Source organism: Argiope bruennichi, chromosome 4 (assembly GCF_947563725.1).
Source record: "Argiope bruennichi chromosome 4, qqArgBrue1.1, whole genome shotgun sequence".
In the NCBI taxonomy this organism is placed as follows: Eukaryota; Metazoa; Arthropoda; class Arachnida; order Araneae; family Araneidae; genus Argiope; species Argiope bruennichi.
The window spans coordinates 99,642,038-99,714,126 of record NC_079154.1 but is presented as its reverse complement, the minus strand read 5'-3'; the positions used below and the strand labels follow the sequence as shown (position 1 = coordinate 99,714,126).

Sequence of the window (72,089 nt, the reverse complement as noted above, 5' to 3'; positions counted from 1 at the left end):
CATCTATATAATGTTCGGTACTTTTCCGTTAGCCGGGCGCAAGAGAAAAATCGCCAAATAATGTAGAATTCCGCCAAATTTCTTACGCCAAATTCATGTTTGATTCACAATTCGTTAGCAGGGCGCAAGTAAAAAAAATGCCAATAATGTAAAATTCTGCCAAATTTGCGTTTGGTTCACAATTGGCGACATTTGCGCCCGGGATTCTTTATTTGAGAAAATATTCAAATGATTATTTGTAAAGCTGTTATTTATCAATTCACTTATATCCTACTCTTTCATCATTCAAAATGGGCATCAATTCGCTATATCCTTTATGAGTCCTCGCTTACATTTCCTTTTTAAAAATATACCTGGTGGATATTAAATGCATAAATTGGATTATGCATAAAACAAGAAATACTTTAAGAAAATTATAACACAATATTGTCAGTAACAAAAATACATTATAAAAGTAATAACATAAATCTTAAAAGATATCCTATATTACTATTCGATTATTATTCATTTTTGAATCCAAACTTGAATTTGAAAGATGGAAATCTTGAAACCAATCATTTCATATTTCTTAATTATTTTTATTATAACAAAGCTTAAATTTCTTTTAAAATCTGGTTTAAAAAGAAAATAGCATTCAGCCAATTGTCTTTTTTATATTTCTTCTTTAACATATATGTTCTTTTTAAACAAATATTGTTTCAAGAAATAGAGTTTCAAAATAATTTAAATAAAATTCTTGATTTCTCCTATGTGGATCTACTTTGACTTTTTGATACTTTGAAATTTCATACAAAAGTTCAATTTTTTTCCTTCAACAATTTTTTTTTTTAATTTTAACATTTAGTAAAGTAAAATGAGTATGAATGTTGTTTTTTTCCCTTTTTATCCCTTTAGCCAAAATTTCAGTTATATATATAAATTTTAATTCAAAACAGCAGGTTGAATTTGATTTATGAGATTAGTTAGATATATTTATCAACTTCACATATGCAATAAAATAGACAATATAAAACCAAATATTTTCAGAAGAGCCCACATTTTGATACAAATTTAAAAGTCGAACTATAAAAATCACTTAACGATTTTCATTCGTCTAGAATATTACATTTTTAAGCTACTACATTTTCGTTGTATCGACAAACAGATAGTCACATTTCTGCCTGAGGGATTTCATTCAAAATATGATGCTGATTTGTGGTTATTAAGTTAACAATACGTACTAAATTTCATTAGTTTACCTGCTCCATTTTTGCTTGTTTATTTATTTATTTTTTTTGTTTGGTTTTGTTACTGCGTTCTTATATATCATAGATTTATTAGGCATAAATTTACCAATGATTGTTTTCAATATTTTTAATATAATCATAATTTTATCGATAGTTTTTCGGAGATCTTGTTCGTAAACAATTAGCAAAATTTAGTGTTCGGAATTTTTTACCATTATAATGATCATTGTAATAAAGAATGAAAAATAATTTAATTTTTTTTAAATATATATAATTCAATTCTATTACTCCAATGTACTACTCTAAGCATAGTTGGTATTTCACTTCATAAATAAACATCGCTCTTCTCTGATATATTTTGTAATTTTTTAATTGTGGCCTTTTTGTGTTAGATTTCAAGATAATTTAAACAAAAATACTGATTTCTACAAACAGAGAGTACATGAATCAATCCCGTGAGTTTAATGCCTCAATATTTCAATTGTAAACATCTTGATAAACAAGGTTTCTCAATTATACTGCTGCAGTGATGCTTTATACATTTTTCGGTAAACGCCACGACTCAAAACTCCTAACAAGAAATTGAAAATCAGCCATGCTAGAAAGCAGACCGAAATTCGTTTATTTTAATTTTTTTTTTTCATAAGTAGTCTAAGTCTTTTGATCGCTTTGTAAGAAAACCCGGTCTCTACTTTCAGTTCTTGCACTGCAACAGAAAATGCTTTCAAAAATAGTCGAAGAAATTGAATTTCGTCTTCGATTTTTGTATAGCCTTAGGCTACACTGTTTATATATACTAAGGAAAGTTTTTCCTCTCTCGATTGTCGCTTAACTATTTTCAAAATTTCTGGTTCGTGAGTTTTGTAGATACATGGAAATTTCACTAGAGGAAGTATCAAAATGCAATTACCAATAGACACTGCATCTTTGGTTTCCAAAAATCGATTCTTGCTATTCATCTGGGTAAGTCTGTAATAATTTTGAAGAATATAACGCTATTCTTTTTATGAAGTAGACAATAATAATATCAATGCAAATACCTGCAGGAGGAAGCGAAATTTAAAAGTGATACAGTTTTTTTTTTAAACCGAATGTGTCTGTTGCATTTGTAATAAATTAATCTTTCTGATAGACTAGTATCTTTTCAGAAAATTTTAAATGAACATGTGAATTTGTTATTTATACGGAAATAAATTTAGTATACACATTCAAAAGCAATATATTTTTTTAAATTTCTTTTCTTTTTCTTTTTCATATACCAAGTAAAATGAAAGGAAGGAATTACAAAAAAATATTGGAATTATCGATATCTTTATACTTTCATGAACCTCCAAAATTTAAAAATCCTTCAATAAAACGCATGCATTTTTCCGTCTGTCTGTGAATAATAAAATTCAAAGGATGACTGGTGAAATTTATTTATTCCCGCCCCCTTGCCAAAAACACTCGGGAAAATTATGACATAGTAGAAAGACAAAAGAAAAGGTCCGTCTAGTCCACTTAGAGTACTTAAACATTATTTTAAGTTTTTAAACTTTTTGCTTAAGACTCCTACACTTTTTCAATGCATTATTTTTTGTTATTTGAAATAAATAGCAAGATTAATTCATAGTAATAAAAACATACATTTTTTTAAAAACTGAATGGTGCATGAAAATATTTCCTGAAAATAAAAAAGAAAAATTTGCGAAAAGAAAAGCGAAAAGAAAGAGCAAGGTAATATAGAATATTAAAGGAAAAAATAAAACTTGAATAGTGCATGAAAATATTACCAGAAAATAAAATAAAATAAAGAATAAAAAATATGGAAAGAAAAGCAAAAAAATATATTAGCCGAAAAAAAAAACAATATGCATAGAAAGTACAAAAATGCATAGAAAGAAAAAGACGGAAAAAAATAATAAAACAGATTTATACAAAATGCAAAATGAAAATGTGAATTGAGGAAGACCAAGAGATGCTTTCAGTATGTTTTAAATAAAAATATTCAAGACCAATAAAAACTTTGGTGGCAAAATTTCAAGTAATTAGAGGTTTCCCTTTGGTTTTTATAACCCACTTTTTTTAATCATCCACGTATTTAAAATTGAGAAAATCTTTTCGTCTTCATTAGTGAAAACAGATAACTTAATGAATCACATAATGGATTTCAATCAATGAAATTTTGCCTGCAGTTTTATTACTATGTTTCTTTACCGTATATCTATCTGTCTTTTATAGTTTATACAAATATAATAACTCAAAATGTATAATGATTACTAAACACCCCGATAATTTTAATTATAATAATGGGGTGTTTAGCAACCTCGAAGTCTAATTTTGGTATCAGTAGGTCAAGGGGAAGGGGCGGAAAGGAAATTATTTTTTCCTTCGTTACTTTCTGCAGGTAAACAAAACGTGCTCTTAAAATATACAATAAACCAAAGATGACAATTCAAACATGGAAAAGTATTTCGATTTTGCAAACATAAGGCTTTATTTCCTGGATTTCTGTAATTTTTTTGAATAAGTAAGTTAGTTTAAAGAACATGTCACAACCGTATGAGTAGCTTAAAAAAATCATATCACAGTGGAGACTGTTTTTCTATTCTATCGCTGAAAGCTTCTTTTAAGTAAAAGTAGTTAATCTTCCGTCGGTTCAATATTCGATCCAGCACGCTCCGGTGCAACGCGTCTGAGAGACACAGGTAAAAGAAAAATAGTTAATTAATAGTATTAAAACTCATTATTTTTTATTTTACTATTTTAGAAGTAATAAATATCGATTGTGGAAATTGTTTAAAAGGAAAAAAATAACAGCAATCACTGTTAAAATAATATGTTTTAGAAAACTTTAAAAAAAAGAGTCAAAATTTCTGACATTTACTAATTTAACTAGAAATGACTTTTCAAATTAAATGCGCTTAAAATTTATAAAAAAATGGAACATTAAAAGTAATAAATAAGAAAAAAGACAAACTGCAACTGATATATGTGTAATAACACAGAACAACAGAAGAAAGAGGTTTAGTCTGTTTGATATTCTTCCATCTGAGGTCTCAGATTCAATATCATGTTTTTTCCACGAAATCAACTATAAGTCTTACTGGTCATCATCTTTCAACAAAACCCTAATTTCGACAAAATTATATGAATTAGACTTATCATAGAATTTCCAGGCCATTTCAATGGAAAATATTGGAAATCAGTCTGAAAAATCAACACAATTTCGATGATGATGATGCTGGTGTCATGTCCGCGTTACCACGGAAATGGGGTGCAGTAACTTCTGAGGGTAAAGACCCCTGTGCACCTGAGGACAGAAGTCTGACACACTAATAAATTTCAACAAATTTTGAACAACGCTGTCATAAAATTAGGAAAAATAAACACCCGTGATAATAAAAACAATATTACGAATCTTCTTATGTGTGAGGAGTTCTGCCTCAAGGCTTATGAGTACTGTAAGTCAATGACAATTATTTTCAAGAAGCGGCTGAGTTAACTAAGTCTCCAAATATCTATTAAAGAAAGCCGATTAAAAATTGGAAACATTCTTCCCTTCCTTAGGAGTGGAGGGTGGGCACACTAGAACATGTGAGCTGTGTTTATCTGGCCAGTTGTGCCCAACAGAAGGTTAAGAAAATCTTCTTGACATAATAAATTTCAATAAAGTTTTATTAAATAACTATATTACGATGGATCACTTAGCTAGAATAGGTCAATCTATAAGAACAATAAGTGGAGGAAAAATATCAAAACAAATCTTAATCTAAACCGAAGATTTGTCTGAGATAAAGATTAATGCTAAGCAAGCTATAACACTGTAAAGAGAAATATGCACCCTGCGCTGAAACAAGATTTCTTCATTAATTTACAAAAGCCATTAGATGCCATAAAATACTCATTTAATTTTTTAAAAACTCACCTAAATTGAGAGCTAAGTGACTGAGTATTTGTCCAATTTGAAAGAATTTGAATAAAATGTCTTGAAATGAATCAATGATGGAAAATAATCACGTGACGATAAGAATAAAAATATACCAAATTACTTTACTCTTTTGGTTTATATTTTCCTACTCCTTTTAAGTGTTTTTTTTTCCTATTTAAAACACCAACTAAACTAAAATCAGAGTTTAAAACAAATCAATAAATTTAAAATTTATCTATAAAATGTTCAAATATTTGGGAAAATATTAAATAATTCGAATATATAAGGAAATTTATGTAATATCAACCCTAAGAAAACAAAAATTAATTTATATTTTTTATACCAATTGCATTTTGTTAGATTGTACTTCATAGTAGCTTTTTGTAATGAATTGAGTACGTTGGAAGAGGAATCATATGAAATGATGTAAAGATAAACCCAAAATCTTTATCTGTTCTATAAATATAATTGCTACTTTTAAAGAAGTCACAAGCTGAATTTCTTATTTTTTGTTTGAAATACAATTTCTTATTTATTTGTTTTTGTCATTTTTCAGGCCATTATAACCTCACAAATATAAAATACCCCCTTTATCGTCAAAGTCAACGAATCTTTCAATAAATAGAAGAAAGTAAATAATTTAATAACTTTATATTTGTCTAACGACTTAACAAATCAAAATTGACTTTGCGAGCTATGGATTGAAATAATTTGATTTGTGGTAATTATTTACGATCAAAATACTTTTTTATGTAAAAATTCTACTGTTTTATATCTATTCATTCATTTGTGTTGTAATACCACCAAATATCTGATGCGTGTTCTGGACTAGTGGCTGCCAATCATTGGAGGTTACTGTGTCACCATGATGGTAAACCACGGGATTCCGGAGATTCTACAGGTCATGTCCACGTAATCCGACCACTGTTCCCAATAGACTGAATAGTTTCAAAGCGTACCTTAATTACGCAAACACTGAATAAGCAACAATGAGATAATTGCAAATTAATATTACTATATTACTTAATAATTATTCTCGTAACAAAATTTGACTCCGAAAAATTCGATATCGAACTTAAATAGAAGAAGATTCCTTTGGAAAATTATATAAAATGAAATCAAAATAATAATTAAAATTATAGTAAAGTCAAATCAATAATTTATCAAAAGTATTGCTTCAAGATAAAACCGTCTTTATCTCTAAATTATTATTTTTAAAAAAAGAACTTATAAGAGATATCTTCAAGCTCTTTTTTAAATTATGAGACGTTTTTAAATTATTACGTTACATTTCCAATTTTATTCAGAAAATGGTAAATTGGTTGCTATTTTTGAAAATGGTGTGAAGATTTTAATTGCATTAAGAACAGAGTGTAAAAAAAAATCATTTTGTCTTATTTCTTTGAAAAAATATAATTATACTCTTAATATAAACAACTCATAAATATAATTAGCTCATTTCTTTCCTCCAAAAATATCGTCATAATATTAAAAATTATATTAGTTAGGAGAAAATTTTAGATTAATAATATTTATGAAATTTCGAGGTCAGAGGAATTGCGTCCTTCAGTTAATTGCTAGCTTGATTTTTACTTGCTTGTTTTCTCGTATAAAGAAAGAAGTATAGTAATCTTTAAAAAATTCGAACGCAAGATTATGAAGAATCTCCACATTTTAGATCTCTGTGTTTTGACCCTTGATAGCTCAGTTCTTAGAAAACTCAATCACATATAAATGAAACACAAACTCTTTGGGTGTCTCTCCATTGCTTTATTCTCAACATTCACAACACACACTCAAAGGTTGTATCATTTTTACCACTTGGTGGCGCTACAAAATTAGTAGGCAGAGCGTTCTGCTGACTTATTGGCGCCAACACTCTGAGTTCGAAAAATACATTTTTGGATAATGTCTGTCCATCTGATGAGACAAAGATAACTCGAAAACGCTTTTAACTAGACAAATGAAATTTGGAATGCGGTCTTTACATCAAATTTGCAAACTTCTGTCGAAATTTGAGTGCAGTCTGTTCAGAGAAAGTCCGCCTGTTCGAATATAAGTTAACACGATAACTACAAAACGAAGAGAGCTAGATAGATAAGATTCGGTATACAAATTTAACATCTAAAATGTAGACATCTATCAAATTTTGAGAGAAATCTAACTACGAGATCACTGTCCGTCGGTCTGTACTTTCAGGAACTCGATAATTCAAAAACGCAATGTCTTAGATATAACAAATTTAATATGGGATTTTGAGACTATAAGTGCAGTTTTGTGTCAAATGTTTGTTTCAATCGCTTAAGAAAAAACGTGTTTAAAACATAAATTAGATTTTTGGATACTAATAACTCAATGTAGGGATTACTCTCCTAAATAACTAGGCAAAGGTAATACGATAGATTCAGTAAAAATGCTAAATCCACGACCAAAAGTTAATATTTCGTAACTATTGTACTCCAATACCATGTAAGGCGTTTTCTGACATGACAAGTTTATTAGAGAGTATACGAGAAAGTTTTGCGGAGACAACTCCCGCTGGTTTCTTTGGAGTTTTATATCTAATAATATGACATATAATATAATTAGTTGGCTTAAAAATATTACGTACTAAAACTTCTGAAATTTCATAATGTCGATTTTTTATATTACTGAGTAAAACAGTGCATTCTGTTTAATATCAAATTCGAATTTTATTACAAGGAGTTAAATATACAATTAAATTGCGTAATTTTATTTATTACTTGGAAGTTAGAGAACGTTTAATTAAATGTAAACGCTGATTTTGTATAAATCAATACATGTTATTTCAGAGGAAAAAAATGTCTTTTTATTAATATCAAACATTTCTCAGTTAAAAAGCATTTGTATCAATGCTAATTTATAATATTTTAAAATTTGTGGTTTAAAATGAAAATTGTGCAGATAAAAATAATTCACTTTTTAAAAAATTAACTGTTCCATTTCAAAAAAAAGTTCATTAAAGTTCAAGTTCATTAAAACAACTGGGAGTTTGACATTATATGATTTTCTTTAGTTTCTTTTAAAGTTTTTTTAATAGAAATAAAATAAAGTTTCGAATAAAAACAATCATGCTCAATTTTATGGTTGAAATAAGATTAAAATAGTAGCCATCGTATTTTCAATGTCTCTTTCCATTTTTTAGGCGAATAAAAAATTATTTTATTATGCAAACATTATTATTCTTTCACATAAAAAGTGTTTTGTATTACCATTGAAAAAATTACGTGCATGTTCGAACAAAATCTAATCTAATAGAACAACTCTTTCAATGATAGTCGTGGAATTTTATTATCCTTTCTTCAAAACATTAAACAATGTTTCCGTTTCATTGTTTATTTTAAATTTATTGTAACTTGTTCCCTTCTTTCAGAATTGTCTAATGTTAGGATTCGAATCTAAAGAGATTTTTAGGAACTTTTTTTATTTACTTTATTTATTTATTTTGGTTTCACCTTTTATTTATACACCAAAAAAAATATAATTTTTCAAATATTAATTTAACAAGCCAAAAATATTCACAGAATAAATGAATAAGCAGACTTTTTTTAATAAATAGTTTTTAATAAATTTCTTTATGTTTTGTAGCAGAAATCTGATTTATTGATTGCTAATTTAGATATTTTTCGTGATAATTATTGAAACATTTAAATTTCGCTAAAAATTGATCTTTTCAGAGCTCAGAAGCTTCCATTATTTAATAATTCTTGAATAAAACATATCCCCCTTTCTTCAGATTCAACGACAAAGCAAGAATATCTAAAATCATGGAATGTTACAAAAAGATTTAAAAATGAAAAAAAATATTAAATTCAAATAAATTATCTTCATATTACTGTTATTTTTTGTTCGGAAGATATATACTGCCTTCTGTTAGGATTCATGATGATAGTGAATTCGATAGAAATCGATGAAGTTGTGTTTGCTCTTAATAAGCAATTTATACATAAGTTTTTTTAAAAATATTTTTCAAATGTTTTTCGTTTATTTGTCACAAGCTTGTACTCACCTACTAGTCTATTGTTTTATATATATGTAATGTTCTAGGTGCTGTATGATTACATTGCAAATAATTATATGTTCATCGTCCATGCTTGCATCAAAACAACATCAAACTTTAATTCAATAGCTACATTTATATCAAGTCCTCTTAGGTATTTAGAACATGCTAAAGAAAGTTTTTCATATTTTTTTTCGTCTTTTTATACCACAATTATTGTGTACTCTATTCATATAATGATCATTGTGTATTTTAATTGTTTTAGTGTTTCGTAATAGCATATTTACTTTTTGAATTACATATTATTCCTTTGCGCAATTTTTATCATTTCGTCATTCTATCTTTGTGCTCCCTATATTTTTTTCTTTGCTTGCTTGATGCTTATAGCACTCTTAAATGGAAATTCTTCTGTACTGTACTTTTATGTAATAAATAAATAAAAGGTTGTAGTCCACATCTTTTGGAATACACGAACAGAAAATGCTGAATTTTTGTAGGTGCTTTGCTACTGTTTCTTTTCGCCTCTTATTTCGTTTTTGGCTTACCTGACTTTTCAGTTATTCAAAATGTCACCCTTTTTAACTCCCTACTTATAATATTAAATTATACTTATGTTAAGTTCATAAAATTATTAAGGTGTATGAACACACTTAAAATTTCGAAAATCGTTCAAAATAGCAAATATTTTTTTTATTGCTTCAAAGTGTTCTCCGATCCTTTAGCTTTCAAACGATACCAAGATGTCAATATTAGGAATATTTCTCGGATTATAATTATTTCACTTGAGATACTTTCACTAAAAACTCTATTTCGGTTTTTTTAAACTCATTTTATGAAGAATGATATTTTCCCACTATGTTGCTTCATTCAAACAATCATAACTCAAGAAGAAATGAACCAACTACAATTATTTATATATCAAAATAATCTGTATGAAATAGCGGATGTTTTGTGCCTCAACCAAAGTTATATTTATAGAAATAAATTTTTAATAGCTATTTAAAAGTTAAAATGACTGAAAAATTTCGTTTTTTCTATTCATCGTTGATGAAAAAATTGTAAAAAAAAAACTAAATATTTTTTATAACTTGATTGAGGCAGACAACATGAAGACTAATATTAGGCATCATTTCCAACTAGAATGGTGTGTCTGTACAAATTAGAATTTAAGATACCATGTTTCAAAAAATAGGCTAATTAGCTCATTAAATATTATTTAATTAATTAATAATTAGTGTAATATGGGTTTTTCTCACTGAAATGAGTTTAAACATATATTAATGACCTACTGTGAAAAAACTGAATTTTTAAAGTTAGAATTTAAAAAAAAAATTTAGTGTGTACGTACATCAATATGAGTGCCATTTAAAATATTTCAAAGAAGAAAAAGAGATGAGAGATGCATTTCTTTTTAATCAACGTCGGTACCTATGTTTAAAAAAAATTATTTCTTTGCACTTATTACATATTGTTTATTAACTCGTTATAAGAATAGAACAGTTTCAGTTTATTTAATTGGATCTAATTATAATTGCATAGCATGTTTACCTCTTTTTTTTTCTTTAGGAAAAGACCTTTGTTTTCTGACTGTCGTAAATTTAGTACATATTTGATTTGCTTTAGTCATTCGAGAATGATTAGCAAAAAAGCTAAAACGGTAAGATAAATATAAAGTAAGTAGGCCTTTCCTTATTGTAAGATAATTTTCACTGGAAAATACAATTTTAATGACTTCAGTAAATAAAAAAAGAGTGATGAAATATGTTAAGTATAAAAAACACTACATCAAACAAACAGATAATTTTCTATGCTAGTGGTCAAAGAGTCATTCCTCATAATGTAATAAACCTGAAAGGTACCTGATAGCTCTTTAACTCTTCCAAAAATGTGTGCATATATATATTGCCAGTAGAAAATTCCTTTATCTAACGTGAAAAGCTGTTTGAGATTTCCCAACATTTTTTTCATTTTGACAAATGAGAAGTTCATACCTTGTAGCCTACAACTGTTTGCTTTAAATACCTGCTTTCGCATAAAAGGCAAACAATAAACATGAGTTTAAAGAGGAAATTTCCACTTGTAAAGTTATTTACATTGAAAGATAAGCAATAATATTTTGTTTTACACTGCAACTACAATTTAATTCCAAATATCCGAGATCCAGTTACTCGAAATTTTAATTACTTAAACGGATTTCGAGAGAAAAGTAAATGAAAAAAGAAGTCATGTGTTAGGCAAATTAGAATTGGAAATCTCACCTTGATATGTCCTTTATCAACAAAAGACGGTTATTTTTTGTAATTAAATTCAAGTATATAAATAATAGATTGTACAGAAGAAGTAATTTCAATGCATACATATATACAATCAGTTAAGTTAATCTATGCATGCAGTGAATCTTAATAAAAGAACTAAGTCGAGATATTTTTTATAAAACTTTTGCAATTTTTACAGTCTTTTTGAAAGTTGATTTTTTTAATGTTTAATGTCATTTTTACTTATTATTTTTTTTTATCTCTGGAAATCTAAGCATTACTTCATTCCCATTTGAAGCTATGACAAAAATTCGTACTGGAATAAAGAATTTTATTTTTTCCTTTTCAATGATTAAACAACTTTTTTTATTATTTTGAAAGTGACTTATATTTTTTGGTGATGTATATTTATTGATTTGCGGGACCGACGTCCACAGGCGGGGCTGGTCCAACAATGAGTCAGTTGGCAGATTTATGACCAAATCAGCAATAAACAGGGCTTGAAAAAGTGCTAGCACCTGCAAGCGATTCAAGTACTGAGAAAATAAACAAGTCACGTGACGCATAGGGCACCATTATGAAGCGTTATGTGTTTCTTAAGCAGCGCTCATATGAGATCATCGTTTACGCGCGACAGAAGGCCGTGTCTACTGTTCGTCAACGAATTCTGAGACGACCACATTTCGACGACTCCATCTCTCAATCGACGACTCCATCTCGTGCCATCTTTGGCGAGTTATTTTTTAAGCGATTAATCTCTGGTATGCGGTTAATAGCATCAAAAAAATCGAATTTTTGCTTTAGACATATTTTACTCAATCGAATGAAACAAAGATTTGACACAAAACTTCACTTGTAGTCACAAAATCCCGTATTTATCTAATTTTATATATTTAAGTCATTGCTTTTTTTGAATCATCGATTTAACATGTTTCTGAAAATACAAACCAACAGACAGTCATCCCGTTTTTGGTTTTGTCTCAAACTTTGATACATATCTAAAATATAAACGTTAAATAGGTGTATTGAATCTTATCCATCTAGCTCTCTTCGTTTCGTAATTAGCGCGTTAACTAATATTCGAACAGCCGGACAGACGGATTTCCACTGAACAGATTTTACTCAAAATTTGGTAAATATCTGCAAATTTGGTGTAAAGATTGTATACTGAATTTTAACCGTCTAGCTCAAAGCGTTTTTCAGTTATCTTTGTCACAAACAGATAGACAGACGGACATTTCCCAAAAATGTGTTTTTCAAGCTCAAAGAGATATTTGACGTGAAGATTTATCAAAATTTCTAGTACGGATTTTTTGACGGTCACTATACTTTCTCCATACCACGTATATGAGAAAGGAAATTTTTGTTTCAACTCGGTGATTATTTTTAAAACTATATTGCTTTTGTTAAGTTCTGCTATTCTTCTTTAAAGAAAAAAAAAAGCAGCCATTGCAAATCTATAGGTTTTATCTTAAATTATTTTAACAACTGAATGAACTAAATATGTATCTTTATGTAAATTCTGCTCAACTCATGTATGTGACGCCTCCCACTCTAGCGTTGTGTGTGATAAATTATGATTAGCACTTAATCATCATTCGTTGCAGCATAATTATGAAGGAGTCACCCAAAGGGCAGAAATCTTTAGGTCTTCTGTGATTATCTATGCGGGACAAGCTAGTATTACATCTATTTGAATAATAACACAGATGAGACAAAATTTATATCTCTCATCAACTTAAAGAATAACGCAGTTGTTATTTAGTATTGATATATCTATATTGTTTTGCCATTTTGATTAATTGTTAGTTTCATATAAAAAACATTCTTATTGAAAATTATAGTTAAATATTTCAGGATGTTTATAGTTTTAAAGCATACACAAGTAAAGTTGATTTTTGAGAAAAATTAATTTGTACGCTTCTTTTCTTCGACCATCAAATTTAAACTAAAATATGTTAATATATAGCTTACTTACATTAGTTCATCTTTTAGGGTAAAAATTCATTGTGCAAGAAAATCGTCCTTTTTTTTTTATTTTTCATTAGATTTAAAAGGGAAAAAAAAAGATATTTAAAAAATGTATATCTTATTAAGAATAACAGAAATTAAATTAATGTTCTTTCAATTCGTACTCCGTGCAAAATACTCTTCGTACGCCTGTTAAATTTATTCGTTTTTTATGAAAAATGAATTTTTTATTTAACCATTTTATCTTGACAAGAATTTGTGGCAATTTAATGAAAATTTGTGATTGGGGGATTTGTAGCTCTCCCCAAAGAAACCAAAGGTAATTGTCTCCCAAAACCTTTCTCGCATACTCTCTAATAATGGTAACCCTCTCCCCCCTGAATGAAATTATAAAATCTGGAAAGATCAAAAACATAAAAATTGCTTTTTTTCTATTTTTAAGTTAGTTTAGTTTAGTTATTTATATTAACGTCCCGTTTAAAGCAACATTAGGGCTATTTTGGGACGGACCTCGTAATTTTGAATCGCTGTCAGATGACGAGAACGACATCTGAGCTGGCACCCTCCTCTCCACACCCGGGAGGACGTTTGGTCAGGACGGATTTAACGTGCAATAGACCCCCTTACACGACGGTTCTTCAGTGGAATTGGGTCTCGAACCTGAAACCCTCCGGGTTCGAAGCCGAGACCTTACCACCAGGCCACCGCGGCCCTTCTATTTTTAAGAGTTTCGCATATGTGAGTTAAGTACTTCGTAGTATAGTAAAGTAAACCGGAATTCTGCATTAATTATATGCCCTTAACAAACTACGGCATTAACGGCTTATCATTTATGAGCAATAGTTATGAAAGAGTTTGTTAGATTGCAATCTTCGACAATATTCTTTTAGTAATGAAATGCTAGCGTGCAATTAATGTTCAACTATCAGAAAGATTGTTCCTTAATAATTAATTATCTCTTTTGCGGAAGCAATGCCGAGATAATTTGTCTCGAGTCCTGGAGATACATTCTGGCAAGTTATCGTATTCATATCACAAAATAATTTGAGAATCTGTTGATGAAACTGATTTTAAATCTGGCAGAGCTTTTGAAATGAAGTGAAAATACTTAGATATGGTAAGTATTTATACCAGTTAAGTAGAAGATGATTATCTCCAGCTCACCCATCATGAAGATTCATTACAGGCGGCATCTCGAACCAGGAACATGTATATTATTGGATCTCTCATATCACTATTGTTTATATTCGTTATAGTATCTCTTATGAATACAGCCTGGTTCATAAGCAAAACAGACACTCATATTAGGGCTGCAGTATGTCCTATCGCAGACAGAAGTTTGAAATTACTGAAAGCTTTTTTTTTCTCAATGACAAAATGCATTTATGTCCTGAGTGTCTTAAAGATCTTTCTTCATAAAATACACGCCATAACTTATTTAGTTAATACTTTGTTTAATGGAGATTGGTTATTGAAGCTTATCTTCCCTTTTATATTGAATATAAGATCTCGTGTTCCTTACTTGCTTTTAGTTTTATTTTTGATAAAGAGATAAACTGTCCTTGCAAATAGGCTGTCCAAACCTTGAGATATTCTCTAAAAGTGTACTTCCCTTTTGGAGATCAATTCTGATAAAATGTTACCACTTCTACAATATTTCTTTCTTTTTTTTAGCTTTTCAAATCAAGGAATTTTAGACCTCAATACTTATAACTCATATGGGATAGCTGATTCCACCAAGGATCTGTCATTTATGGGGGTCTAATGCTAATTACACCGATTACTAATATCTCCTCAACAGAAGCAGAAATCAAGTACAGAATTAAACTGTTTACGAATAATTAATTTACTAAAAAAATGAAACAAATGTTTTCTATAATTGCCACTAACAAAGTAATAGCCGTGGCATCAATTTATATTTGATACCTACAACTTCATAAAAACTTGAAATTTTTGCTTCATTTTGAGATATAAATAAAGTACTGTTTTCGAATTTCGCTCTTCTGATTTGGTACATGTTGAACTAATGAACATTCAATTCCCCTGTACAAAAGTTTATTTTACAGTCATTTTGTGGCAATTCAGAATAGGATTCCCGGTATATATGTTGTTGTTTTCATCTAACCATAGTACAAAATCATAGGGTCCGTTCCAAGTCGGACTTCGTGTTACTTGAAAACACGTATTTATTATAACCCATCAAAAGCTTCAATCCGTTTGCTAAAGATGGGCCGATCGCAAACAGCTGAATTATTAATCATTTCAACAGCTGAATCATCAAAATATGTATATTTCCTGGCGTTCTTCTAAGTAATATATGATGCATACCTCAATCATCAGCCATCATTTAAGAATACCCTTTTTAACCACTTATTCCCTCACAAAATTTTAGTTATTACTTTAAGCTGAAATTTTTGTTCCAAATACCTTAGAATTGATTTCGATTGGTAAAAGCATAGAAGAATGTAAAAAAAAGATATTGTTTAAGACAAATCTATTACTCGGTACAGAAATGCTGTAAATACTGTAAAATTTTCGCAACATCAAAAGAAATAAAATAGTAAAATATTAAAAAAATGCCGAGATTTCTCTCATTTTCTTGAAACTCAAGTGGGAAAATGATTATCTAAAGAACCACGCAATTTTTACATCGAAAATGTTAGTTTCTCGCCTCTTTTTCATTCTTACCACTAAAATAAAATTTAAAAAATGCGTTTTCAAGATAGCTCAAAGTATCAACTAGAATTTCAAATAAATGATTACTTTTATTTCCTTACATCTTCTTTTTATTCCAAGGATTCTGCTGTAAAATTATTTTGTTGTTTGAAAACTTGATCTTGAAAGGGGCTGCTTTTAATTCTGTTCGAAAAAGAAAACAGATTTTGAAGTCTTTTTTAGTAAGCATGAATTAAGTACAGAAAATCCTTGGCATTTAATGACTATTATTCAGTTTTTGTTTGCTGTATTATTCTTCAATTTTTTTTTCAACGATATTGCAAATAATAATAAAAGTTCTCGAAAATTTGACATTTAAATTTTGTCATTTTCAAGTAGCAACTGTACATAAGTTTTTCATAAAGAATGTATCTAAAACAATCTTTAGCACATTTGTGCAGTTTTTAGCTGATTTTGTTGAAAATTATGTCAAGGAGCTTTTCAGGAATCGAAATCGTTAATCACTGACTGACATTTCCATAGGGGCGCTTGTCTATTGCAGAAATTGGTATTGTTGTAAAAAGATGCTTTTCTCTAAAATGCAAGTGAAATAGTGTTGTTGTTTTAAATAAATCCATGCAAATGTTTTTAAAAATTAAATTCTTTTTTTTTTAAATTAATTTTTTTTAAATTTAATTCTTTTATTAAAAATATATAAATAGATGATATTGCAATCATCAAAAAACGAATTTGAAATTTTAACTCATCTCCAAGTTTTAAACCACTCTGCGTTTGATAAACCTATTTTTTGGAATTACGTCTATATCTCCATCTGTCTCTCTATGGACACAATAACTCTGAAATACTTTGCATTAGCTAGATGAAATTTGGTATATGATCTTAATAATATATTTCAAAGCTGCAACAATAATATTAAGAATATATTCTCAAAAATACAATGAAAATAAATTTTATAAGGTTTGTGAAGGAATGTCACTAATTAAAATTAACTTGTCGGCAGTTCTACGTTGTCTTGACTTATAACCTCTTTTATCAGGGTTGAATATCAGGTAAAATAATATCAAATAAATTTTATCAGGCATTAAAATAATAAGTCAAATTATTGTTACATAATGTATATCACAATCTTCACACCATAATTTCAGATTTTTATCAAATTTTGGAAGCAATCTGTTCATAATCTGGCTATCCATGTGCAAGTAAATATAATAACTACAAAATGTAAAGAGCAAGATAAATGAAATTTGGTACACAAGTTTAACATATAAAACGAAGATCCACCTCACATTTTGAGCCAATTTCCACAAGGAGTTGACCATCTGTCTATATAAACATCTGCATGCATAGAAAACATAATAATGCAAAAAATGAACAATTTGCTAAATGAAATTTAACACATAGTGTTATAATCTCAAATGTAGATATTTATCACATATTTAACGAAATCTGTTAAAACAATTGACCTTCTCTCAATTTATATTTTTACCTGCAAGTAAAAGCGACTTCTTAAAATTGCAGTGATTCAAATAAATGAAATTTAGTATGTGTATTGTGACTACAATGACATTAATTAATTATAAAAAATATCGCCAAAGATCGCTCTTTGGTAACCATTGGTCGTCAATAGCATGCGATTAATACAAAAGTATCTGTTTTTTATTATACTGTGAAGTATATAACTCTCATGCGTGGAATAAAAAATCTGATTACTAGTGGCATCCATGGCTTTTTTCACGATCTGCAGTTTTATTCTGTAGAGGAGGTAACATCTTCATTATAGAGCATACGATAAAATTTCGCTCACCACTCACCCACTCTTTAGTTGTAGTTATTACACCCACACCCAGTTGTAGTTAAAACACCCACTCTTTAGTTGTAGTAATTTGAATTGTATTTCAAAAGAATAATTAATGTTTCTGATTTCGATAAGTAAGTGCAGAAAAGGAAAAAAAAAAAAAAAAAAAAAAAAACAGCTCAATAAATAAAACAGGTAAATAAATAAATAAAGAGAACGAATGAGAATCTTGAATGGGAAAAAGGCCCAAACAAGCATCAAACAGTCGGATGTGTGCAGCCAAGCCACCTCGAATCTCAATTAGGAGAAATTGATTTTTATCTTCGGCTGCATTGCTTAGCTATTGCTCAGTGAACAATTTTTGATGCTTTCACGGGCTATTCTGCGAGCAACCCCAATTTGGTTACTACTGATTATTCATTCATTTTCTGTCTTCTTTTGTAATATATTCAATATAATAAGATTTTTCCATTTTTGTTGTTAAAGAAATCTTACAGCTAGAAAGTAATAAAATTAGATTAAAACCGGAAAATAAAACTTTTAAATATTTCTAGTGAATATTGTGGCTATTTAAGCGTAATATACTAGAAGCTACTGAATTTTCTAATAATATTACCGATAATCAAAGCTATGCATAAAAAAGACAGCCAAATCATTCCAATCTGGTGACAGATGATGTAAAATGCATAAATAAATCAAAGAAAACGTATCTCACTACGTTGATGAGAAAGTTCACGGCATAGATTTTAAATATATTTGCATAGAAAAGTACTAAACAGTCACTTCATCGCAAGCCGGAGATAACGGAGATATTGAAATCGACTGGAAGTTTTGAATTATTTATATGGGAAAGTAACACTTTCGTGGAAAAGAGCGAATGAGTCCGTTTTAGTTTGCATAGAGACTGTTCGGAACACAACAATCCCAACAGCCAATGCTAATAAAAGTAGCCAGAGGTAGCTTTTATTGGCAGAATGTTGATGAAAGGCAGTAGAATAATGTAATATGAATAATGGATCGAAAGTTAGATGTCCAAACATTGAAGAGAATATAATAAAAATTAATCGAAATATCCATATATTAGCTTTATTTTTAGTTGTTCAAAGAGCAAATTTTTTTGAAAGATTTACAGAATTTGGTTTTATAGCTCAAAATAAATATATTCTAAGAATCTGTAGAAGAAAAACATGTATTTATTAGATCATGCATTGGAAAACGAACACATTTCTCATCTTTAGTAATAAATAAAAAATGAATTTATTGAGAGACAAAATACTTGAGAATTATTGCAAAAGAAAACTTTTTCATACATGTATACAATACCCATTTTCAGCTACTTCAATTATCATCATTTGAGGAAATTTCAAAATTTGATGCCAAAATTCAAAAACAGAAAAACTTTCTTTTAAAGACAATTATAGCAAGTCAACAGATATAGAAATTGAGAAGTTGGATGAAGAAAATTTCCTTAAAACACTTTTTCATGATGCTTACTAATCAATAGACATTATTATTTAAATCATGAATGAGATTTGTGTCTATCATATATAAAACATAATTTGGCAGATGGATTTCTGTAAAGAAGAGACTTTTGAAATAAACTTTATTTCTCCACGGGATGCATAATTTGTTCATGGGGTGAAGCAATGATATGTATCTGGTTACATCACAAAATAAGAGTAAAAGTGGGAGATTCTTTTTCCTTCTGCCTTTCTTGAGACAGGTGTCGAGTTAGGAAAGGGAATCTTAGGTATCTTTTCAAAAATAATGTCTTTTAAGTTTAGGATTTTTACCTCTTCGCTTGGAATGTGGAAGTCCAATCTCAGTAGTTTTTAGAGTGCGTGTAGAAATAATTAAATAAAAAATTTGCTTTTGGTTCAAGAGATATGAAAGAATTTTAAAATAAAGTAATATGGGTTAATTTAAGATAAAAAAAAACAGGAAGATTTCAATTTCAAAAAAGAACAATTAAGATTTCAATTAGATTAAGAAGTATCTTTACATACACGTATAATAATTTTAAATAACTATTATTACTAAAACAATGTTCATAGAAAACAGGATATTAACAGCCGTATTGCTAATTAATGGATGTAAAATAATTAATTTACAAATTCCCACCCATTGCTTATTTACCTTTAATCACATCTTCAATATAATTATCTCTTAGAAATATCGCATATAAAATAACAGTAAGTCGATTCGCACTTCACCTGTTTCATTTCAATCCTTTGTTTCTCTCTAGACATTTCAGAGGATATAATAATAAAAAATTTAATTAATAGCAACGAAATAACATGTTAAATTGCGAATGTTGTTAACAAGTATCGATTTATATTATTTGCGCGTTAATACGTAAGGACGTGAAATTTATATTCCAAAATTTAAATGAACTCAAATCTTTTCAATTTTATAATTACTAATATCTAAATTTTAAAAGAGATTCACAAATTTCGTCGAAAATCAAATGATAACAAATATGTGGAAAAATTATTATGCGAACATAAAACAATTATTTATGTAAATTAAAATATTCTATTCACTCGGCGGCGAATTAAAATTCGATGAACCCTCAAGGCAATTGAGATAGGGGTCCTTTACAAACCAGGAATGCCATTGAAAAATTTGATTTTTGATACCTAGAAGGTTAATTTGAAACACAATTAAAAGGTATGTTGATGGTGAAATAATGAATCTTTATTTCAAAATCATTTTTATTCTTAGCAAATGCAATAATTTGTTAAGAATTAGAGGACCCAATTTTGCAGTTTATGTTGCTTATATGTAAATTCGGTGCTGTATTCACTATATCGATTTAAATTAAATTAAAATTCTTATTGACATGCACAGATTAGTAATCATTATTTTCAAAGCTAGTGTTGAAACCGTTATATCATTAAGCACTGTGACGTTTTCAAAACTGATGTCATGAAAGAAATATTTAATAAAGTTATGAAATGGTTGCTTTTCTAATTGACATAATTAGTAAATTCCACGTATCATTTATTGTCAAACTTAGAGTCACATTATCAATAATAAGAATCATTTGCTGTCTGTTTCTATTTTGATTCCCTCGGGCAAGACGATTTCAGATTCGAATTAGATTTCCAGATTCAATATTCTATTTATAAATTCACAGATTAGAGTTATATTACGTTGGCAATGTAATATGCCTTATTAAAACAAATGATCCTTCTAGATAAGACAAAAAAAAGAAGAAGAAGAAAAGCTTATTTCATGATGCTGGTGAAACAATCTTTGAGTTCGAAATGGCAATTCATCTCTGGCAAATATTCGAATAATATTTCGTTACGATTTCAATTATATTGGAAATTTATTATCAAATATTTTAAAGAAACCTTTATTTAATTATGAAGGTTTATTTTTAATTTCAAAAGGTAGTTGAAGTCTTCAATAACCACATAAATAACTAAAAGAAATTGAATGTTACCAGCCATTCTGCTGGTGTAATTTGGAAACCTCTGTTGGCAACTGCCAGAATCTAGCGATCTTCTGATTACTTGATTGAAGGTTGAAAAAATAAATTTGAAGATTGTGAAGGAACTCTCTATCACTGGCAGTTACCATTCTCTCTGGCCTTTGGTCTTTTTTTCATGTTGCCTTCTCCTGGTGACAGTATTCTATAGTATTTTCAGCGGAAGCTGATGTATGCATATGTATATTGAAGTTTATATGACCGCCATATTATGAAGCCAGTATGAATTAGTTCTTATTACATTTTAATTTAAATAATTATTTTGTTTGTAAGTAGATATTTTAATTATTCAATTGGTGGTGTCTTTTAATTATATGGGAATCAGGTCAATCATTCACTACACCTAAACTTTGAAATAAAATTTCATAGAATAGCAGACAATCTTACAATGATGTGATTTGGCATAGAACTATAAAATACCACTAATTATCCCACTGGTAAGTCAGCCATCTGACTCTCCAACCCGCCATGAAGGCACACGGATTTAAACCATAAAATGACCAAGCCGCCGCAACAGCAACACTGGCGGGAACTGGGGTTGAGTCCTAAGGGCCATCATCGGCCACGGTGCAACCCTTCCCGAAGGAAGTACGTCCGTCATCGATGGGCGGAGACAGATCCCCCACCTATTTGTGTACCCTCTAAAGTGGCTAGATCCAACCACCATGCCGGAAGCATCTTATACTCATTTCGAGGTGATCCCCGGGGGTTATATCCCACGGGTAAAAACAAAGTTATTGATCTCTTAAATTCTTGAGCAAACATGGAAACGCTGTATTCCAATTTGCATTGTAGACAAGGCACAACAATTTACAAATTGTATTGTTGGGAAAACGTTTCCTTGCCTATTTTGAAAATAAATTTGAAATAATCTTTTTTATGTATTAAAAATGAAAATTATTTAGAAATGTGAATTATTATTAGTTATTCATTATTGTATAGCAATGTTATGTTAGTTTTAGCAATGTGAATTATTTTTAGTTCATTTAGGAAACTGAAGTTGACAATCGTTAAAAAAATATATAGAGATATCTGGTATATTTTCACCTTAAATTGTACCCATTATATATTTGTTAATTTACTGTCGTTTCTCTTTTTTCAATCTTTTACTTATTCCGAATTTGAGGTCGAAAGTAAAAAAATATTGATTTCATCTAGAATAATTAACAAGAACTCCTTTTGCTTGTATTATTCCTTCCTGCAATCTATGAATAAATCCATAAATAAAACTAAAAATTAAATCCATAAATCTATAAATTAAATTTAAAAAAATTATCTATGTATGACAAAAACTGGGATATAAATATAAAATTTGATAACAGCATTATGTAACACAACTTGATTACAAAAAAAAAAAAGAATCAGCGGGAATAGGCAACCAGTTTTGAAATACACAAAAACACAGTATAAAGCTTCAACTTTTAGTAATCAAATACTAAAGAATTCAGAAAAATATACAATTAATAATAATCCTCTCTGCTCCAGATCCTTAGTATTAAATCTTATAATGGTTACTCCGTTAAACTAAATACAAAATGCATTGTCAAGGAAACTAATAATTAATTAAAAGCTAAATATTTCATTTTCTAATTAATCTAAGTATGACATTTTCAGAAATAACTGCACCTGTTTACGTTAAATATATTGAGTTTTAAATATAATGTTTAAATAATCATAATATATACTGCCTGCTTCATAAAGGTACCGTGTTTACCTTTGACATTTCAGTTGTTTTAAGAGATTCGGCGTTATTTTCATTATCGTTTGGCATTAAATATAATATTCAATTAAAATTATTCGAATTTGTATAAACGTCATATGCTGTAATATTCTGTATTCCTATTTTCTGTTTCTATTCATTACTTTCTGAGCAAATCAGAATTTTTTTTAGTTTCATTGTTTTTACTTTAGTCTGCAATGTGTTTTTTCTTACATTGGCTTTCGAAATATAATAATGCAGCTGATTTTTTTTCCCAAGAACAAAAGAAAGTAGATCAATGTTTAATATTTTTAATAAATTTACGAAATCCAAACAGTAAATAAATGAAATATAAAAATATATGCCAAAATATGTGTATAAAATAACAGAGTTCGTTGCCATTATTATAATTTATTAAAAATTAAAAATTTTGAAGCGGTATGGGAGCGCTAGGATAGAACCTGGGACCTTTCGGTTAGCAGTCCAGTAACTTAACAATTATACCAAAACGATCGTTCGGGTAGAAGAGTTGTTACTGGCTTATATGCGATTCACCACAGTAATCGTTCGGGTAGAAGAGTTGTTACTGGCTTATATGCAATTCACCACAGTAATCGTTCGGGTAGAAGAGTTGTTACTGGCTTATATGCGATTCACCACAGTAATCGTTCGGGTAGAAGAGTTGTTACTGGCTTATATGCGATTCACCACAGGTTTGATCTCGAGATCAAGGGAGCTTCCCATACCATCTCTATAGACCGTCTGAAACCTGCTTTTATTATTCCTCCTGAGTGTTCCAGTATACCACCAGCCAAGCAAGAAGCAAGTTCTACTACTGAGTGTACCAAGACACTTCCAGCTAAGGCATCCATCGTCGTTCCAGCAAGACAAACAACTCGCACAGGGCGACAAGTTGTCGTTATGTCCATTCCAATGAGACTGCGGAGGGAGTGTGCAGCGGCCAAACAGGCGATAAATGACTGTTTGTTTCGCCAACTGGCGATAAGCATCAATCATACCTTTGGAGATGAACTTTGCTCTCCAACGGATACGAGTGATTCACTTCCTGCCTTCGCCGGCTTGCTCCGAACGAATGCCTCGTGCTGGTGGATGGAATTACGGCCAATGTATCATGATTTATATTTGTTAATTTAATTTGTAATTAAAATTTATTTTTGTTATTTAAATGGCTGGCAGTTTTTATTAAGTAAAAATGTTTAATACTTTAATTTAAAGTAAATTTGGCAATGCGTGTTAAACCACGCACCAAAATTTGAAGCAGTTATTTAACTAATGTCATTGTATATAATGGTATAACGAAGTTAATCTTTAACACGCTCATTTTATGATAAATATTATATACTTAGGGAAGTAACTTAATGTACTGAGGAAAGGGGGAGGAAATATAATAGATAATTTATTTTAATTTCTAGGAAAACAGGTAAAGTTCATTGTGTGATCATAGATGCTTTCTTTCATTGCAGATAATTTATCATATGGATTATAAAAGAATAAACCAGAAAAAAAAATCACAATCAAAACATTTTTCCTATTCTATTCTTACAAAGAAATTCGAATATCAAGAAATATTTACCAATAAACTAGATATTTTTAGAATTTGCACAAAATTTAGAATTTATTTTTTTTCCATTTAAAAGCAAATTTGTGATGAAATATCTTTTGAGAACTAAATCACTTTCAATTTTTAAAATGTCTTATTACGAAATTCTATATGGAAAATTTTTCGAATATAGGCATTTTAATTTTTTTTCTCTGTTTAAAAAATTTACTAAGTCTTAATTACAAAAAATTATTAGATGGATACATTAAGAATTTCATTTACCACAAAAATGATATTATAAAAGAGCACAAATGCCACTATTTTCTTTCCAAAATGAATTAAAAATTAAAAATAATAGTAATAATTTTGCATACAAAAAATAACGAACTGAAATATTCGAAACGATTTAGTCAAAATTAGCATTTATCACAGAATAATATTAAAGAAATATTATATATATTTTTTTTAATTCAAACAAATTTTTCAATGCAATTTATTTTGTCTATATCTTGCCGAATCTGAGATGAAATAATTCCAAGAATATTTACACCTCAAATGATTTTTAAAATTTAATTACAATTTTTATCATTTTTTCTTTTATAATAATTTGTATTTATTTTTTTATTAAAATAGTAACCATTAAAAAATCAATCCAAAACTAATATCAATAAAAATGAAACTCTGATACGAAAATATACTAATTCATATATACACATACCAAAATAGTTCTTATTATTTTGTCTTAATTGATTATATTATATACCCCTTTTCAAGCAAATACTCTAATAATAAGTAATTCACAAAAAAGTAACGCAGATAATAAGTATTTTTTTAAAAACTCTTTTATTTCACTTGGCTATTGTATATTAAGATGACAGATGGAACATTTTATTCCAAACTTCACTAAGCTCTTGATGTACTAGAGCTCTGAATTTCTCTACAGTTACATACAATATAAATATTTAAGGTAGGAAAATGAAATTTGATATGTTTTCTTTGATTCAAAAAATATATGTATTAAATCTGAACTCTGTTGATCAAAGCGAAGAAACGGTAACACACTTTTTGTTTTCTTCAAAATAAAACTAAATGTAAAGAGTGCTATATGCATTTGATCAATATCTTGTTCTTATCCAATTTAATTTTCAACAAAATCAGAAAGCTAATTTGATAAAATCCGTAATCAAAGATCGTCTGGAATATATATTCTCAAATGTAAAAACTAATTAATATGGATTAAAACAGATCAATAAAATGTTTACTATAATGAAGAGTCTGTTTTTCCCCCTTTCAATATATACATATGGCAGATAAAATTTTAATAAGATTCATATGCTGAGTCAATTGAAACTTTTTCACAAATGTTAAACACTTAAAACCAAGCAGTTTAGAGTTACAGAATTCGTTATTCTAGAATTATAAATAAACCAATTCCAATATTATAACTTTCTCAAAAACTCTTTATATATGTCTTCATTAATTAAATATCCAATATCGTTGAATTATTCTATGTATTTTAGTATATCGAAAGAAAAATTTGTTTTACTACCTTATGAGCTTAATATATAAAAATATAAATATCATATAAATCGACGAATAAATGTTTCGCATAATCCTGCTTCTTTGACATACATGGGTATATTTCGTTTTCAAGATGGATGAACATTTGCCACCCATGCGTAAATCCCATGTATAAATTAAGTGAGAGAAGCATTTGGGCTCCTTCTTCTATTATAGTATTGAAAAATAATAATCTATTTTAACTAAAATATATTCAATTCAATGTAACATCTATTCGAATTTAATTTGAGATGTTCTTTTTACCATGGATTATTTTCGCTTAAACTCTGTATAATACTGTTTTCTGTATTACTCTTAACTCTGTATATTCTTTGTCCATATTCTAAATGAAATGACGGGAAAAAAGATTTAATCTCAACTGTGTGTTTTCCGATTTTTAAAGAAGGAATCAACATTGCTGGATTGAAAACTGTTGCCCTAAATAAATTTATCTTACTTGACACTTTTACTGGATAAATTTACAGCGTTTCTTATTATAAATGGTATCAACTATTCTTCTCCATTTGTTTTTCCTTCCCTTTACGTGACAGATTATTTGCCAATGCAAATTTACAAGCCAGACGTCGAACTCTTTTCTCCATCGATTCATTCAGTCACTTTTGCCGTACAGTTTATATAATTTTCTAAATAGTGTCATCGTTTTTCAAAAATACTTTTCTTGTGCAAGAATTAACATCATATTTGAATTTCTCCTTCTCATATTTCTTTAAAATCGCCAAATACCGAATTAATGCTATGAATTTAACATTATGCATATTACTCGACTCTCTAATTGAAATGTTCTTTTTTTTTGTTCACACTAGTTTAAATGCTTATTTTAAAGCTTCAGGATCCATACTTTCCTGTTTTCTCAATATCTTACTCCATGGTATAATATTAACGATATATTAATTATATGCATGATATATGATATTAATTATATATAATATTGTTACGAATCTGTCATGCTACTTCTCAGCATAGTTGGTTCCATCATCAGAAAGACTGTTTTGCAGTCATCTGTATTGGACGGAGTCCGGGTGTCGTGTCGGAGGTCCCAAAGCTTGGCCATAAAATTGGAGACAAATTTGGCGACTTTGACGCCAAAATAGATTATACCCGAAACATCGAGAATTTTCCCGATCCGTCCATTGGGAACCGAGATACACATCGAAAGTTCCTGATTGGTTGAGAGGCTTCTAGCCCAGCCTCCTGAGACCTATAAAAGGAGGCAGTCTGCAGCTGCCGGGGTTGTAGTAGGAATCGACGGTAAACAACGGGTCTTCCGGAGATTAGCAGAGCAGCGACAGAGTCAAGCTAGTGCTGAACTAAGCTGTGCGCTACTGTCTGCAGTAGAGTCTTGTGTGCTGCTGTGTGCACGTCTCGGCTGAAGATAATTGTCTTCTCTATGCTGCATATAGTTGTCGTCTTTGTGCTGTCCTGTGTGTCGTAGTGTCAATAAACGTGTTGTGTGTTCGTCTACTGAAAGGACTGATCATTGTGTTGTGTTATCTTCATACCATACACAACCACTAAATACACACAAGTAAACGATCCCGACGCAATGATAGTGATAGAGGGAAATCCGTAACAGTATTAATGATATACGGCGTTATAATCTTGAACGTATAAAGGATCATTAGTTCTTTTTAAAAGGATATATATATATATGATCAAGTGTTAGCTTACTGCTGTAACCCATGGTTATCTGTATTTCAACTTATAAAAACATGTTGATTTAAAAAATATACTACACAAAATGGAATAGAACAGAATACAATACTCAAAAATTCTAAAAGTTCGTAAATGAAGAAATATAATTCTTCAAAATTTTTACATTTTACATCGGAAAAACAATTTATTGGCTATATTCATAAAATAGTCTCGAAATGGTAAACATCAAATAAGTATTAATGGGTACTAACAGAAATAATTTAATATCTTCAAAGTGGCAATTATTTACTTCAAAATGGCAACATATACTGAATAAGGGTTAATAATATCAGGTATACTACGCCCGAGACGGATTTACGTCTAGGGAAGTTAGGAAACTGCCTAGGACCACCTGGCTGTTGAAAGATCATAGTCTATTTAAAATGTTGTTAATATACTAGGGGCCAAATAAATAAATTTGTAAAAAAAATCTATGAATTATAAAATAGAGGATAGAATCAGCACTTTTCAGCTGTAATTTGGTCAGATCCTTACCAAATCCATTACGTTCATTTGCAGAATTTATAAACATAGAGTATGTGTTTAAATATTAGAATGTAGAATCGTAGGTACCATGCAGTTGTGAATCTTAATAAATAAATATTTTTCAAAGTTATTGAAATGAACTATTCACTAAAATAAATAATTGGTACATAAATTAAGTTAAAAATATGTAGCAGAAATAAATGCAGAAATATTAATAAATCTATAAAAAGAAATATCTCATAATGTGGACTGCCTAGGGCCGCAAATTGCCTAAATATTTTTCAGACACAAGGCACAATAATACTTCTATACTGTAAAACATAAAGTATATGAATTAACCCTTTAAAGGGCCATTTCTTTCTAGTCATATTATGTTAAAATATTTTTAGGCTTGAAATTAGAATAAGAAAAGGGATTCATTTAGCGTATTAGATAAATTTAATTTGATTAATTAATTAATTTGGTCAATTAATAATTAAGTAACAAATCAAGACACATCATTTTGTGTGAAATAAAGAACTAAAGCATCTAAGTTTCTGTCTTTCAAAAAACTTTTGTCAGAACTTATGCCAACCTACATAAATTCATACAAAGATTGATAAATTTGGTGGGAAGCATACTTCCCACGGGCCTAGAATGGGTTAAATAGATATCGAAAGATCGACAATTTTTATACGAATTAAAAGTCAAACTGGCATTCGCAAAGGAAAATAAATTAATAGTAGAACCATTGCACTAATTTTTAAACAATAAAAATCGAAATGATGTCGTAAGTTGAAACTTTAAAATCTTCGAAATCAGGAAATTTTAAAATTCCGAATCAGTTGTTTACAGTCTAGTTATAACAACAGTCAGCAGTTCTAACAGAATTGTTTGACGTGAGTAGTAGCAACCGATTTTTTGTTTGTTTGTTTTTACTTTAGAATAGTTTGGGCCAATTGTTACAATTGACGTAGAGATCTGTTTTTTATAAAACTTTCCATTTTCTTTTCTGATATCAATTCCTTCTTTTAAAAATTGAAAAAGCACATCCAACATGAGCTGTAATGAAATTTTCGAAGTTGTCAAACCCCATGAATATCAGATTGAAAAAAAGATAGATTTTTCTCTTCAAAACATTTACAGAAGTCTCGATATCTGCTTTGACTTCAAATATTTTTATATTTTCAAACGCGCCTTCTTATTTTGTTTGTAAACCTGTCATTTTTCGTCTGGTCTCTATAGCAGTGCACAGTTGTGACTCGATTTAACACTTTTTTGTCCTTTCTGTATTCTTTTCATACATTGCTTTAGACTTTTCACTTTATTTATTTTTCGATGTTCTAAGATATCAAATTCTTTCATTCAAAAACTGTCAACACTTTTATTCAGGTATTATGAATTGTAAAGAAATCTTCAGCTGAATTTTATTTTAATAGAAATATAAAAATATTCAGTTGAATATCTTCTATTGAATCTGAAAAAGATATATTTTAGATTTCGAATTTAATCTTGGCTTTTGTCTATTGCTTCTTTCATTACAACGAAAATATTTATAAACTAATTATTTCCTTTAATAGCAAAATGGTGTAAAAATAGTTTAAAAAAAGGTAAACATATCATTACTTTATATCATAATAGTATAATGATAAATCATCACTCGAGTTAAATATTTACATGCATAATTTTTTTATTGTAGAAGATAATTTTGTATAAATTATTATAATACTCACAATCCTTTTTGTTACATCCCTTCACTTGATAAACAGCCCTTGGGTCTTGCAAACATTTGGAAATGAAGAATATATCAGTTCTTTCAGTTCATTAAGCAACCTTAAATAACTACTTTAAATATACTAAATAATTCCAAAAAAATATGTAACAGAAATTTCAACAAATAGTGGTATAGTAGATCAGAATTTACTACTAATGTATTTTGAAATTGCCTGTAATAAATTTTAAGAGAGATACTAAAAAAAAGGTAATAAATTGCCCAGGAAGGGCTTTGGTGTCATTGAAAATAAAAAATGTAGAATTTTAAAATGCTATTAAAATATTTGTTGCAAAATAATTTACTCTGAAGTAAAATTGTAAAATTTCAATTAATTTCGAAGTTATATAATATTTAATTAACTTTACACTTTGGAAAGTCGATTGTAGTTTTTTTACTTGTCCAAAAGAATAAATGTCAAAGTTTGATTGAAATTGACCCAGTCGTTTAGGAGAAGGAAGATGTGAGACAGACAATTATTATTTATATTAAGATAATACATCTACAGCCAGAATTGTGTATACATTACATTATTCTGAAATTACGCTGTAGGTGGAACTACAGGAAAAACGTGTAAATCAGGATATAATTCTGCATATGAATGTATGCAAATTTTAATTAATTATAGCTAAGGATTAGGGAAGCAGACATTCGGAAGATAAAGAGGTTATAAATTATGCATTTTCAAGAACTTTGGCTTAAAATAGAGCATATTAAATAAATAGTTTCATAAAACGGAATTATTTCGATATCGTTAACCTCTTAAAATATAACCGACTAGTTTAATGATTCAATTGCTTCTTTTTTTACACAAAATATTTCATAACAAAACAAAACAAAAATGTATACTAAAAAAACTTTTCTCATTAAAGTTTGTCTGCAAAATGGTTAAACCTTTTTCAAACCCTTAAAATGAAACTTTTAAATCAAGAAATGGTTATTTTTTTTGGTGGTTTCGGATTTGAGATGTCAGCTAATATAGTAGCGATTTCCTACATATTTATAAGCTCCCCGATTGTCACTGTTATGCTAGGCAATCACAAAACTGATGAAAACCTTGTATTCAACAATATAAAATAGTAATATACCGTTCAATCCATAACGTCTTTCATGGCCAGCGTCCTGGCATAGGGGTAACGCGTCTTCCCTGTGATCTGGGCTTCCGGGTTCGAGTCCCGTTTCGGGTATGGTTGTTCTTCTTTTGTATTCTATCTGTGAAGTATGTGAATGTGCCCCCCAGTAAAAAGGGGTTGTGCAAACGAATGTGACGCATAAAGTAGCTAAGTCGTACTCTTGGCTCTGTTGAAAAAACAAGAGACGCTCATTCGCTTAAATCGCTGACAGATAACTGTCAGCAGGCTTGTAAAGTGGAATAAGTCACAACAATACAACGTCTTTAATTTCTGTAATAATTTGATGTTTGAAAATATTTTCTCTAAGTAATCAGAAACATCGATTTATGCATAAGAGGTCTAACTGAAAATAGAATCAACCAATATCATCGACAATCTAGCTGATTGACAAAGGTGATTAGTTGTAAAGTAAAAATAAAAGAAAAAAAATAGACACGACACTTTATACTAGTATAGAGAATGTGTCCGCTGAAAAGTTAAGAAGCTTACAATTAATTCAAAAAAATCATCCATTACAAATGCTTGTCAACAATAGGGGAAGATGACTACAAGGAAAAAAATTTGTAATCTATAAATGTCCTGTAGTCAGTTTTATCTGGTCAATTTAGCTCCAGAAGGAAAATACTTGTGATAAGCAATAATCCCACTATAAAAACAAGCATAAAAATCAGTCCTATCAGTGTGATTCTTCCGTTCGTTCCCTTGGCGTCCTTGATCGAAAAAGCGTTCCCCAAGGTCGAAACGAGAGAAGCCACTGCATCATAATTAGATTCGGTGTTTGTTTATTTTATTTTTTTTCATCGGAGAACATTGTTCAGAGATATTAGGCTCATTACAAAAGCGGGAATTGTATTTCATTGTAGAATGTTGACCTTTGAGCGTAGGCCGGGTTTTTTTTCCTTCCTTTCTTTTTCTTCCTACGAAAAAGTCAAGGGAAAGGTCTTTTTTAAAGCGAAGAAAAGAAAAGTTTAAAAAATAAGAAAGAGAGATGGCAAATTACCATTTTCATTCACTAAGAGATGTGTGTGTGTGTGTGTGTGTGTGTGTGTGTGTGTGTGTGTGTGTGTGTGTGTGTGTGTGTGTGTGTGTGTGTGTGTGTGTGTGTGTGTGTGTGTGTGTGTGTGTGTGTTATTTTTTAAATGTTGACAGCTTTATGGAATTAAAAGAATGTTCCAGAGATGGTTCCATTTCAGAAATGTATTAAAGTAATGAAAGAAGTTAATTTGATTAAAATGGCACAAATTTAAAAAAAAATAATAAAAGGAAAAACACGTTTACAATTGTCTGTAATTAATTTTTGATTAAAATAATAAATGCCATTTTTATTTATTATTGATAATATACAATATCATTTTTTAATGAGACATATCAATTGAAGACAAAATTCATTAAAATAAATGTTATTATACAGTAAAAAATAAATAACATTCACTTAATCTAAATGCATGTTTAAATGTATTCAAAATTTCCATAATTTACCGAAATGGTAAGTATTAAAATGATAAATGGTAAAGTTATACATAGCTTTATATAGTTATATATAACAAAGCCTAGGGACTAATCAGCTGTTATTCTCATTTAGGGTAATTGCATAACCACATGTTGTGCAATACACCTTATGTTCGCTTTGAGAAATCTCCACCCAAACCCCAGACATATCCATCAAGTTTATCTTCAGCGTGTATTAAAAAGGTAGAAAATAGATTCGGAAAACTAAATGAAATATGAGTATTTCATTTTTTTTTTTGTTGCTATAATTTCTGCATACAGAAGGTAAAAATGAACAAAACAATTTCAAACATCCCTTATCTTTAATTTATATATTTATTTTCTTTCGTACATTATAAATGAAATACAAATTGAATTTTTGTGTTTAATTCAAGAATAATATGAAAATTTCAAGTTTATTTACAATGCTATTTTTTTCTAATGTAATATCAAGATCCAAAGATGAAAAGCGGATGGATTCAAACTGTCAACATAATGCGCATCATATTTTTTGTAATTAGCTCTAAGCAAAAATAATCCAAAGTGATGTAAAGGAAAGACCGTTGGATCGCGGATAACCAAATTCATCATGTAATTGCATCTTTGGTTGCAGTCGCTCAATAAGAAAGAATTTTTTAAAGATATTTGGTCGAGTTTTAATTATCTTAAAATTAGTTCATATTTTGAAATTAAGCATTAACAACTTCTTAGAATATTATTGCATAAGCACTATTTTTACACCATTTCAAAAACAGCTTTTCAATTACATAATTTTTTCCATGTTATCTTTTGTTTAATTTTGAAAATTTTTGATGCAATGAATTTTGTTCCGCATTATTCAATAGTAAATGTTCTATCATTTATTTAATTTTGAAAGTGGTTTTAATAATGTAATCTTTATTCTGAAAAAATTAGTAAATTTTATTAATTAATTGTATTTTAAATTCACTTCATTTCCTTGCTTGAATCGCCCTTGCATTTTGTAGTATATTATAAAATTTTCTGAATTTTCAATTTTGATTTTGAAACGAATCGGAAAAAAATATAAAAGCACAGATGATGAAATAAATAAAGCTTAATAACATTACAAAACAATTGATGGAATTGGTGAAGCCTAAAATATTATTTCATTTCTTGTTTAAAAATTTTGAAACTAAAAAATTCCGAACTATACATTTAAAAAATATTCCACTATTTCATACATATATAAATAGATTTCCACTGGAATGAGCAAATTTGTAAATTTTATATGGAAAGTATACAAAATAATGTAAAAACGCAGACGATAAAATAAATAAAACAATGTAACATGATAAAATAATGGATGAAATAGAATAAAAACATACAGCATTATCATGCTGCCATGCATAAGTCTAGAAATTGGAATTACTTTCTTTCTATGCATTGGAAATGAAATGAAATAGTATACATACATTCTAGAAATTTCTTTATTCCTTTAAACGCTGTTATATTTTGTTATATTTTATTAGTCAGTTACATTAAGATAAAACTGATGTAAAGCTTCTAAATGAGAAGGAATCGGACTTCTATAAAGTTAATTAGTGGTTTTTGCTTCCCAAACTGATACAAAGGGCTTCTAAAAGAATTTATGCATTATTTGAATAATTATTATACAAAAATATCAATATAAATTAAGATTTTAAAGTTCAGATTAATAAATTTTAACAAAGTATTTTTTAATTACTTTTGGGAAGTGCATTCTTTTTATTCCATTAATGCAAGAAAATTTACTCTTCAGAATATTCTCTTATCTGAAAATAATTCTTTATCTTCTTAATTCCAGCTACCCCTCAAAAGGTAATAAGAATTATATACCATGTGAAATTAAGGAGTATTAATTGTACAGAATATTTTATAACGTGAAAATTAATCAGATTTTTTTTTAGAATACAACTAGCATAAATACCTGTTTACCTGAGCTTCCTATAGAAAATTGTTGCGCCATGGATTCAAGAAATGTTTCAAAATAAAGAATGCATTATTTTCTAAAGAATGTAGCACTCTCTATTATTTCAACTCCATTTTTGAATTTCAGTGAACTAATGATTAAAAAATAATGTATGGAAAAATTATTATCACATATATTAATAAGATAATGTTTCCAATTCTGAAGAGGTGTATGGATAGTTTTTGCATAACAATATGCTTCGGTGAAAAATGTGAAAAATTTAGATTAATTTTAATAGAAAATTTAATTAAGATTTTGGAAAAAAAATGCTTTTAAAATGAGCACCTATTATCTTGGAACTAATTACGTTCTATATGCAGTAGTATTAGACTCAAAAGTCAGCACACGTATTTTTTAATGATTTTACGTCTAATTCAGCCGAAATCATATTCACTGAGGATTATTCTACTAAATTAAGATTATTATGAAAAATTTAACATAGTGCGTACTATTAGAGTGCATTCATTATATTTTCACTTTCTCGTATACGTAGTATAGAAAATGTGTACTAATTGTAAAAGAATTTGAACTCGAAGTTCAAATTAGAGTTCGGAAAATACATTCTTGGAAAATGTACAGTATGTCTGTCTGTGACAAGGGTAACTAAAAAACGATTTGAGCTAGATGGTAAGAATTTGGTATATGGTCATTACGTCAAATTTGCAGACTACTATCAAATTTTGAGTAAAAATCTATTCAGAGGAAGTCCGCCTGTCTAGCTGTTCGAATATAAATTAACACGATAATGACAAAACGAAGAGATCTAGATCAATAAAACTCAGTACACAGATATAACATTTTTAGAGTAGACATCTGTCGAAGTTTAAACCACATTGAAGAAAGAGATGATTATCTGGCGGTCTGTACTTTCAGAAATAAGTAAACGCAATTGTATAAAAATGCAATAACTTAAATATACAAAATTTGGTACGGAATTTCATGACTACCAGTGCAGTTTTGTGTCAAATTTTTGTCTTAATCGGTTGAGAAAAACGTATCTAAAATACAAATTTGATTTTTGGATATTATTAAAGTATGTGAAGGATTAATCGCCAAAAATCTCGCCAAGGAAGACAGGATATAGAGTAAAGAGGCTAAATTCATGCCAAAAGTTAATATTTCGGTAATATTGCACGCCAATGTCATGTAAGGTATTCTCTGGCACTTCTCTTTCTCAAGCTTTGGATCGATCACTCCCTCCGATTTTAAAAAGTTAGGCCTATTAATACATTCATTTAAATAGCTTTATCTGATTTATTTCAAATAGAAATACAAATTAGATATGGATAAAAAAAAACTACATTCTCTATTTAACCCTCGAATACTTTGATACGATATCGCCTTCATGATATTTGAAATTTCATTTCATTTTTAGCAAATGTACAGCGAAAAGAAAAAAGAAAGTATTAAAAATTGAATTAATTTAAGCGATTGAGAAATTAATTTAATTTACATATTATAGAGAATTATTAAATATACAAAATGAAGTAAATCAATTTGAATTAAAATTTCTAATATTAAATTATTTTTTATGGTCAAGTGAAAACATATGATATATCTAAATTAATAATTTTCATTCTTGTATTTGATTCTTTCTATAATTTAACATCTTTCTGCTATTTTTTTATTTTTCAAAGCAACAACTTTTTTTTAAATCTAATTCTCTGGCGAATTTTATTTTTGAAAATTATTTCACAAGCAAGAGAAGAAAAGCAACAATTTCAGCTTTATCTGTTTGTGTCACACATACAAGAATAAAATGACCTTTCAGGCCAGTTTTTCAGGGACGGAAGTCAAGACATCTCTCCATGTTTGGAAATTAAAAACTATTTGCTCTACTTTACTCTTAAAAAGTAAAGAATGAAAAAATATTACTTATTCCTTTCTTTTTCTTTGGATGAGAATTTACGTAAGAAGACTAGAACATTTCTTTCTATTTTATATTTTTCTTAGTTTGTAGTTGTTTCGAATTTGTAATTTCCCCATAAATTAAAATGTAGCAAGCAAAGTATTGGTGACATTTTAAAGAAATACATGGATGAATAGGGACTCATTATTATAAAAAAACGTGTTAGTTTAATAAATTAAAACTCAAATATTCCAAATTAAATTTTTTTTTCAAATATACAATAATTACAATACAAATTTTCATTTCAATTACAAGCGATATAAAAATTAAAAAAAAAAATATTTTGGTTTAAATACTACGGAAAAAAAAGCAATAAATTTTTTAAATTGTTAATATTATTTTTATTATTATTTGTGTCAAAAATCTTTAAAAAAATGTTATCATACATTGTTAAAACAACGATTTTTGATTCTCTTAATTTCAACTATTCTGAAATAAAATCGAATAAAGAAACAAAGAGTTTTAAAGTAAAAGAAGTAGAGAATTAAAAAATTTTAAAGCTAAAAAAAAAGAATTAAAAATGATGATTTTAATTTATTGTTAAATCTGCCATTTTTGATTATTTTAGTCTTAACTATTGTGAACTGAAATCGAATTAAAATTAAAGAATTTAAAGTCCTTAACAGATTACTAAATAATTAGTTTATGACTTTCCACTGTTCCTGTATATATTATTTATAATGAAAAAAAAACATTTTTTCGTTTTAAATAATATATATATATATATATATATATATATATATATATATATATATATATATATATATATATATATATATAATCCATCGGAATGAAATTTGATATGAATTGTGGCGTATTACCTTTACTTCCTTACAATTTGGTCCTTTGAATTCCAATCATATTGACTCTTTCATTACACTAATTACGAAAAATACTTTATCTTTCAGGAATTTGCATTCTTCAAAGAATTCTCGTAGAAAATCGATTCAGCTAATTTGTATGCTAACGAATGAACCTGTATTTGGGTTCCTTATTAGTTCATTCAGTTATGAGTTCACATAATAGTCCTGGTAAATTCACATAATATTACTGATAAATTCATGTGATGTTCCATTGTCGAAGCAGGATACAAATTACATAATAATATTATTAATTAAGATAATTCATCTGAGCAACGTTTTAAAGAAAACGCAACGTTCAATATAAAAGCAAAATTAACTGAAAAAAAGTGTTTGATTAATTACTGCCCTGAATTTCCTGATAAGTTGATAAATATGCATAAATGTTACTATGATATATATAATTTAATCATATAGTTATTTATGGTATAGTTATTTAAACTGTGCATGCATTTTTCTGGGATATTGAAAAGTATTTTTTAACACGCAACTATGTTTTGAGTTAAGATATTCTTTTCTTATTGAAGAAATAAAGTAAAATTATAAAAGCCACGGAGATCTTGTATAGACAAAAAAATAACCACTTAAATAGCACTGAAAATTCTTCGATGCGTGCTATTTTTATTATATTTAAGGTATACGATCATATTAACAAAATATTATTGTGCTGCCATCTATGTTCTGTCATCAAAACTAAAGATCGATTTAATTACTTGTTATGAAGCTCTTCGATAGCGTTGTAATAATTTAATTAAGAATTTGAACTTTACAAAAGAAAACAATTAGAGAAAAGAAACATACTATTCTAATTCATACAAGTTATAAATTCAACAGGTTTAATATAAACATTGATAAAGAAATTTAATCGATTAATGCGAATTATAATAATGAAATGAATTATACATTTTCACCTTTATTTATAATGAATATGAATGTATATTTGTATCTGTACTTGTTAGTATGAATATGTTTTTCTATGTATAAGTGTCAGCGCTGTTCTACAGGATAAATAATTTAGTAGTGAGAACCAAAACCAGGCACGTGATAATTTGTAGAGTGGAACTGTTTCTTGGAATTACAATTAGAATTCAAATAATTCTGACGATTTTCCGTGATAACATCCAAAATACAATTATACAAAAATGCTCTTAGCAGCATCTTAAAATACAAAATTATGTTTTCAGTAATATCAATTTTTTGCAGAATAAATTACATTTCTATTTTTAATCAACTTTCAACAAACCAAATTCATTTTACGCAAATTTTCCAACCATTCATTTCACACAAAATAAAAATTTAACATACGCGAAAAATTTAACATGTGAATTTTTAAAATATCTATATTATTAAATATATATATCAGCAAGCAATCTGAAGATAAAAGAATTCACTACAATAATTGCCGTTGAATTTCCTTAAGTAAATCTTAAAAATAATTTTTAATTTCTCTTTTTTGTTTTAAGCATTTTAACCATTTCATGGTTCCGTCCAATAAAATATAAGACCAGCGACAAAAGAGTGTGATCTTATGTCTCTTCGCCAGAAAAAGTCTGTGTTGATGGTCCAGATTCTTCAGAAGAGAATTTATATTTAGTTTATCTAGAATGGCAATAATGCCTTTTTGATGAGACCCTTAACCGTCTGTATCCTTTTGGACAACTTCATAATTTTTCGTAAGAGGGATTTGGCATCTTATAAGAGTAAATCATTCTGATTTATACTAGTAAAAGAAGAATCCTTTTCTATTTTTGGTTACAAGATGTATGTGAACAATATTCTATGACAATACAATATTCTGTGACAGCTAAGACAGAGATTCTTTAGTTACAAACGTAGGATTACACTTACGATTAACAATTAGAAATTGCATTTTAGCGGATTTGTTGCTGAAGAGCTATTATGTTGAAAATGCCAGAAACAGTTGTTTTTGGAATTAGGATGAGCATGGGCAAAGGATTCTGTTCATGAAGAATTAAAGTAAAGTAAATTTGTTTCCAAGAGGAGAATTAAGATTCTAGAGAAAGGATTTTTGTATTGTGTGAGCAACTTACATGGGATCGTGAAATTAAAATATAATATCTGATATATATGTCCGATCGAATTTCTCTGCTATTAAGAAGTAAATATATTTTTAAAAAAATATTCTTATTTTATAGCTTCTCAATAAATCTCATCAATTAATTATTTTACACTGCATTTGCTCATATTTTATACTAAATCAAGTTCCATTTAAATTTGTAACATAAATTTAATTGATATATTACTCTGCGGCGGTTTTTCATTTATGAAATATATATATTGCTGAAAACATATTTATCAAGAGATTGAAATTAAAGGGAAAAAATCTTCTTTATTCATGAAAAATCCAAATTTTCATCTTCAAATCCATATCTTAAATGTCTGCATTTCAATTATATTAAATAACCAGTACATGAAATAATTTTTTTGTGCAGTTTTGCCAATACAAATTGTGTTAATGCTAAAATTCTAACTTAACAAGTTAAAATACTGATGCCTCCACACCACACAGATTTCTATTTTTATCCAGCCATTCTGATAACGTTCGCCTGAAAATGTTTATTAAATAAGATATACGATGAAGGAGTTGCAACGTTTACCGTTTCCTACGTGTAAAAATTAATAATTATCCCACATAAAACTTTTAATCTAAATAACCTTTTTAGAAAATTATCCATTGAGCCTTCTTCCGAAGAGTAGTATCTAACAAAAGATAATGAATCTTAGCCAATAATAAAGAAGTGCATATATGTGGATGCTTTGGCTGAGCGGTAATATTTTGTAATATTATCAGATATTATTGTGGAAAATACAAAATTTTGTTTCATTTTTAATTAATAAATATTCTCATTAAAATTCCAAAACTTCTAGGTGCACATTCCCACTCATTAAATTATATATATATATATATATATATGTGTGTGTGTGTGTGTGTGTGTGTGTGTGTGTGCGTGTGTGCGTGCGTGCGTGCGTGTGAGTGAGATTTCGTAGCTGTAGGTTTAAACGGGCTGGCCTGTAACAACACACACATTCATCCTTGTTATATGTAAAGATACTTACATTGGCAACATTAAAAGAATGATTTATTTAATTTCAAAATGGTTAAAAATCTTTTTTACACATTAATATTTTTGTGAAGAAATACTAAAATCTTTTTTGTTTTTAAATTATTTAAAAATTTCGAAAATTCGCTAACAACTGTATATTTTTACCCTCCAAATTATGTTAATACCAAATTCAGTAGTTCGATGCCAAACAATCTGCCCTTTAGATCCAAATACATATAGACTGCTATGTTCAGAGATAGTGGGGTGATTAACTGTACACAAGAAGAAGAAGATACAAATATAGACGTACACAGTCTTTATTATTGGTAGAAATATTTAACAAAAAAAAACTATGTACAGATATCACAGGAAAAATAAGTACCAAATTCATTCAAGCAGTCGAGTCAATAACAATATGAAAATACACTTAGGAGATACACGATTGTATGCTTATAGCTCTTAATTTTTTTATGATTTTAATTTTCCAACGAACGAATCGTAAATAAATAAACAATGCATTTTTCTGTAAACTGTATGTCAGAAGTCGGTAAAAAATTCTACACATTGTTTCATTATTTAACAAACGAATTTTTATTAATTGAGAAACAGATATGTTGACAACCAAAATAATAAATAGGATTTATGAGGCTTTATTTATAATTAATAGGATTTATGAGGCTTTATTTATAATAAATAGGATTTATGAGGATTTGTGATTTTTGCATTGTGATTTATTTTTCAATTCATTCTGTTTTGCAAAAAAGTTTTAAAATCTGGCGAATGGCAACTCATTTTCAGATGCACGCTCCAAGCATTAGGAACTATTGTTGTTAGGAATCTGTTGACATAATTTAGTTTTATATTTTATTTTAAAAACAAGTAATTATGGGATATCTTTCATTTGATTACATCATTTCATATTTTAATTTACTTTGACTTGTTACATGATTTATGATATTTTGTAATTGATTTTTTTCGCTCCCTTTCTAATAAATTTGAGTTTTGATTTTTTTTTTTTCATTTATGTACATTTGGTTACAATATACACTTGTAATGTTCATAAATATAATTTATTTATTTATTTTCGCTTCTATACTAGAAGAGCCCCTGGTGTTAAATTTCAAAAGCAAATAGTTTTAAGAACTATAATATTTGCAAGAGTAAATTATGGATTAGAGGCGAAAAGATTAAAAAATAATTAAATAAAAATAAATTATTTTTCATGATACTAATAAAAGTGTGTTTAAAATGTTATATATTTTTCCCTTTCTTTTACCTTTGATGGCTGAAACACTTTTCATAGAAGCTAAAAAAGAATAGAAAGCGATAGTTTTTTAATAATATTTTGCATGATCCATATACCAGTAAGTGACCTCAAAAATAATGCTTTGTATTTCACTCTAAATTTAAATATTTATAATCTTTCAGTTTTTGAGATCTCAATACCAAATAAAACACGACATATCTCTCACCTCTGAAGTTAAAAATTCCAATGCATTATTTATTTTTAGAATAAAAAAGAAACCTCCTCCATTTTGAACGTTTATATTCAATTCTCTCTCACCCCGACCCTCTTTTTCTTCGAATTTTTTGATCCTAAAAGAGCAACTCTGTGGTATTTTTATACCACGAATCGTTGAAAAAGCATTCACCTTGATCTCTGTATGCGTTTCTCGGTTGAAATATTGTGGATTCAAGTATTTCGAACATTCGACAATCGCATGAATCAGTTTATTTTTCATCAGCGTTCTGACAGATGTTATTTATGCAGGTTTTCAAGTGCCAAATGCATTCTTTGAAAAAGTAAATAAAAAAAAGAAAAAAAAAAAAACATCGAAGGAATTCAAAACGCTTGGATCTTTCAAACTAAATTTTATAGCACATTGCGTTCTTTATGTAAATGTCTTTCAGTTTTAGCTGCTGGGTAAACATTCGTTGCGAAAGTTCATCGACAATTTCTCAGTAAAAGGATGGGCCATTTTTTCAGTCATTCTTTTTTTTTACATAGCATAAATTTAAGATATAGATATTTCAAACAATTTTAGTACCTTTGGCCTTTATTCTATGTCTTGACTCTTCAAATGATTTATCTATTTCAAAAAGAATCCAAATATTCTTCGAAATTTACAAAGATTTAAGCCTAAATTATTATTAGAAATTTTAATTGTATATCTTCATTAGTTGTTTGATTATGTCTTATATCATGTTTACAAAAAAAAAATCATGGTGGAATAATGTTATAAAATCCCTTCTTCTAATAGAATATCATTCATTTCCTTTTTGAAAGAAAAATTGTAACATGTTCACGTGAAAATTGACCTAAAATAATTTGAAACTGATTTAGTCAAATTTGATAGTTTTTCAGAAGATGAAATTACCTATAATGCATAAAACGAAGACAACTTGCTAAGACACATTCACACAGTAAAATGTATATGCCATTCAGTCGCACATGCTTCATCTTTTCTTGTAAATTAATCTACTAGTTTTATCCAACTAACCTACATAATTATCAACTAATATAGGTAAGAAAAGTGAAAGATAAATTATCTTTCATCCTGTGTTAGGCTCGCTAATGTTAGTAATATAAATGTCCTTGATACTAGACTCTGTATAACTCCGACTACACGTGACAATTCCGAATACACTTGTAATGGAGCTATCATTTTTTACTACTGTTTTAGTTAAATCCGTTATAATAGCTTTCCATTTGAAAAATAAGACTTTTTAAAGAATATAAGAATTTTGTATTTATATATCGTAATAAGAATTTTTATTTATAAATCGTAATAAGAATCTTGAATTTATAAATCGCAATAAGAATCTTGTATTTACAAATCGTAATAAGGATCTTGTATTTATAAATCGTAATAAGAATCTTGTATTTATAAATTCTAATTTAATTATTAGGACAATACTTTCTCTCTCTATCTTCCACATTAACGAAATCATTCGCATTTTTAGTTTCTATCGTAATCTAGTATCTGGAACACATTTATAAAAACTAAAAATAATTTTGTTGATATATTGTGCATATAATCTTTTAAACTGCAAGTTTTTCTGTTACAAAAATTATTTTGTTTTGTCTGTAAATAAGAGGAAATAATTTAATCCCCAGCATGTGGAGATTTGCCTATGGTAAAATTTTTATTTGATGATCAGTACGCAATGTTCCATTTCTCTTGGCATTCGACCATTACTTGCTTTTCGATTTTTTACACTTGTTTCTTTAGAATCTGGCAGCATTTCATACGTTATCATTGGCGCAGCTTGACCGAAAATGGCTTTTGCATTAAAAAATCCAACTAACCAACCAGTCCCATTACTTGCTTTGGGTTTAGGAGTTACTTTTTTTCATCTACCTTTCTTGGACTTCATCTTGCATAAATGGATTTGGACATCAGGGAAATAACAACTGATACTCGATGGATATTCTATAGAATAAAGATTTTATCCTACAACTTTCTGTCTCCGAAGACGAAACTAAAATGATGCCACCTTAGCTCATGAAGTTGATGAACTTGTGAAATAACAAAATGTTGCTTATATCAAATTTAGAATACAGTTTACCACGCTTTATTTTGAAAATCCGATACAGTTAAAAGCATTTCTAAAGACATTGGCTAAAAAATAGATGAGTTACGATAGTTGAGAAGTCTAAAATTTAAATTTTATTCGTATGAAAACTGCCCGAGAATTGTTAGCAATCAAATGTTAATGTCTTTACTTGCACATACTGTTTTATTTTAATATCAATGAGTATCTAAAAATCACCAAATAAAAAAAAGCAAGATGGAGAACTCTCTTAAATTAAATTTCAGTAAATCAAAGTACTGTTTATGCAGCTTTAATGGGACTGATAAAATGACATATATATTAAAAGTCGTATAATCGAAGTTTTAATATGTAATTTTGATTATTACAAATTTAATGCTACAGATGCGAGTTGCTTCAAAAATAATATTTTTTTAAAAATTTCAGATATAACTATGACTTCAAATGCAACTAGGTGAAAATACTATAGATGCAAATTACTTCAAAAATAATAATTTAAAAAATTCAGATAATAATTATACATAATTATAAGTATTGAAAACAATACATAAAATTAAAAAAATAAATATTTATTACAAAAATGAGAAATATCATAACTTATTGAAAGTCTTGTGTACTAATTATATATTCATAAATTTCAATTTCATATTTTTAGGAAAGTGCTTTATGCCTTCGAGACATATTAGATTTTTAAGAAAAATAATAATACAGAAAAAAAAAACTAAAAAACTCTAAGATCTAGGAACTCGAGAATGATTCGCTTATCAGAATGGGCCAATTCAAGAATCCTTTCAATTTCCGTACCCTAGCTTCAAGCTAGAAAAATGTTCTTAGCGTTCTACCTTGTTTACGCTCTTTGATTGGAAAAGGAAGGAATGAAAAAAAAAATATATCGAACTTGCTTTCTAATGAGTTTTTTTTCCCCTTTTTCGAAAAAGGTGGAAGGGATTTTGAGAATTTTAGAAAGAAGAGAACTGGCGCATATTTGAAACTTTGTGTCAATACGATTGCTAAATTGAATAGTGACTGGGAAGCCATATATAAAGATGTATAAATGAGAAACGTAATACAATTCTTTACTGTCGATACCATCTCTATTTCTCTTCGAACACTCGTAACTAGTCTACCCAATTTTTTAAACATTTGACCAAATCAATTATTTTATTTTAGTTTAAGAGTAAGCTAGGGTCATCTATAAAAAAGAACCAATTTCTAGTGACCAAATAAGTTACGTTACATAAGTTTCTAGAATCATCTGAATAAAAAATGGTAAAATAAATAAAAGCTCTGACAATGCTTAATTTATATCCTTTATTGGGTTAATGCCTCCTTAATTTTTGGAGAAGTGGGCATTGTTCTGAGCGTTTGGAAATCCACTTCTTTTTTCTTTATGCTTTGTCTTGTATAAGAATTATATTTCCTTATAGTTCTGAATCCTTTCAATATAAAGTTAATACATAAAAGGGAAAATTTATTTTAATTACTCCGATACCTAATTTTATTTAAGAAAAATTGAAATTTTGTTCGCTTAATTTATAAATACTGAGTAAATTTTAAAAAAAATTATTAACAGCTGTGATCTATTAGATTAGCCGCATTTTCGGTAACTATTTTTTAAAACTGTCTTTTATGTTTTCCGTAATGCATGTTTACTTTCCTTACTGAAAACGATAGTACGAAAATGTGATAGGAATCAAAATGCTTTAATTAGTTTGATGCAATTAGAATTAAAAAACTATTGAAGGATTAGATAAATTTTCTGGAGGAAATTCTTACATGTGCTTTATGAGATGTATGTTTTGCTAAATAGATCTGATAGGAAAATGAATAAGCTGTAACAGATGTCTGGGCCTAAAAATAACAGCAGTGTCAAAAAGTAGTGGGAACGAAGCGAATCCAGTCTAAATTAAGATACGAGGCAATGGATATATCCAAATTCTCAGAGCTAAGACTTTGCTAAAGATTAATATCACTAACTTAAATTTTGAATTTTTTGAAGTATTCCATGTCGATATTACGAGAATATCTATAATAGTTAATTGCCAGCTGGATATAATTCCCTTACGGTAGTTGAATTTTACATTTGAATTACGTTTAAACAAAAATAATATAAATATGATCTCAATCTTATATTAAGTTCTAATTCATTTTATTTGCTATTATGAGGATAAAAATACTGCTTTCGTAATAAATATTCTATTTCATTTGTGAATATTTCAATAAAATTTTAAGCATTAAATCAGTATCTAAAATCTATCTTAAAATTGATTTTACTGAAATGATTAAAAGAAACTTTATTTTGAAAACTTATAAAAAATAATACAAATAATATTAAGTGAAAATATTTGTTTTATAAAGAAATTCCAGAATGCTCTGTTTTAGGGAGAAGTTGAATTTCTAAAGCTTCAGTCTATAAACATAACGCACTTCCCACTTCCGTTACATTTCTGGAAGATAAAAACATAAAATTATTAAAAGGATATTTGTAAAGCAATGTGTATTTATAATTTCAAAATTTGGAGTTTTAACAGTCTTAATTGTAATATATAAATGATAATTTCTCTTGCTTTAATATTTCACTCTTCTTTCTTAGCTTTATTTATATGGCATGCAAATGAGACGATTAAAACATTTCATAAATTTTGTAAACTGATTGAGTACGAATTTACACTCCATAATATTTAATGTCCATTGAAGGCTTAAGTCTTCCATCTTTGAAGGTCATTGCATATTTATTACAGAGTTAGAATAGAAACTAACAGTCATTATGTATTCTCAAACCAACTAACTATTCCTAAACAGATTTCAGTTGAAATATATCAGCTGAAATTTGTTAAGAAGTTACTGTTTTGAAATCCGATTGACATTATTTTGAAATATTTTTCGCATTGTTCATTTTCGAAGTAATGCAAACAAATTGAAATTTATTTTTTATTTTGCTCTATTTAATATATATATATATATATATGATTATAAAGAGTTCTTTTTAAAAAAATTTATATTGTTTTTTTTCGGACTTTTTTTTTATCGAAACAAAAAACAAGCAAACAAACGGAAATTTATTTTGCTTTAAGGATATTTATTTGTCATGTTTTAGTTAAAATTTAAAAAAAATGTTGAAATTGATGCCGTAAACTAATTTAAATGTTCAAAAATGATAATAAAATTTCGTGAGAAATGAAATCACCTGTTGTTTTACGTGACTTCGTTAGCTATCTTATCAACCAAGTTTAAATTTTCGTATTTCTATAAACACTAAATGTATTTTTTTTTAATTTCTCAATTTATTTAAATAAAATAATATAACCCACAATGCACAATGATTTATTCTCTCAATGTGTTTTTTATTATTAATATTTTAGCCTTTAGTAAACAATTTCAAGGAATTTAATTATGTATTAATAAAACACATGTTCCATTTATTACTATGAGGATTTTTTGGAAAAATAAATAAATAAAACTTTATTAAATAACTAACAATAATTAGAAAAGTGCGAGCTGTTTAGATTTATCCAGATATGAAATTCTTATATGAATCGTTACCATTTTCCTTTATTCAATTAATGCGTATTGATTCATAAAATTTCATACTATTTATAAACTAGTAATTAATTTTGGGAACATGCAACAATTGAATTTTTTTTTGTCAAAATTTGAAAACATTTGTATCTCATTTGAACATTGGCCCTGAATAACATAATTATATACAATTAGGGTAGTATAGACTAGTATGAGAATCAATTCATTGTTTGTAACATTTTTGATTATATTTTTAGAATAATAGTGAAAAAAACAACAACAAGAGATTAATGAAAAAGAAATGCATAAAGATATTTATGCTTTTTCATATTGTTCATTTAAATGACCTTGTTTTTAAGTTTCGAATTAGTTTAGTTTAATTTAATTCATTTATGATAGCTTTCTGTTTTGAAGAAATAAGAGAACTGATTTGAAACTAAATTCTTAAATTTCAATGATTATCAAATGCAACAGTTTTAATTCAAAATATCAATACAAATTGTTGTATCAAGAAGAATGAAGTAAATTACAGATATAAATATTTCTTTTGGCATAGAAAAAAAACATTTGTTTAAAAGTTAAACCTTTCATCCGGAGTACATTTTTGATCTAATAAATTAAAGTTTTACAAAAGAATCTAAAAATATTTTTATTTTAATTATTTCCTTAATATAACTTCAGAATTTTTTTAGCATAAAAATGAATCAGAATTCATTAATCTATAAATCAGAATTCATTAAAAAAATTCATTAAAATGCATTGTTTTATAAATTAATGAATTCTGATTAATAATTTAATATTAAAATATTTTTTAGTCCAGCGTAACATACAGTTTCTAAGGTTTTTTATTTCATTGTGATTTTCTGTCTTTACTCCACAAACATTCGATAATTTAAGAATAACTTTTTAAAATAATTTCATTATTATTTTTTTAAATCTAAAAAAACGATTTAGCAATATATATATATATTGATGAAATAATACTTATTTTTATTCATTAATTTTAATTGATATTTTAAATAATAACATTAGTTTTCTAAACATAGTTTGTGGCCACTCTTATATAGTATTTATGCCAATGGTTTATATACAGATATAAATAGAAAGAGAGACAGACGGAAACAAAACAAAAAAATAGGCCATGTATTTGAAATAATATTTCTTTGCCATAAACTACTTGTAATTCGAGATTCAAAAAAGAATATCCTTAATGTATTCTTCGCTGGGAATGTAAATTTCGCATCCATTTGTTTTCTCTGGACTGCTCAAATGAAGATAACAGAATCCATGTTGGTAGAAATTAGAAATCCTTTATTGCAACCGTCTGCTATTCTGCGACTGTAGACTTCCGGGCACAGTGTGATGGTATCAGTTACTGGCGCTGACTAATTAAAAGAGTTCAAAATCGAATTCGGAATCCTGGAAGTTAATTTAGATGGATGTCGAATAATGCAGAAATGATCATGGAATCGAAAATGTCGCCGACTGTAGCTTGAATTTTAAGAATTTAATTTAGAATTAATGGATGTGGTGTAGTGCAACAAAAATCAAGCATAGCAGGAAATATAAACAGGTTTGTAGGTCTCTTCTTTTGTAAATTTTGTGATGAAATCTGTATTAAAACTGCGTTTGTAAAGAAAGTGTTAATTATATAATACTTGGTTGATTTCTAATTTGAAATAAATAAGACTTTGCTTCAACAATTCTAAAAATGACAAACTAAAATGAAATTTGATTTAAGCATTTCTTCATTTAAAAGCAAAATTTTAAATGTGACATTTTTATATAAATTTTATTCTCTCTAGTAAAAATATCATCAATTGCTGCACGATTAAATAAATCATATTATAATATAAACGATCAATTATTTTTTCAACAGTTCAATTATTCATTTAAATATAATATTTAAGCGGTTTTAGTTTTTATCTTCTGCTGTCAGTATATAAACATAAGCAAACAATACCATTCTATAATTCTAATTAAAATAATATAAAATGGCCCACAATTTTCGTTATTTCAAAAAATTAAAAATAGCTAATATAGTAATATAAAACATCTTTTTTCTAATATATATATATATATATATATATATATATATATAATTTTTTTAAAGCATAAGGCAGTTTCCAAAACAGCGAAGATATTTTGCATTTATAAATTCGCTTTAATCCATCCAGGGAAGGTATAATTTATTTACAAGAGCTGCGGACAAAGCACGTCCGCTCACAGCATCAGATTAGGCAAGAGAAGACAGAAATAAACTATCCCTGGTCTTATATAACATGAGATATCGATAGGTAAAGTATTTTTTCACAGTGCTAATATATTATTAAGATTCAGAAAGGGATTTCTGACACATGTCAATCACAAGCAAGGGAAACACAGGGGTCTTTTAAAAGAGAATTTGTTTAGATCAGCAATATTTATGCTTTCACTCGCAGCGTGGGAACCACTGACGAAAGCATTTTCACAGAACCTTTGTTGCATTAATTAAATAGAACGAAAAAATGTAATAGGATTAGGATATAAGAGAATATTTTAGAATGAAGTTAGTATGGGCAAAATTAAGATGAAACTTTGGGAATTAATTTGAAATTAGAGTTTAAAATATATTATATATATAAAATAAAATTAGAATAATGGAGTCTTTTTTAATTAAGATATACAATAATACTGCATATTAAACGAAAGTTTTTAGATGAAATTAAACGAAATCTCATCTTATAGTAATATAGGTGTTTTTTTTAATTGTAAACCTATATTTTTTTTAAGTTTTTTTTTTTTTTTCAGAAAATATTTCGAATAGTTACAAATATTCTAGGAAATTTTAGAACTTTGTTTTATTTTCCTTTCTGTTTTAAAATATGTTTTTGAAAATCGACAAATTTTGTAGTGTTATGAAATGGAATCTCTACTAAAAAATGTAACTTGAAACATATTTTGGAAAATTGATCATATTGTTATAAATTATAAAATAGAAAAAGAAGAAGTTTAAGCACTGGCTATTTTAATTCCTAATAAACGGTAAATGTTAACTTGATAAAATGAGGTTTCTTTATAAATTTTATTTTCTGATATCTTCCGAAAATAGAGTATGGGATTGGGAGTTAGATGACTTAAGATGGCATATGTAGAAATCATGAACTTTCATATAAAATAAACCTGTGACAATCGGATCAGTGATTGATATCAGGGAATAGGTTCTTTGATTATGCAAGTTATTTTAAAAATACTGATGAGATGCTCTTTCCTTCCTAATTTCAAATCTTTAAGATGTTTTTCATTCAGTTTTGAAAATAATTTTGCAGAGTAAGCTAAAGAAAATAAAACAAAGTTAACTTTGAAAAATGGACTAGTCTCTTTCAATTTTTTTCAGTTCTCAAGATTCATTAAAAAAAGATTTTCGTTTTATATCATGCTCTAACATTGTTTTAAAACAAGATTTAAAAAATACTCTTTTTATTTTCTAGAAGATTAAAATCTCCAAATGTAAAAAAAAAGTCAAAAAATAATAGAATTCAATCCTCAATTATAAAAAAAAATCTGTAAAATATATAATACTTGAAAAGATAAAGAAGTTAAAGTGTGATCATCAAAATGTTTATGGTAGAATCGACACAAAAATAATACGAATGAAACAAGGATGCATATTTTTACAAACATAATCTTTGTTTCGAATTTTAAAAATTATATTTAATAATTGGATGATTTTTATTTGAAATACTTTTTGTGAAGAAATGCCTCACATATTTGGAAAAATATTATGACAAAAATGAAAATATTATTTCATTGGAAAAAACTTATACTGAGAAATTATTTTTTCCCCATAAAATTCTTTTAATATCAAAAAAACATTTATACTAATTTTTTTTCATATATTTGAAGAAAAAAAATTATAAAGGAGAAATTAACTGGAAAGAGTCGTTTATATGAGCAAATGAGCAAGGAAACAAAATGAATGAGAATTTTAAAATCCTTTTTCAACAAGTTTTTGACATGACCTCTACCCCAAAATACAAAGCATTGCAGAAGAATCATAATGCCAGTGGCAGCGGTTACTACATGAGAAAATAGTGATACAGTCACACTTGATGTTTTTAGGTATGCATGATTTTTCAAAATGCCGGAATGTTAATTTTTGTCAAAATATCGATTATATTTTTTGCTCAATATTTTTAAAATCTAAAAAATTTTCTTGATAAAATCGTTTGAATTTTGTTTGCACATTCATTCTTTAGAAATTATATTCAGTTTTTATTATTACATAATTTCATAATTAATGCTATTTTACATCTTTATATTCTATTCTTTAAAATTCTAAATTTCCGTAAAATATTTATAATGAAAACCTGATAAATTAGAATTTGATGCATATCTTATTGTTCACAAATTTGGTATTATAATTCCTCAATATGTTATACAGCTTTTGAATGACATAATAAGTAATTTGTACATTGAAAAAATTTTTAGTTATTGTATTTTAATACTTCATAAAACAAAAATAATAATAATAATTTCATGTTATTTATAAGTCGAACCTCAGTAATTAAAGATGGGATAGAAATATAACTTATCTCTTATTAAAGAAATTAGGTAATATATTTGTCAAATCGTTCTTGCAAAAATTCAAAAATATTATATTTTTTCAAAAAATTCATTCCGAAAGTAGTTACACAACTTACCTTAACAATGTTTATTAGCCATGAAAGTGTCAATGAATATTTACCAGTCTTTATATCGAGAATAGTTTCACAAAAATACGGACAAGTCATGATAAATATAAAAACAAGTTGTTTGTTATTTTTACCATTATTTCTATTCACACTCGCCAAACTGCAGCAAAATCTCGCCAAAATGAAGCAAAATCTCGCCAAAATTACTCTCCAAATCGCAGCAAAATCTCTAGCTCTAGCATCGCTTATTATTTCTTTTCACATTCACCAAACTACAAAATAGTCGCTCATTTTTACCTACCAATTATTTCTTTTACAAATTATTTTCAATTTAAAAATTTCAATTCTTGCCAATAAAGCGTTGTTCAATTGTTCAAACTAATTATTCTTCTATTTTTTGCGTGTTTTTTTTATTGTTTGTGAATTTTTTTGTGCATCTTATATTGATTATCATTTTATATTTTCCTTCATATTAGATCGTTTATTATCATTTTCTAATTTCCTTGATATTAAATCATACCATATTTCACTCCTAATTTAGTTCATTCACTCCTAATTTATGTATTCGAGTAATTTTTTAATTTATTTTTTCACACAGTAAATACTGTCTATCAAATTTTATTTACTCTCAAATACAACTTGCTTATATCATTAAAACTGTCTATTTAATTTTAATTGTTCTCGAATGAAACTTTCGTTTATGAGTTTGAAGGGTTAAATAAAATGTTGCAATTTTTAAGAAATATTGAATACTCGCGGTGCTAAGAAAAACTGCCACTATTTGATAAAATATGAATGCCCTAAATGTAAAACTGAAATCATAAGTCATCAGAAAAATATTAGAAAATGAATGAAAACCAATGTTTGAATGATTTGAGATCTTTACATTCGAGTAATTAATTTCCAACAATTCTATTCAAGTAATGCACACTTCTGAAATATTTTCTAAAGTATTATTTATTCTATCAAGTATCAAAAGTCTACAAGAATAAATTCTTTCTTTTTTTTCTCTCGCTAAAATCTTCACTTGCTCATACCTTTAATTCCCATCATATTGCACTTCCCTTGTCCATCACACATCTGAGAAAAAAAAAGTTACTGAATTCGAATAGACTTAATAAGTGTATTAACTGTAAATTCTAAATTTTGCGGTTATTTGATATTTCATTCAAAACTTCTTGAAAATCTTGCAGAATATTTTTAAAAAATAGATATTCCGTCTAGACTTGAGTTTGAGAATAAAAATATTTAAGCAAAATCAGAACTTTTAGAAAAGTAAAACTGAGATTTTTATTTTATTTATTTATTGTTCTTCAATATTTTTATATTTCTTCATTAGTTGACGATCTGGATTCCATGAATTCTTTTTGTAAATAAATTATAATTTTTGTCTAATTTGTTAAAAATATTTATGGCAATTTATTTTCATTTTGTATTTCTCGTATTTTAGATAAATAACAAAAATAGCGGTCGATTTATTATATTCTTAAATATAATCAGCCTTAAGAGACGTGATAAAGTTTTCAATTATTTTGCATATTTAGTATTGTATGCTTAGTAGCGATGGTCCACTACCAATCTTATTAACTGCAAGGAAACTTCGAAAGTTTTTTCTACTAAGTTTTTTTTTCAATCAAAACTGATAATTTATAATTTTGATTTTTAGTTATTATTAAAATCTGGAAACACATATCTTTGCTCACCTGCTAAAATGAAATATATCATAAAATCAGTTTGGCTAAAATATACAAATCGGTATGATTTTATATCACCAATAGATGCCAACCGCCAATTTCAAAAAACATCATATCGTTATTTAAATCGTTCACTAAAGCAGTAATAATTGCAGATCAACCTCGAAAAGTATATATCGAATTTTTATTTTTAAAAGAAAATTTCTTTTTCGGAACTCAGAGGTTGTTTTCACTGTTTATCATATATAAATCTAAGCAACCTTTTTGGTGTTTGGCATTAACTATTGGTTTCCTTTGGTGATATGACACGTTGCCAAAACAAGCAAATTTCAATCAAATATAATTATAACATAGAATTTCCTGCATTATGAGAGACAATGTTGTTAAGTGAAATTTAATTGATATCAGCTTCGTCGATCAGTTAAATACTTGTCATGTATTTTAAAAACCAAGCACAAAAAAAAAAGAATGATTTCGAATGCATTTTAAATATTTTTAGTTAATATTTCTTAAAAAGACAATATTTATAATTCTTCTCTTGCTTTTATCTTGATCAAATATAAGTATAAAAATGTGTTAGCATTGTTGCAATGATTCATATGCGCTCGTAAACAAATACACAGTTATTTTAAATTACATTATTGATGTTTGTGCTTTAACTTACTATATAATATAAAACTTATTACTAAATTAATATTTTCATGCGCATAAAGCACAGGAATGAGTCGTACTAAAATGAGTCGTACTCAAATAAAATAATTCTGCTGTTAGTGTTGATAATTTTACAATAATTTATTTTACACTTCAGCTTCAATATGTACTACGGATTAAGTTATTAATATACCTTTATTACAAGCAAATAATTCGGAATTATTCATTTAATACATTTAATAAAAAAATAGAAATAATTTATTCATTAAGTTCTTTAAAAATATTCAGTTAGTAAGAAAATAAGAGTAATAAATTAATTATGAAGTCTCTTGCAGATATTCTAAAATAAAAAGAATTTGCTGATATTATACGATATTCTAAAAATATTAAATCTTGCTTTTCACTGAGTTGAACATCAAATCTTGCATATGTTCTTGCACTTACTTAGGTTCACTTTCTTAAAGAACTTCCCTAGTAACTGATAGGTAAAATGAAAGTGCCTTTCGCATGCATTTATAATATCAGCGGTACTGCCTTCATAGTACAGGAAATAATTTAATTATGAAGTTTCTAGGAGATATTTTGATATAGAAAAATATTGCTTAGTCACTCTGAAAATTTAAAAGTTTGTCGTTCAATGAGTTAAATATCGAATCTTGAAATAATGTTTTCTAAATTTTTGTCTATATTTTTCAATTTTTTGACTGTCATTTGTTAGAAGCGGAAGAAATGAAATATTCCTTAATGCATGTACTAGTAATATCACGTTCTGATTTCATATTATATCTCCAAGTGAGGCTTAATTTCATAAAAACATACTTACTCCTGTTGGTCCAACGCCACCGATGTCACAACACATAGTACCTTCAGGTGACATTAACACTGATTTATCCCCATCTTCCATTCTGCACACAACTTCGCACGTCTTTTTCACCACCTATCAAGATAGGATGTGTTATTTATAATGATTAATCAAAGTCCAAGAATATTCTAAAATTTATTTTAATAACGCTTACCTTTTCCACATTTATCAAGGTCTTTCCTTTGTCTTCGGCCTCAACTTCACACATTTTCCTCTCGTCATCTGTAGGAATCAAAGGGGCATAGTTGCTGACTCCTCCCATGCCACCATCTCCCAAGCCCATTGCTTCAAGTCCATCCATGCCTTCTAAACCACCCATGCTGCCAAGTTCTCCTCCAAATCCACCCATACCTTCTAGTCCACCCATATCGCCAAATCCTTCAAGTCCACCCATTCCTCCTAGGCCACCCATATCGCCAAATCCTCCTTCAAGTCCACCCATTCCTCCTAGACCACTCATATCGCCAAATCCTTCAAGTCCACCCATTTCTCCTAGACCACGCATATCGCCAAGTCCTCCTTCAAGTCCCCCCATTCCTCCTAGACCACCCATATCGCCAAATCCTCCTTCAAGTCCACCCATTCCTTCTAGACCACCCATATCACCAAATCCTTCTTCAAGTCCACCCATACCTCTTAAGCCACCAAAGCCTCCAAATCCACCAAGGCCTCCAAATCCACCAATGGGTTGTCCAAACTGTGCATCACAAGAATTGGATGCCTGTAAAAGAAAGAAAATCATTTTGTTTATTTTTATCAAAATTTCATTATATACAGATCAGGTTTTAAACAGTATTATGAAAGTGCATGATCATTTGATGTAAATTTATGTAAACAGTATCCCCGAATTACGTAAATTCGAATCTATGAGGCTCTTTATTTCCCTTCCTATTCGAAATATTCATATTTCATCTTATAATATAAATGAAAAAATTAGAAATAAAATGAATTCGTTAAGTGCACTTAGTTCTCAGAAATCAATAGGTTGGGAAGAAATGCAAAATCAAGGATGAAAATAGTTATTCGAGACTATCATTAGAAAATCTGGATAGCTTTTTGAAGCAAAACAATTAAATATTTCAACCTTTAAAAGAATTCCCTTCCTTTTGAAAAGAATATTTAGATAACTCAACACTTTACTACACAAGTAGACTTTATTGGAATAAAATTTTGAGACAGAAAGTTTGTCCCATTATTTTTTTAAATGACTCGAAAACAATACCAGAAACTAATCAAAAGGCACATGTTAAAATAGAAATTATTGTCAATCTTTCATTACCAGGCATCGGAAAGTTTTTATTCATGATGCTTCTGTCAAATACACACTTATGTTTTGACGCGTTCCGAATAATCAGTTTTTTTATGCCTTTCAATTATTTTATTACATAATCATAAATTTAAAAATTTATGAGTTATGAACACCGGACAACTCGGATTCAACATAAAAAACTTCATATACACAGTCCAGTCGTATTAATCTGACCACCGCCTACTTTTAACGTCAACATTGAATAAACAATCGCAGAAAGAATTTGCTATCAGCAATTTAGTGGATATGTTGTAAAGTGTGTTGTAGGTATTCGGAAAACATTTCAGTTCTTGCAATCATGCAGACAAGAAGCTTTTTACCCGACGTCCAAAAGGGCATGATCAATGGTTTTCGGACCAAGTGTGGAAGCATTTCCGAAACGGCTAGTTTTGTAAACTGTCTGCGGACGTGGTAAAAGTATACCGTGCATGGAAAAATGGCACTATCCAATATCAGCGATGTGGTAAATGTGGTGCATCACGGGCCATAGATTCCATTGGAGAGATGTGCGTTGGCGTATACGGCGTGAAACGTCTGTAAGCAATCACTCTGTAACAATTGGCGGAAGAGTCCAAGTTGGAGGAAGGAGCATTATGGTCTGTGGAATGTTTTCGAGGTATTCTCTGGGCGCACTCATCATTGTGGAAGGCACGATGGATCAACACAAGAATGCAACTATCCTTGCGCACCATGTTCAATCTTACATGCGAGTTGTTTTTCCTCAGGATTTCCTCAATTGTTTTTTCAGGACGATGCTTCTACCAGCAGGAAAATGTGACATGTCATAAAGCTTGCAGTGTACGTACGGGATTCGAATAGCCCCAGGATGAATTTACTATACTCCCTTGGCCAGAAAATTCCCTGGACTTGAACCCAATCGAGAATCTGTGAGACCACTACGATCGGGTTTTTCAAACCATGGATCCTCACCCGCATAACTTAGCTCAGTTGGCCACGTCACTGGAGGTGGCATAACTCAACATCTCAATGAACACCTTCAGGAACTTAATTGAGTCTCTTCCTGCAAGTCTCGCAGATGTCCTCTCTGCAAAAGGTGGTTGTTATGGATTTTGACAGGTGGTCACATTAACGTGACTGGATACATGTATACATAAAGGTACTAATTCCATATCCATTTTGAAATCGGCCATTTATCATATCATACTCAATCAGTTCTGTGGTTATCCCTATTGCTTGAATGCCGCAGAGAAGAAGCGAGTCAGACTAATGCTTTCAAGAAATTACTATGATCCTAAGTATTGACATCATAATATACTGTTAAGCTCAAATAGTATAGAGTTGGCAATCGATAAAAGAGTTTAAAAATTAAAATTACTTTAAAAATTAAATTAAATTCATTTACAAATTAAATTAAATTAAAATTCACAATTAAAAAGCTATTGTGAGGAAGCACATTGTAAGGACGTAAGATATCTGGTCAGATGAGAAAACGTTGTAAATTACAGACAATAGTCTAAATGAGGAAACATGTTATATAAAATATTAAATTAAATTAAATTCTAGCAATATTTACGGTGAAAAAATGGTTGCCAAAGGCGACTGTATAAGAATGCCAGTGCGTAGTGTAATAATAGGAGATTATTCATAATAACATGACTGTGTTTACAGGATTAAAGTATTTTATTTATATTAATCTCGGTTAGCACTAATAGTAACAGGATAATATCAGTACTAATTTATTCCATTAATTGCAGCTTGTACATCTTACAAAATTTTAAAGTTACAATCTCACAAAATTTATTAGTATTAATTTTTTTTTAGAATTACTGATAATTATGATTTTCGAGTGCACTCAAGTAATGAAATATAAAATTTTTTTTTTTATTTTTTAATTATTATTTTTGTAATTGTTAAATCAAGCAGAAAAAAAAATTACAATTCGAAATTTTTGCATCATTTTCCTTCTTATTTGTATTTGGGGAAATTTAGAATAAATGCAGTTTTTTTATAGCAGTATATTGCCGATTATGCTATTTCCTCTTAATTTTCTTTTTTTAAAACAATTTTTCGGAATACTTCCTACTTTTAATTCAAATCTTCTTTGTATATTTCTTAATTTTTTAGATTATTCGATTTTTGGCATAAAATTTTAAAAATTCTCAAAAGATATTTTAACATTGTTTTGGAAATGTTTTTGAAAGAAAAATTAATGTGAAGAATTCATTATCACGAGCTGCTGTTACATTATCTATGAATAGTTTCAAAGAAAGAAGAGAATTTAAAGTAAATCTTCATGAATTATGAAATTCAAAATTTTAAGATCCAGTAAAAGCTAAACTTTTAACAAATGTGTATACAGTATAAATCATAAATGTCTTTTAATCTCCCGCCCCGCAGAAAATCGTTTTGTTTTTAATCTTAAATTCTGAATGGACAATACTAAAATCATAGACACTTAATATTTTACAATATTCAAGTTCCTGAATAAGAATTGTTGGAAATCATCAATATTGTATGAAGACAGAGATTTTCATATGGTATTGAACCAGAAAGTTTGGAAAATAAATTTCATTCTTGCATTGATATATTTTAATCTTATAATTATCAGTTATTCCATTTCCCTCAAAAATATTCATACTTTTATTTGCTTGTAAAGTTAAAATATGCTTGAAAAATATTTTCTTCTTATTTAACAATTCCTAAAATATTTAATTTTGAATTATTTAAATAAATACTGATTATTTTACAAAGATTGAAAAATCGATGACAATATAAATGAACTATATAATTTACAAAAGTTGGAAATGGTGGCAACAATATAATTGAATCTGTTTAACATCAATACTAGTTTGCAATGCTTACAGTTTTACAATGTATTCAATCTGCAATGCTTACAGTTTTACAATGTATTCAATCTGCAATGCTGCAATGCTGCAAGAACCAATAACAACGAGTAAAAACCTCTGTCCTGCAAATATCTCTAGAGTTTCTCAGGTGAATATACCCTTTTCATCCTAAGCATTAGTTCATTCAATTCGCTTATTCTGGGTCGCCAAAGCCGATGATTACATCGAAGGTCTATTGTCTTTATGAGCTAATACCTGTATTTTATCAGAAGTAAAAATATTGTTGCCACTAAGAAATTTTCAATTCTTGTAAACATTAACAATATTCTTAATCACAAAATATTAAAGTATATTATTATTGTAGAATACGATTAAAAATCCTTAATATTATTAAGAAAAATATTCAATAATCTGTTTGGTAAGTTATGGTGAAAAGTGATGACTCAGTAAAGAATAATTATTCCACGTGAATACATTGTAACAAACCATAGCCACAGCATGGTTTGTAACCAGCAGCACGAGTATTATATCAGTGTTAAACAATCGGGACAGCACAAAGTCTCCAAAAAGAACTCAATGATTTCCTCTCGATTCGACTATTAGTGCCGAGAACTCGCTTGAGTTCAATTTTACTCACTATTCTCAGCATTGCCTCCCGGTCGCCTTTTAGTTTTGCGGCAGTCAAAGAAGTTTCTTGAAAGATATCTTGTCTTTACTTGTTACCGAAATATTACCGAAATTCTAGCATTTTCAGAAAGTTCCATTTTTTGCTGAAGTTTTCAAATTCGTTGTCAAATTGCCAAATAGACAGTCAAGTTGATATCCAAGATTGTGTATGTGTGTGTGTGGGGGGGGGGGGGGTATTTGCTGGGCATCCAGTCAGTAACAATTACTATATCAGTAAAATTATCTTCTTTATCAGATGATGCACTACAGCTCAAAACAATGTCACAAATTCCACTAATACGTATGATATTTGCATAATATGTGATTATATATTTCATTTTTAATATAAAGTTTATTAATTTATATGGACAGTTTTACTATTATAAATCTTTCATTTAGTTTAGGAAGAGTTTTGCCCTATCACAAACCAATAAAAGAAATGCAGTTAAGTAAACCATGAGAAATTGAGAATAGTTAAAACAAATTAATATCGTTATTTAGTAAAACATTCTGATTAAAATCTTTAATATAAAGATAGCTCTATTTCTGTTTCTAAAAACAAGATTATCCTTTTAAATTGTAATAGCAAAAGACAGGGAATTTAAAAAGGAAATTTAAAATTAAAATATAAATTCCAGTTATATTAGCTTATTTGTTATTGCAGGGTATCATCAGTTCCTACTGGATTTTCTTATTCTAATACTAGATTTCTACTGAATTTAATAATTATTTCCAAAAGTACATTTTCCCGACGATAAATAATATTTATTTTCCCATTTATTTACGACAAAAAAAGACATTTAAAATGCAAGTATTTATAAAATTATAATTTATATGTCATCAAAACGCAAAATTAAGCCTTTTGTTATTAATATAAATGCTTTAAAATTTCATTACTTCCGTATTCGACTTGCATCAAATTGCTCTATAGGGGTAATAATATAACTTATCTATACATATATATATATATATATATATGTGATAACACTGATTTTATATGAATAGTATATTTTCAAACCATTAAATATAATTAATTTGGCAACCAAATGGAGAAATGCTTTAAATGATATAAAAATTATATAATTTTATTATCAATACTAAAAAAATTCAAGAAATCAAAATTTAAATGGTTTCTCAAACCTATTTTATTTAATTCATGTATGATATTTTCCATATTTAATAATATATCCTTGGTCTATTAATACTTTAAGAAATAGAAGATTTCTGCTTTTTTGTTAGTAAATCTGATCGAGATATTAAACTCTAATATTTCATTATCTAATGGCCACCTCTAGGGAACGGAGTCCATTGATTGGATGAATTTCCTCCAGGCAATCGTTGAAATAGTCTAAATTCTTCAAAAATAGATCAGTTTTAATTTCAAAAGTGAATATTTTTTGTTTAAAGTATTATTATGCCAAAAATATTTTATAAAAATTTGAGGATCGAGAAAATGATTATATAAAAATAACTCTTTCATAAAATTTTCAACAATAGTTTTATTACTTATAACGATATAAAATATAATAATTATTTAAAGCATTTTTCCAATTGATGCTATATGCTTATCATTAATGGTTTAGAATTTAACAAATAATTCATAATAAGACACACATTTACTAAGTAATCTCATTTCTATTATCACCTGTTATGTTCGGAAGTTAAGAACATTGATTTCAAGCCCTCCGTAACACTCCCTTTTAATAGATTCATAGTAAGATTGTACTGTTTTTGCTAAAATATTTTTTAAAAATTTATATTTAAAATTGTCGAAAACATTTCTTACATTAAATATAAGAAGGATATCTTTTTTTTCTTTGTTAAAATAATCTAATTAGTTAATTAATTTGTAAAAAAAGAAAATATAAATTAAATAAAGTATTATTATTTTATGTATAAAAATAGATGAACAATCATTTTATACTTCTTTATATTTACGTATTAAAACAGAATGTTGAAGTTCACCACAAACTACATCTTAACAGAATTTTACTAACATATTTAGATTCCGAAAACTAAAAAATATTAAGAATTTATATTGTCACGTAAAACGGTAAAATGATTTAAATGAATATAAATAACTTCTCTACAAGACTACTAATAAGGGAAATTATCTACACTTATAAAGTACGAGTTAAACAGATTTCAATATGTAAGAATCTTTATCATGTCAAAATAAGTCAAACATCAACTTGGCTATAATGTTAACATTTTCATCAGTGCATTAAAACAGGATACTGAAATTCTTCACCAATTACTTATTATCATATTTTTTTACAATCAAATTTAATATTCCGAAAACTAGTTAAATAAAGAAAAACAAATTATAGGGTCAAATAAAATAGTTATGTGGTCTAAAAAAATAGAAATAATACTTAATAATAGTACTAATTACTAATATCCAGAAGGATATCTATATAAAAAAACTAAAAGTTTAAAAATAATTCAAAGAATAATAATTTTTATTAAGTAAAAAATATATCCAAATTATCATCTCAGTTAAAATGTTAATATTTTTAACGGCGAACCATCCTTAAATACCGTACTCAAAATGCTAAATACAATTTACTATCTCATAAAATGAGATATTCCATAATATTAAGAATATCTAAGAATAATTTTTAAAAAATGACATATATTTTCGTAAAATTTAAATATTGTACTCAAAATATTGTATATAATTTACTAAATTATATATTTGGATATTCAACACAAGTAATTGTATCGGATCGATTAAGAATATCTAATTTTTAAAAAACAACTTATATTTTCTTAAAAATTATTTGAATTCATCTTTTAAATTTCGTAACTTTTTCAAAATTCAGTTCGGAAATATCTATCCCTTATACATACCAATGTTAAAACGACGAGAAAGCAAATAGAGAAATACATGGCAGCTGTTTTGTTTTCTGTCCAAAATTTTTCTGTGACGATTATTTCCTTTCTTGAGTATTTATAACCGTTCGATAATCAAAGCTGTTTTTGTTCCTGTGATATAATTTTTGCTGAATTTTGCGCAGCTGCTTTTAATCATGCTTCGCTAAAACATAATTGGATGCAAAATTTGAACAGCTGGTTAATAATGGTAGTCAATAGAGTAATTATATAACAGATGTATATTTTGCTAACTTTGACAGATGATTCAAGATATACCTGGAATGGTTATTATGTGTGTTAATTCGATACAATTTCTTGTGACAAATAATTTTTTTAACCAAATGCATTAAAGTGTGCTTCTGCCAATAGTCTTTTGGCATGTTACACTGCATTGTCTTATTAAACAACTTGCATTCAAATTGCTTTGCAATTCAAACGTTTATGAAACACTGCAGTCTATTTTAATACATATCTATCTTTTTACAAAAATTGCAAATGCCAAATCATCAGAAGTTTTACAAATCTGATTTTTCGATTCAAAATTAGTTTACTTTTTATTTATTATCTCTTAAGCGGTTGTCTGAATATTTAAAAGTGAAGAAATAAAATAACTGAATATTTAAAAGTGAAACTGAAGTGAAGTGAATAACTGAATAATTAAAACTGGATATTTAAAAGCGAATTAAAGTGAAAAAATCTATTCCTGAAGAAAATGTGAAAATATTTGAGTTTCATGCTTTATTTTTTAAAGTAATCCCTTTTTAATTAAACATAAAATTTATTTTTCCCCTCGAACAATAGCGATTTTTTTCACCCATTTGCTAGAAGCACTCGCCTTGCACGTCAAGATCTTGGGGTCACAGAATCAATTTGGTTTAAATCGTAGAGCTAAGATGATTCTTTACATGTAAAGAAACTTTTCTCAACTTCATAAAATGTTGGTTTCAAATAACCTTTTGTAATTTAATTGATCAAGCATGAAACAGCCTGTTCTGATATTTCAATTAATTCAATTATCGGAAATTTTAATTAGATTTATTGCGTCCTTTTATTTGTTGAAAATCACTTTATTTTAAATATGGAATACACACATAATATGCTTAGCTTAACTCGGCCTATACTTGCAAAGCTTAAATTTCATACTCTGTGACTGCACTTACGTCTAATCTAAACAGGTAATTATGCAATGTAATACTAATGTATATGCTATATACTAATACATAATACACTAATGTATATGCTAATAATGTATGTAATGCATATGTTATAAGTATAATGTATATGTTAATATATATATATATATATATATATATATATATATATATATATATATATATATATATATATATATATATATATATATATATATATATATATATATGATTATACAAATGTATTTGCTATATAATTTTGCTTGGTTTTCGTTTTGTTGTGTGTGAGTGTGTTTTGAATTTAAGACTTTTCACTGATATAAATTTTTTGTCATTTGTAAGTTTCCTGCAAAGTACAAAGTATAAAGACATTAGTACATATTTTCATTAGCACAATTTGAATTTTTCCGATTTGAAACATAAATTTTATGAATAATTATTTTTATTCTTGCATGTTAAATTATTAAAATCTGGAATCTGATTTGTTTGCGAGTTTACATTCGATTTTTATTTTTTTAACAAATAATTTTAGAACTAACCTACCTTAAAGTATTTTCATATGACATATCAATTGATGTCATCAACAACAAAAATGGAAATATTAAGGACCAAAGTTGAAAATTATGTAGTTAATTACAAAACCCCAACTTTATTCGTAACTTTAGGCATAAAAAGGAAACAAAAACGGCATGAGAGCAAAAAGATTTATAAAATTCAAAAATATTTTCTTCTGAAAATTCAGAAGCTTTAGAAATATCTACCAATTATATTGCTTTATATATTGACAATTTCTACTAATAATAAATAATGTGTGTGTATTAGTGCAATTTTAACTTCATCTTAAAATTAAAAAAGAAAAATCATCTATTGAATCATCTAATCATCTATAACAATTTGTTCAATACATTTTTAATGTTTTAAATATATTTTAAGCATGTTTTAAATCCATATATTTCTCTGTAGATGTGAAACTGAAAACTTTTTCAAAGTTCAAAACTATTTTCAATTTAGAACAAAAGATTAAAACTATTTTTCTGGTGAAATCATTGAGATGGAGTTAAACAAGTATTTAATTGAACATTTTAGCAATCATCAATACCGGCAAAGCAACTGACCATCAATGGCTGCTAGTAAATATATTATTCTCAAAAATTTTAAATTTAAAATTAAGTTTATCCCATTATAGGTTACGCCTATTTTAACCCTTTCTAGGGCCGTGGGAAGTATGCTTCCCACCAAATTTATCAATCTTTGTATGAAATTATGTAGGTTGGCATAAGTTCTGACAAATTTTTTAGTAAAGATGCTTCAGTTCTTTATCTCAGACAAAATGATGTGTCTTGATTTGTTATTTAATTATTAATGAACCAAATTAATTAATTAATCAAATTAAATGTATCTAATAATCTAAATGAATCCCTTTTCTTATTCTAATTTCAAGCCTAATAATATTTTAACATAATATGACTAGAAAAAAAATGGCCCTTTGAAGGGTTAAGATATGAAAATAAAGGAAATATCTGCTATTAGCTCATAATTTAGCGTGTTTTTTAAAAAAAATCCTATTTAACATGTTTAGGTTTTTATTTCATTATATCAAACCGAATTTTATTTTCTGAGTCACTTTATTGGGCTTTCGAACAGCGTGTTTCATTTCCTTCTTATATTAAGTTTTTCCTATCCTTTCCTTCAAGTCAGCTTTTTCCGTCTCGCTCATAACAGTAATGAAGCTTTTTTACGACTTAGTTGTATGACTCATTCGATCCCAGCTGGGTAGCGAAGCATTACAAATAAAACTTTTTAAGGGCCTACCCTACTCGTTAACTTATTGGAATGGTCTCTCGAAAAGTTTCTAGCGTATTCTGTAATAAAGGTATTATCCCCACCCCTCCAGCATAAAATAAAGTCGCGAATTCTTAGCAGGACGTTGACGAACAATAATTATGAAATATAGATCATTTGCGTAAATCTAGCCTTTTTAATGAATCAATCTTTTGGACTTTGGGGCGTTAATCCCTAGTATGCGTTTAATGCGCAAGTGCCCAAAAACTGAACATGCATTTTGAGCTCCTTTTTCCCAACCCTTTAAAAATAAAATTCAATATATAGTTATAATTGTTGTCATAAAATCTTATTTCAAATTTCATTTATTTCAGTCATTGTGTCTCTGAGTGAATGCGTTTAGATGTGTGAGAGAGTACAGACAGATAGACGGTTAACTATTTGACAAACGCTACTAGCTCAAAATTTTATATAAGAATGTATATTTCGGATACTAATCTTGTGTATCAACTTTCATCTATCTAACAGTTTGTAATTATAGAATTCACTTAAATAGCCAGACCGACATATTTCCTCTGAATGATAACGTTATAAAAGTCATAAAAATCTATAAATTTGGAGTAAAATTCATTTACCAGATTACATTCGACTAGCTTAAATCGTTTTTGAATTATCGTGTTCACAGACATTCAGACATAATTCCAAAAATGTATTCTTCCGACTCAGGAAATTCATAAATGAGGAGATTGTGCAAACTCTCCAGTTTGGATTTTCTGTCGATTACAATATTTTCTCTTCGTACATTTCGCATATGAGAAAATGAAAATAGAAATTTCATCTATTTATGATAAAAATGGGGCAATTTCATCCATAATTCTCCATCAATTAATTATCTTATGATATATTGAACCTTTTGTGCGTATTAAAATACGTCTTTAAAAAATCTTTGGAACTTTCAAGGAGAAAAAAAAAAGATTTGCAAGGGTATTTATTTTTATTTTCTTATATACTTATACTGAAAATAAGATGATGCAATCTTCAAATAACTCGATTTGAAAGATTTCAGTGAATTTACTGTTTGCACCCCTTTAAATCCGAACAGAGACTTTTTGAAATTATGTATATCTGTGAACACAAAACTCAAACATCCAAGAGATGGGAAGATTCATTGATTGATTCATTCAATAGTAACACAATTTTTCTTCGTAGAACTAGTAGAACTTATCGGCAAGAAAGAAATTTAAAAAAAACTTCTTTCTCACTTCAACAGTTAATAGAAACTGTGATAAAATCTATCATTTCACGACTTTATTTTTATCGTTCAATTCTTGCTTTAATGACAGGATATCGATTAACCCGTTTCACTCGGAAAAGTAATTCGATGCATAATTATTCACCTAATACATATACCTTTTTATTGTATTATATTTAACTGTTTTAAGTTGAATTCTCTCGTTTAACTAATTTGTAACTTCTCACTACTCTGTAGGTATTTTTAACAATCAAAATTAAATAAATAAATAAAACGTCAAAATGATGCACCGTCTTGAATGGTGAGATCCGAGGTCAAAGGGTTAAATTAGCATACAATTAAATATGAGAATAATCATTATCAAGGGTTAGGAAATATTTTTTTACTGTCTATCTTATTTTTCAATATGCTTTCAAAGATGCAGTACTAATTACATTAAGATAAGTGAGATTCATTGATGTATGAATACACCCTCACAAAGTGCAACTTTAATTATCTATAAATGTTTTATCTCATATATATTTTTTTACTGTCTATCTACTATCTATCTACTATTTTTACTGTCTATCTACTATTTTTTCCTGTCTATCTACTATTTTTTCCTGTCTATCTACTATTTTTTACTGTCTATCTACTATTTTTTACTGTCTATCTACTATTTTTTACTGTCTATCTACTATCTATCTATCTACTATTTTTTACTGTCTATCTACTATCTATCTATCTACTATTTTTTACTGTCTATCTACTAACTTTCTAATATTTTTACTGTCTATCTACTAACTATCTAATATTTTTACTGTCTATCTACTATCTATCTACTAGTTTTACTGTCTATCTACTAACTATCTAATATTTTTTACTGTCTATCTACTATTTATCTACTAGTTTTTATTGTCTATCTACTAACTATCTAATATTTTTTACTGTCTATCTACTATCTAATATTTTTTACTGTCTATCTACTAACTATCTAATATTTGTTACTGTCTATCTACTAACTATCTAATATTTTTTACTGTCTATCTACTAACTATCTAATATTTTTTTACTTTCTATCTACTATCTATCTATCTACTATTTTTTACTGTCTATCTATCTACTATTTTTTACTGTCTATCTACTTTACTGTCTATGTTTAATATTTTTTACTGTCTATCATATTTTTCAATATGTTTTCAAAGATGCGGTACTAATTACATTAAGATAAGTGAGTTTCATAGATGTATGAATACACCCTCACAAAGTGCAACTTTAAGAAAGAAATTATCTATAAATGTTTTATCTCATATCTGGTCTGGAATCAGCATCAACCTAATCTTCCCTGAGTATTGATCTAAGTATTATCTAAGTATTTCAATAGCTATTGTAACATCTTGCCTGGACAATCACCTCTATTAGAGGAGGATGTCCCACATGTGTTCTCTGAACTCCTCGGCATTCCAGAAGCAATCACAAAGACGTCGAGCATTCTCTATTAGCGACTTCAAAGCAGGGCATTTCTAAGCTCTACTCTGAAATTGGTATTCGGTGAGTGTTCCAAAGATTCAAAGAGTTTGCTATCAGCTTCCAAAGGCTGCCTCCTATAGTCCTTATAGTCCTTAAAGGAGAATCTAAACTCAGACACTGTCTGCAGGGATTTCAAGATTTGCTAATCCATCGACAAGGGAATTTAAGAGTCATTCTTTCTGTGGTATTCAAGTGCTTAGAAAACATCCGGATTTTCAGCAGTTGCAGTAAAATCGATTGAATTTCGCGTCCAATTTTCGTCGCAAACCATTAAATCTTTTAAAAATTTAAACATTTGATGTTTTTTTTCTTTTTAGAAATTAATAAATGCATCTGATTAGTGCAATTTTTTTATTCTGTGATAAATTTGATAAACTATCGTTAATTATCATAACAAATGTTCATTTTGGGATAAGTGATTAGATTTCAACTACATATATATGCATTTTGTTTCGATCAAACTAAATGATTTTTTTTTTAAATTTTATGATAAATTTGATAAGCATTTTTATTCTATAAATAAATTATCGTATCAAGTATTCATTTTGAGATAAGTGATTAGATTGCAACTACATACATATTTATTTTGTCAGAGCAAATATATATATATATATTCTTTCAATTCTGTGACAAATTTGATAAGAATTTTTATTCTATAAATAAATTATCGTATCAAGTATTCATTATGAAATAAGTGATTATATTGCAAGTACATACACATTTATTTTATTCAGAGCAAACAATATATATTATATATATATATATATATATATATATATATATATATATATATATATATAAATTCTGTGATCAATTAGATAAACATTTTTATTCTATAAATAAATTACCGTAACATGTTTTCTCTTTGGAATTTTAGAAGGAAAAGTGATTAGATTGCAATTACACATACACAGATGCATTTTTCTCTGAGCAGACAAAATGCATTAAGAAAAATACAATATATTTATTAATTCAATAAATCGCTTACTAATGGATTTTAATTCTAATAAGCAAATGAAAGAGAACTAAAAAATAATGTGTGTGTGTGTGTGTGTGTGTGCATGCGTGTATTGGCCTAGAATGATTATTCGACCTAGAATCACCAAAATTGGCACATCTATAATTTGGAGGATGAGAATGTGCTTTTAAGAGCTATTTTTTAAAATTTTAATTTTATTTTAATTAATTAAAAATTAGCCAAAATTTTAGTTTATTTTTATATTAACTTCATAAAAAATTAAAGCAAAAAATGATTCTTATATCATTTTAAATTTTAAAAAATATTTTATTAATTTATTTTATTTCAAATTTTATCATAGATCGTTTTTCTGTTTTTATTTTATTTTCTAAAGTCATTTTTTTAAAACAAAATATTTCATTGTAGAAGTGAATCAACTCAGATCGTTTTCAGTGCTACTATAAATATTTCATCATGGCTTCTTTTCTCATTCTTGATGATCAAAATATGAAGTTGTGCCTTATTATTCTATGTTGTGTTGGTATTCAATAAATATTATTTGAATAAATTTTTTGTTGTACTGACAATTAAAGTTTAATTTCAAAATCAAATAATAATGAATATTTTTAAAGTACGCCTATTTTTAAATACCATTATTTGCTTCTTCTGTGCTATAAATGGATATTAAAACATGGATGATTAAATGGATGATGGATGATTAAAACATGGACGATTAAAACATAGACTGAAAATTAATGAAATACATGGCACAATGAACCGTAAAGCTTCTAAAATAGTAAACATTTTAAGCCTGTTAAAATTTGATGCTGAAAAATACTTTGTTAATAAAGCCATCAATATGAAAATTTCAGCAGTTATTGATATCGACTAGCCAACTAACCACCTAAAGCAGTTAATTATTAATATTTTTAAAATTATATGATTTCAAAACACACTGACTATTTTAAAGTTTATTTATTATAACTCATCGTGAAACCCCTCATAATCACTTTTACACTGTCATTAAAATCGATTCATATGTTTAGAATCCCATTCTATTGGTACATTTGTTAAGGTCCCTAGCAATTGCTGGCTTCCCATTTTATTAACTTAATTTCGGCATTCACATATGAAGACATGACTACCCATTGTAATTTGAACTGTCCAAAAGTAATGAAAGTGGCACTTATTTGACAAGTTCATAGCACTTAAGATTCCAGTTCATTGTGTGTAGACGGTGGTAAAGGAGAAATTTAAATAAAATGTCACCACTCAGCATTAAATTAGCGGTGGAAAACAGACTTCCATTATTATGTACCCACTAATTAAGTTTTCAACAGACTCATGAATATTTAATAACGATAATTATTTCTCTTCTAAATTAAGTTCCACTCTTATGTATTCAGTGTAACAGTATTAAAGAATTCCTTGCTCTGGTTGACACTTTTTAATTCGGAATTATTAGAAGAATTCGGAATTTTTATGAGTAATTTATAGAGGTAATTTTATTTTCTAAATAAATTTCCGCAACAATTTTTCTTAAAATATATATTTCCATAATAAATAACTGTGATGTTTTTATTAATTTGTTGCGATGTATATCCATGAGAGAATCATTCCTACAACAACAGTCATTCCAGCAAATTGGCAAATATAAAAAATTTAAATATTTGCCATGTATACACAGCATGTTTAAAATTAAAATATATAAATATCATTAAGAATATTATGTATAAGGTTTTCACTATTCTTCTAATAAATTTTATTTGTAATTTATTAGTAATGTATAAACAGTTTTTCCAGAAATTAATAAAATGAATTTTCAAGAACAATCTGTATGATTATAGTATTATTCTCTTATTGATTAAAATAATAACGTGCCAATAATCGAATAATAAAATTTGGCATAGTCACAAATAATCTAAATTTGAGGAGATATGTTTCAGAATATTCATAATTCAAAGTTTTGTAGACATATTAAGGTAATACGTTTCATACAATTTTTAGCGAGATATTACAAATTTGTAATAAAAAAGAAAAATGATTTTATGTAATATGACATTGTATATCATTCTTTTTATAAATACGGCATATGTTTCGTCATATAAATATAATTACAAACAAATATTTATCAAAAATTTCAAAACATTGTTGAATCAAAATGTGCACAACAAAACTGATATTTGAAAAAAAATTCTGTAATTCTCTTGAAATAAAACTCATTTCTGACTGGTGAACACCATTTTATTTTTGGACACATTTTTTGTGCATCTTCAGGTAG

At 27.8% G+C, this 72,089-nt stretch overlaps 1 protein-coding gene across 2 annotated transcripts; it reads right to left on the bottom strand.

The window, feature by feature from the left end:
* Positions 1-46,377: 46,377 nt before the first annotated feature.
* Positions 46,378-63,212, bottom strand: LOC129966601 (uncharacterized). 2 transcript variants are annotated; one of them, XM_056081094.1, is made up of 4 exons: positions 63,133-63,212; positions 55,652-56,218; positions 55,459-55,572; positions 46,378-46,545 (listed from the first exon to the last, which is right to left on the bottom strand). In XM_056081094.1, exons 1-4 carry the CDS (start codon positions 63,169-63,171, stop codon positions 46,504-46,506), a joined length of 762 nt encoding a protein of 253 aa, XP_055937069.1. In that variant the 5' UTR covers positions 63,172-63,212; the 3' UTR covers positions 46,378-46,503. The 2 variants fall into 2 exon arrangements, with proteins under 2 accessions (XP_055937069.1, XP_055937068.1); XM_056081093.1 differs by lacking the exon at positions 46,378-46,545 and adding an exon at positions 53,230-53,370.
* Positions 63,213-72,089: the final 8,877 nt, after the last annotated feature.

Excerpts from the sequence above, each read along its gene's own strand:
- LOC129966601 (XM_056081093.1), bottom strand. The coding sequence starts at position 63,171 with ATGTATTTCTCTATTTGCTTTCTCGTCGTTTTAACATTG. Across the intron at positions 55,573-55,651 it reads CCTTGATAAATGTGGAAAAG|GTGGTGAAAAAGACGTGCGA; the intron begins GTAAGCGTTATT and ends CTATCTTGATAG. Across the intron at positions 53,371-55,458 it reads GTGGCGTTGGACCAACAGGA|ATGTGTGATGGACAAGGGAA; the intron begins GTAAGTATGTTT and ends TTTTTTTCTCAG.